A 72,089-nucleotide genomic window follows, 5' to 3' on the forward strand; every position below is an offset into this window, starting at 1 on the left:
TTTTGTGTGCACACGTCCCCAAATATGCACAAAATTTTAGTTAACCTCCAAAATACATACACTTATTTATTTATAAAATACGTGTATTTCCTACTGTATTAATTAATACATAATATATATTATAATATATATTCAGAAAATATAATCTTTTAATAATTTTTTTGCACCCCAGTAAATGGTCCAGCACAAGGAAAGACTAACCTTGGCAGAGCAGCTGTGTTTTCTGGTAGAAGAAAGGAAATCATGTTTTTCTTTTTCTAGGCCATTCCCTGATGTTGGCTATTTCCTGTCTCATTCAGGTTCTCTTACAAGACCACCAACATTCTTCAAACGTCAGTGACATAAAACAGGAGGGGGGTTTAGAGCTCTGGATTCTCTGTCTGGAAATGTCACAATTTAATCGCGAAGGTTTGCTGTGAAGTTGTAAGCATGATGGTGTGAAACTTGACAGATTATTCTTGAATTCTTTGTTTGTTTTTGTTGTGGCCTGACTCTCATAAAATTTATTTTTTCTTTAAAACTCCCAGGATGTGTGGACATATGATTTAAGTGGAGAAAAATATTGTTAAAACATTTATCAAGGAGTTATCACTTTTCCATTGTTTTCATTAAATGAAAAGCCCTAATAGTCAGAGAATCTAATACTATAGATTTTCTCTGCATCTTAAAAAAAGTCAATAAATGTTCATGCAAAGAGTTTGTTTTGAAAATGTGTGCAACGCCCACTGTGTTAAAATCATTTTAATTGTGTGCGTGTGCCCCCCCAACACACATATAGGAAAAAAAAATCACATAGTTATTCTCCAAAAAGTTAATACTATATATCCCAGGATGGTGAGATTAAGTTTAATTTTGTTTTTTTCTTTGTGCATTTCTGTAATTTTCCAAATATCCTATAATGGCCAAGTATTTTTTAAAAACAAGAGCATATATATAACCAATTGTAAAAAATTTATATAGATTTCTACATTTGTATAGATTTCTACATTATAAACTCCCAATAGAAATTTTTAAAATGCCTTTTGGAGTTATTGGTATTGAGAAGAAAATTGTATATTATTTCCATGTTTTGTGTGGCATTTTAACACAATTTTAAAAGAAAATTTTTTTTTATCGTGGTCATGATAGTTTGTAACATTGTGAAATTTCAATTGTATGTTATTACTTGTCAGACACCATATAAGTTAACACAATTTTTAATGTTATTTTGATTTCATATAGGAAAATTGCATTTTAAATCAAATACTTCATAATGGAGCTCACTTATCTAGAGTTCAACACATTTTAGATTGGGGATGAAAAAGGAGGCAGAGAATAAGTCAAGAGGAGCTTGTAAAATAATGAAAACAAGGTAGGAAGGAAAATTCTAAATCTGGAGTTGAGTCTTTCTGGAGAAGATTAAGATTGTGGAGAGCTGCATACAATCCAAACATGTGATGACCAAGAAAAACCATCATTATATAAATAGACAGTCTGGAATCCCAGTTCCCCCCATTTTTTTCTGGGAAAGTCTCAATTTTTCTCCAATGGCCACCCTCCCAGGTGCCCAAGTTGGTCTAAACTATGTATGATGGTTTCATTCCCTTCGTCACTGACTCTTTTAGGCAATCTCTGCCATTGGGAACTAAGGGGAATTCTGCTGGGGGAATTCTGGAGAGATTTTTCCCTCCTTATGAAAACTGAATAAAATATTTAAAGCAACTATTGAAAGGCATAAAAGAACAACCAAGGCAGATAAGACTTGAGTGGCTAAAATCCTGGAGAGAGAGGAGACATACAGAAAGAAGACCCACATTTGCCTCTACCTCTATGAATTAATGGTGTGGAGAGTAAAGGTGGAGCAAAAAGTGATAGCTGGGGACAGGGGAAATCTCACTGGGCTGGAAAAAGTTGGGATTTGGAGTTTCCAAAGAGGATGAGCAGATGGAGGTTGAAGTGTGGGTCCCAACAAGACTCAAGGCCTTGGTACAGTTGAGACCCCAGACGACTCTACCATGGGAGCAAGAACAAACCATTAAAAGATCAAGCCTATCAAATCTTAAGATTCACCCTCAACCAGATCAGGTTGATCTGAAAACATCCTATCTGCCTTCCAGAAAAGAATTAAATCCTCTTTGGATGAAAATATCATCAACCAGAGCCTTACAATTTTCCATACATAATGTCTGACATTCAGTAAAAAATTTACCAATATATGAATAAATAGGGTCAAGTGACAAAAACCAAAAGAAGAAACAGATAATATACGTAGACCTAAGGGTGATTGAGATATTGGAGATATCAGACAAGGAATTAAAAGCAATTCTGATAAACATGTTTAAGAAGAGAAAATAGAATAAAAGTGGAGAATTTCATCAGAAAAATTATAGAAATCTTGAAGGGGGCATGAGGTGCCAGTAAATATCTTGATCTTTATGATGATTAATTGGGGGTTGTAAAAATTCATCAAGCTGACCATTTAAGATTTGTGTATGTGTGTTATACTTTTTAAGAAGTTGAGTAATAAAAAAATTCTAAGAGAAAGAGAGAAAGAAAATGTTTAACTCTTCTTTGCTGGACATTATCATACCTGTGATCCTTCAAATTAATGAGCTTCTTTCAATCATGAGGGAAGACACTGTTGATGTGATGAAGACAGCAAGTAGAAAGCTGAAATTACCTAGGTCCAGGGGGATACAGCAAATATTTAAAACCAGCACACTCTAGGCACCAACCAACTGGAATACAATCAATAATGACTTAACTTTGGGAATAGCCCTACTGCAATAGTTAAAAGAGTAGGATCCAGAGCTGGATGGCTTGGGTTTAAACCCTGGATCTTCCACCTAATATTTGTATAATCTTTAGCAAATTGTTAAACTCTCCATACCTCAGCTGCCTCATCTCAAGTTGGGGATACATCATGAGGTTTGTATAAAGGAGTAAATGAGTTAATACATGTTAAGAATGTAGAATAATACCTGGGACTTAGTCCTTAATGTTATTTCTTGAATTAAGTATTATTAATATTATTATTACTTATGGATTTTTGTTATGTGAAATAATAAACACCTTCCTGTATAAGCTTCTATTTGGATCTTCTGTTACTTGCCAGAATCATCCCAATGCATTCATACGACAGCCAGTAAAGACAGAAGTATAAGAAAATGTGTATATATATATATATAAAGTGTTGGCTTTCAGGCTAATTGGCTTTAGGTCCTTTCTGGATGGACACTCTTCTAAGGATTCTCTCACGCTTGTTTTTTTCCTTTTTCCCTCCCAAGAATGAACCTGAACACGGGTGTATTGCTGCCACAGTACAGATTTCCCTACATCAACGCCATATTTCAATAATGATTCATGTACGCTTTTCACATTATCTTATTTAAAACATTGCAAAGCCCTTGTTACCATTGGACAGCAGGGCATGCACTTGAGCAGTGTGGCAACAGAACTGGGAAACATTTCCCCAGCCCAACAGCTCTTATCTCTGGGGTTCATGCCAACTGGTTTAGGAGTTGCTCTCAGTTGCTGTCAATGGCTTCCAACACCCATCAAAATTCTCATTTTCTAAGAGTTGGTTCTAAATTGCCCTAGTCTTTTTCAATGTAATTCCACTTTTGGGACTCCTAAGGATGTAATCCCAAGACAAATCAATCAAACAACAAAAGCTATGTTCAGGAAGATGTTCATTGCAGTGTTTTATTATGAGTAAAAATTGAAAATAATCTAAACTTCTCTCCAGTGAACTAGAAACAATCTAAACTCATTTCAGAAGGGATGACTTGGTCTCAGTAAAACAATATATGACTATCTGAAAGAAAGGAGAATTTGGGACATTTTATATCTAATTCTAAATTACATATAAAATAAGAAAATAGTTAAGTAAATGATATATATAGCTATTCAGTAGAATATTCTGTAGTCATTAAAAGGATAGCCATAAAGATATACAACAACAAGGAAAACAGTTATGAGATAGCGCATGTTAAAAACAGGATAAACGAGCTGGCCCAGTGATATACTGGTTAAATTTGTGTGCTCTGCTTTGGCGCCTTGGGGTTCATGGGTTTGGATCCTGGGCTCAGACCTACACACTGCTTGTCAAGCCACGCTGTGGTGGCGTCCTACATACAAAATAGAGGAAGATTGACACAGATGTTAGCTCAGGGACAATCTTCCTTGCGAAAGGAAAAAAAAAAGCCAGCACATAAATTTGTATGGAAGAGTCAATATAACTGTGTTTGCAAAAGTATGAGTAGGAGAAATATGAAAGAAGTATACCAAACTGCAAAGCATAGTAACGTTAGGGTTTTAGGACTGTGGATTTTTTCAGTTGTTTCTTTTCTCTGTATAACAAATTCTCTATAATAGAATGATATTCATTCTATTAGTGGAAAACTTACAAGCTAAATTAACTAAAATAAATACAATTTTAACATATTGTATCATCCTGAAAATAGGAAATTAAAAGCCAAAGAATTGAAATAAAGTGATATGTAATCTGAGCATCTCATATAAATCTCTATCAGATGTCTAAATTCTAGCTATAAATTTACCTTTTATTCATTTCAGTGGTACCCCATTTATATGGTCAACTCAAATCTCTGGAATGTGGTCAAGAAATAGGTAAAAGTAAAAAGTAGATTCTAGAAGCAAAATGAACGTCAAAACCTGTGTACTTTACTCACAGGCTCTTACTAAAAGCCAGTTAGGCTCATTCTTGGCCCAATTCTCACGAGATGGAATTTTTAGGCCATGATATGTAAGTAGCAGGAAATTGAAATGTGGATGGGGTTGCAAAAAGTGACGTCTGCCAGCCTGACAGTAAAGCCCAGAGGTAGGGAAAACTGCCCCAAAGTGAACCAAAACATTTTGAAAATGATTAAATATTAGATGCCAAGCATAATTATATTCCAGCATTTTCTATGGCAGTTGGCTCTATTGATGACCTTGGAGCCCTCGATAGCAAGACATTTACCCTGCTTGGGATGCTATCTAGTCAGGGAAGCATGTGGAATACACATTCTAGAAAGAATCTACTTAATACGGTTTCTTTTTAAAATGAATTTATGCTGCTTGTTTTGCCTTGAAAAGCACACAACGGCAAGAAGTTGCTCGCTCCTCCATTATGCGCCAAAAATGAGGAGTTACACTTGAGTTTTTTTCCGGGAAAAAAAAAGTGGCAATTTACGGCAGCAACTCTCCTCGAATTTCCCTCATTTTGCTCTGTTACTAATGAAACACTAAGAGAACATTTTTCAATCTCAAGGCTTGCAATGTGTCCTTTTGTCTCCCTTTCCAGACCCTCCTCCACCCACACCTTTTTTCCTCTGCACTCGTTCCCCCCCACCCCCTTGCTTATCACAGACTTGAGCTGCACCAGTCTCTGGGGAATTAAAATGGAGCTATGTAAATGTCAGTTTCTATTATAGCTCACGAGAAGCTCTTCCGCCAGGATCTCCACAGGCGTGGTAAACCCTGGGAGATGCGTTGCTCAGGATCTGGGCTGGCTGCAGATCGCAACAGTTGGGGCTGTTTGGAAAGTTTTAAGGTTGTTTGCTTTAGTGGATTTGTTCCAAGTGAGGCGCATGTTTTTCAAAAACAAATGCCAAAGATAACAAAAAATGCAAAGGAGAGGGGAAAGGGAGACTTAGCCAGAATATATGAGTGAACCAGGATAAGACTTACTAAACAGCAGAATGTTCAAGGGCACTTGGCTCTCCACCGCATTTAGAATGACCCAGAAAGACTGAGGTTAAAAACAATGTACATAATCACTGGGAAGACAGTGATTTGGGACCCTCAATGTGTTTTCCATCTTCTTCACGTCGCTCGGGGCACAGGCCACTGTATTATTCTGTTATTTAAGCTGTTTACAGTTATATTTGAGTGGTCTTTGTTGACAATTTTGTTTCCAAGTAATTTTCTAAAAACATTCTAATTACTGTTCCCTGTCATTAGCTACTGTAATTCGTTTTCAGGGTTGATGGTCAGCACTGTAATTGTGCTTAGAGCACTGAATGGGTTTGCACGATCATTTGGCGCACCTCCTGTTCAACTTATTGCTGTTTCTTGAACCCACTTCAGATTAAAAAGGGTATGCCATTTACATGTTTAAAGAGATAATGGAAGATGATTATTTTTGTATTATTATAATTTGACATTTACATAGCACTTCCATTTCCAAAGGTATTACAATCATTTATTAATTACCCAGCCCTGTACCCTTGAGCGCCAAGCCATTTGGACTCTCTCTGATTTCTAGATAAGCCACTGAAGCTGGGCATGGGGAATTGGCTGGCGAGAGGTTCCTCCCTTCCTGTTAGGATTCCCACCCTTTTTCCAGGCCACCCCACCCAACTAGGATCTGCACAGGCTGGCTTCACTGCTGTGACTGAAGTTTTGTTTGATGTTCTCTGAATGTGTGTATAAAATACATTCCAAACACACATATAGATTATTTTTGGGTTATGATGTTTTAGGTTTTCCCTACTACTATTCACTTCCATTCATTCATTTACCCCTTCATTAAAACCTGTATTGAATTCCCCCTCTACGTCAGGCAGGGAGCTAGCCTCTGGGGAGAGGAAAGCTACAGTCTCGCCATGCAAATGGTTAAGAATACAACTGAAAATACTGTCAGATGAGGTGTGTGATGGCATCAGAAGAAAATACCATGGGAGAACCAGTGGAATTGTTTCTTCTTGGGAGGGCAGGGGTGGTGTTTTTTGAGCTTGTGTACAAAACTTTCATGTGTGTACATTAGGTGGGAAGTGGGGAGGAGAGGCTGAAGAAGAGATGGAGATAAATAGCCTTATTCCAGGGAGACAAACCAACGTGGAAAATGGGAAGTCAGGGGGACAGGAAGTCACTTACTTGCCCTGAGTAGAGGGTTTGTTTTAAGAAATGATGGTAAATGAGGCTGGAAAAATGGTTTAGAGGAAGATTCTGGATTTTCTTGAATTGTCTGCAGATCAGGGTGAACTTCTCCATTAAGCAGTGTCTCAATTGGATTATGAGCACTTAGAAGTAGCCAGAAATACAGAGAAAGCAATAGGTATAGTTGCATATGCTGTATGGGAGAAAGTTACACAGAGAGATTATTATATGGACAAGAGAACCAAAAGCAAGGCCAAGACTTACGCTTTAGGAAGGAAAACTGGTAATTAAGCAAGGGACAAATTATATTGAAGAATGTTAAAAGCAACAAGATTGACTGAGGAGTTTTCCAATTTTATATCAATGGATCAATCATACCTTACATAGGCTTCACTCAGTCATTCATTCATTTATTTGTAGGTGATGAGAAGGTTTAATACTGTGTGAATTTCAGATCTTATTTACTCATACATTCCTCTGTCTCTGTTCCCTTCTGACTTTTGTCTCCACTTTGTACTCTATACCAGATTCATGCCAAGCTCCATTTCATGCCGACTTATCCAGGCAATCCAATCATATCAATAATACTGTGATTTTTTTTTTCTGGGAAAAATTTGCCCTGAGCTAATATCTGTTGCCAATCTTCCTCTCTCTCTCTCTCTTTGTTTTCCTCCCCAAAGCCGCAGTTCATAGTTGTATATTCTAGTTGTAAGTCCTTCTAGTTCTTCTATGTGAGCCGCCACCACAACACGGCTACTGACAGATGAGTGGTGTAGTTCCACACCTGGGAACTGAATCTAGGCTGCCAAAGCAGAGCATGCTGAACTTTAACCACTAGGCCATCAGGACTGGCCCTCAGTAATACTGGGATTTTTGCAGTTTATGGAGATGTGTGGGATGTTGGGAGTGTGGGTCATATCACATCCTTTTATCATTCTCTCTCCTTAGCATCACCCTGCTTATAAAGCCACCCTCTGACTCAGAAAGCTCCCCTTCATGACAAGTGGCCTCCTCTACCAGCTATTAGCCTGTGGACTCTGCAGACCTGGTCCCTGATCCACAGTCTTGGTGTATAACAATACAAAGTATAGTAATAAAGTAGGAGCACCTACCATTTATTGAGCATTTACTATGCACCAGATCCCAAACTAAGAGCTTGCCCATATTATCTCATCTGACTCTCCACCTCTGTGAGGCAGGTATTATTAAGCCACGTTACAGACAAATAGAGAAGCACAGGGAGGTTAAGTGACGTGCCCAAAGTAATACAAAGTCTAAGAGGCAGATCTATCAGTCACTAAAGCATGGCATCTTAACAAAGTGTCCTGTGAAAATTGTTTTCGATTACTCAATGCTGAGGACACATTGTCCTAGGCATCTTCTGGATGAGAATGGAATAGGCCACAGCACAATTTTAAATACAGGAACCTCAGTTATTCAGAATGAGAAATCAGTGAAAGGGGTGTTGATGTATAAGTTAATGTCTCTGATAATTAAAATGATGTTCCTTTAAATGTGGAGTTTTTCAACTCTTTACATCTTTGGGTGAAAATTTTTCCAAAACGTACTGGACACGTTTGTGTATTAGTTAACAGAACACAGTGAACTTAGTCTGACTGCTTCTAGGAGGTTTGTTTTTGAGACACTGAAAGCATTGGTTATTGTACTGAGTGTATCAGTGAGGAACCAGGGATGGCAGCCTTTACAGCAGTGGGTGGTTCTTACAAGTTTTCACTAAATGCTACACCATGCCCCCTTGTGTCATACGTTGAATTTTGTCCCCCTAGAATTCATATGTTGAAGTCTTAACACACAATACCTTAGATTGTGACCTTATTGGGGGCGAGAGTCTTTACACAAGTTAAAATGAGGTCATTAGAGTGGGCCCTAATCCACTATGACTTGGTGTTCTTATAAAAAGAGGATATTTGGACACAGGCACACTCATAGAGGGCAGATATAGGGAGAAGATGGTTATCTATGAGCCAAGAAGAGAGGCCTGGAATAGACCCTTCCCTCACAGCCCTCAGAAGGAACCAACCCTGCCAACGCCTTGGTTTTGGACTTCCCAGCCTCCAGAAATGTAAGACAATAAATTTCTGCTGTTTAAGCCACCCAGTCTGTTGTACTTTGTTACAGCAGCCCTAGCAAACTAATGTACCCGCCCCCCCCCCCCATGCTGTGATAGTTGGAATTCTCTCTCTCTTCCTGATGTTCACCAATATGAATAGAACAAACAGAGCTGATAGCACTTTGATGAGCTGGACATTTTGAACAAGGCACGAGATAGTGAGCTTGTCATAAAATAGTTTCCTTTGAGTTGATCCGCTCAAATGATTGATATAAGAACAAGTATTTTAATATACTTTTCCTGAATTAAAAAAAAAAAGAGGAATGAGTTACTGTAGGGTCTGTAACAACTTTTTTTTTTTACCTTTTTTTTATTGTGGTCGTAATAGCTCATAATGTAGTGAGATTTCGGTTGTACATTATTATTTGTCATACGCCATCTAAGTGTGCCCCTTCACTCCTTGTGCCCACCCTCTACCTCCCTTCCCCCGGTAACCACTAATTCGTTCTCTCTGTCTGTAAGTTTGTTTATATTGCGCATATGAGTGAAATCATACAGTGTTTGTCTTTGTCTGGCTTATTTCGCTTAACATAATGCCCTCGAGGTCCATCCATGTGGTTGTGAATGGGACGATTTCATCTTCTTTATGGCTGAGTAGTATTGCATTGTATATATACCACATCTTTTTTATCTAATCATCAGTTGATGGCACTTGGGTTGCTTCCACGTCTTGGCTATTGTGAATAATGCTGTAATGAACATAGGGGTGCATAAGTCTCTTTGAATTGTTGATTTCAAGTTGTTTGGGGAAATACCCAGTAGTGGGATAGCTGGGTCATATGATATTTCTATTATTAATTTTTTGAGAAATCTCCATACTGTTTTCATGGTGGCTGCACCAGTTTGCATTCCCACCAGCAGTATATGAGGGTTCCCTTTTCTCCACAACCTCTCCAACATTTGTTATTTTTTGTCTTGGTGATTATAGCCATTCTAACGGGTGTAAGATGATATCTAAGTGCAGTTTTGATTTACATTTGCCTGATGATTAGTGATGTTGAGCATCTTTTCACGTGCCTTTTGGCCATCTGTATATCTTCTTTGGAAAAATATCTGTTCATATCCTCTGCCCACTTTTTGATGGGTTGTTGGTTTTTTGTAGCTCATTTGTATGAGTTCTGTATATATTATGGAGATTAAGCTTTTATCAGATATATGATTTGCAAATATCTTCTCTCAGTTGGTGGGTTGTTTTTTCATTTTGATCTTGGTTTCCTTTGTCTTCCAGAAGCTCTTTAGTCTGATGAAGTCCCACTTGTTTATTTTTTCTTTTGTTTCCTTTGTCTGAGTAGACATGGTATTTGAAAAGATTCTTTTAAGTCTGATGTCAAAGAGTGTACTGCCTATATTTTCTTCCAGAAATTTTATGGTTTCAGGTCTTACCTTCAAGTCTTGTGACAACTTTTGAGCCTGACCCACATTGTGGCAGGTGCTGATTTTAACACAGATGGATTCTCCTGTAAGGTTACTGGAGTGCACCAGTAGTATTCCAAACAGATCTTAAAACAAGTATATGCAGCTTCTTGCTTAAGACTTGTAAATAAACTGGCAGCCAAGTCAGCAGCCCCTTGCCTCTTCCTTTTTTAAAGTAATTTTCAAGACAGGCTCAAACATAACTCTCACAGTTGGTTACTAGAGGAGTTAATGACTCCAGGCTCAAAAGGAATGACTTTTTTGAATTATCCATTTGACAAAAGTCTCCCTAAGGCGACACTTTTTACCCCCTGCCCGCTCCCCTACTTGAAGTTAGAGACTGTGTATTCATTAGTTGAAGCTAAATCTCAAAAAGCACTAACCCTTGTCTTTTCTTTTTAAGAATATTGAGTTTACATTATTTACTTATTTATTTTTCTTTCTTTCTTATTTTTTGAGGAAGATTAGCCCTGAGCTAATATCTGCCGCCAATCCTCCTCTTTTTTGCTGAGGAAGACTGGCCCTGAGCTAACATCTGTGCCCATCTTCCTCTGCTTTATATGTGGGACACCTGTCACAGCATGGCTTGCCAAGCAGTGCATAGGTCCACACCTGCGATCTGAACTGGCGACCTCCAGGCTGCCAAAGTGGAACGTGCGAACTTAACCGCTGTGCCACTGGGCGGGCCTCTTGAGTTCACATTAGATGACAAGTAATTCTAAATAACCTGGAAGCTTCTTGCTGTGTGAACTGAAAGTTTCCTGGTAAACATTTTCTGGAAACTACCCAAATTAAGGACCTTTCCTTTCAGTAGGACCGACTCTCTGTGAAGGCAGTTAGTTGCTGACGTGAAATGGTTAGAGAGTTAACAGAAACGTGTCTCTCTCCAAAGCATTTCCTTCACTGGCTTATTGCAGACGTCTGAATTTCACAACAAATACATCAGTTTTTGAATTAATCATTGCCTTCACTTCTGCATCAAAAGGTACCACCTCTGGAAGAAGTAACTTCTGGTTTCTCCCAGAACCCATCCATATGGATGGGGGCCCAGCAAAGATGGGTCATAAGGGCCACACCAGCTTCCTGAGCAAAAGGCTTGGTCTTGCAGGGAGCACTGGGACAATTGGTAGCAGAGGGACCTGAAGCAGAGCACCTTGCCAGGAGAGTGTTGAAAGTCAAATCAGGGCTGGCACCCTTTTTTCGACACGGGCTCGACTTCCAGAGCTTCCTCCTATCGGGGGCCAAATACACATAGTTCATAGTTTGGTGGTACTACCTGGGAAACAAGTCCGTTATTGGATGGACAGGTGACATTTTAAGTTGCTTGCACATTTGTAGAAACTAATTCCTTTTGTGTCTCATTTTCTATGTGATCAAAATGATGCTAGCTGGATGAGAGGACTGGCCCCCAGCGGTGGTTGTTGGGGGGAGGGTTGCCAAAGAGGATAAAAGAGGAAACTGAAGATACACTTCTAGCCTCTAGAACTGTAAAAAAATAGATTTCTGTTGTTTAAACCATCTAGTTTATGGTATTTGTTATGGCAGCCCCAGCAAACATTTGCCTTGATTTCATCCCTTTATTTGTGTGAAGCTCCAAAAAAGATTGGAAACGCCCATCCCCAAAGCTTTGCTTCTTTTTGTGGTGAGCTACAACTACAAACTCAGCCCACGTCCAACCCTCCTGGAATATTCAAGGTATATTAAAATCTATCTATTAAGTCTTGTTCTTGATAAGGCGCTGGGGTAAGTAAGCCAGCCCGCCACTGAACGCGCGTACTTAGAGGAGATGGCGAGATAGTCCTAAATGCAGGAGAGTTCATGGAGCCAGAGAAGATGATAACTAACAATCGATGCTCACTGTGCGTCAGCACTTTAAATGTACAGAACTCAATTCTTATGACAATTCTATGATTTGAATTTTAATGCACACTAATAAGGTAGTTACTACTCTAGCTCCCTTTACAGATGAGAAAAGTGAGGCATAGAGAAATTAGGGAACTTCCTTAAGATCACACAACTAGCAACTGAAGAAGAGGGATCTAAACCCTGGCAGGTGGACTCTAGAGCCTGAGTTTGCAATCACTCTGCTGTTCTGCCAAGACATTTAATTTTAGCAATAGAAAGCCAAAATGAAGTTTGACTCCTACCTCACACCATGTACAATAATGGATTACAGACCTAAATGTCATAGCAAACCACAGAACTCTGAGAAGAAAACAGAGATATAAATCTTTTTGACCTGCGATTAGGCAATGGTTTCTTAGACATGATACCAAAAGCACAAGTAAATTAGACTTTATCAAAATTAAAAATTTTGTGCTTCAAAGGACATTACCAAGAAAGTGAAAATATAATCCACAGAATAGGAGAAAAAGTTTGCAAATCATATATATGATAAGCATCTAGTACCCAGAATATAAAGAACTCAAAACTCAACAACAAAAAGACAAATAACCCAATTAAAAAATGGGCAAAGGGCCTGAATAGACATCTCTCCAAAGAAGATATACAATGGCCATAAGCACATGTAAAGATGTTTAATATTATTAGTCGTTAGGGAAATGCAAAACAAAATCATGATGAGATATCATCTCATCCAGTAGGATGACTTTAATTTTTTTAAAAAAGGCAATGATGAGTATTCGGGATGATGTGGAAAAATTAGAACCTCATACCTTACTGGTGGGAATGTAGAATAGTGCAGTTGCTGTAGGAAACTGTTTGGAAGTTCTTCAAAAGGTTAAACATAGTTCCCATATAACCCAGCAATTTCATTCCTAGGTGTGTATATAAAAGAACTGAAAACATATTTCTGCACAAAAACTTATACATGAGTGTTCACAGCAGTATTATTCATAATAGCCAGAAAGTGGAAACAACCTAAATGTTCACAACTGATGAATATAGAAACAAAATGGGGTATATCCATACAAAGGGATAGTATGCAGCCATAAAAAAGAACTAATTACTGAAACATTTACACCACGGATGAACCTTGAAAACATCATGCTACTTGAAAAAAGCCAGACACAAAAGACCACATATTGTTTGATTCCTTTTATGTAAAATGTTTAGAATAGGCAAATCTATGGAGCCAGAAAGTAGATTAGGGATTGCCAAAGGTTGAGGGGAGGAGGAAAGGAGTGTGACCATTAATGGGTTAAGCTTTCTTTCCGGGATAGTGAAAATGGATGGTTACACAACTTTATGAATATACTAAAACCCACGGAGTTGTACACTTTAAAAGGGTGAATTTAATGGTATGTGAATTATATCTGTCTAAAAAGATGTAGGCCTATCAAATAAAGCTTAGCCAAGGTAAACACAACATGATTGTAGATGTACTTTACTTGTTTGTTAGGAAGCGCCTTTGGAAGAACAAAAGGTTTGCCGCTTGCCATTTCTATATGTGCACATTAAAAATAATTTTAAAGCTCCAAGGGTGACTTTCCAAATGACTTAAAATAGCTGTCACACATACTGATACGTTTAAGTGGAAATAGTTGGAGAAAGTATCTAATTTGTCATATGGAAAAAGAAAATTTCAGCTTTGCTTTGAATGAAAAGTTCCTCAAATAATTGAGAAGTAAAACTAAGAAGATCTAACACAGATTTTAAAAAACTCAGTAAATTCTGAAAAGGTTAATAGATGTTGAAAATGTATAATTTTTGGTTTTAATTTTAAGAAAGATGGTTGTGTTGACTCTTTGGGCCATGAGGATTGTCGGGGATTCTGACCACCTGATTTGAATTTCTGTTAACTGAACAATGGGATGCAAATGGAAAATGTTGAATATTTATCATCCTGGTCTTTATTCTAGTTAGGGAAGACTTATAAAACAGATGGCCCAGAAATCCCTATAATTGCCCCAGAGTTCAACAATCTAGTTTCATATAAGCATATACACTCATACACTTCTGCACAGACATTCAGCCTGATGCCTTGATGGAGCTTGTGGTCACACCTGGGCTTTCCTCCTGACTCTGCCACTGATTAAAGTCTTCAGGCAAGTTCCTTAAACTCTTTGAACATGAGTTTTCCTATTTGCAAAATGGGAAAAATAATATCTCCTTTGCGGGGGACTTGCCAACATTCAATGAAATAAATTCAAAGCGACTGACACATATTTCATTACATGGGGCTTGTGTTGATGATGGTGGTGATGCTGCTGCTGACGACGAGTGATGCAAGGATTCCCAATGAGATAAGGTTCTGCAGGCCTAGAGCACAGGGCTGGACATGAAGCAGATCCTAAATGAATTCATGTGAGTTGATTAGTTATTTCCTACTGGGAACCACACAAATCAAAAACATTTCTCTTCTGATTTGTTGGCTCTTCTCAAGTGACATCCTACCCCTAAGATTTAACCTGTCCTCTTTAACTAGGAAATGCACCTTCCGTTTGTTAACACTGGCTTACGACAGGCTACTCCATGACATTATTTTCTTTTGATTCTCTCTTCCCCACCTAAGAAAGTTTACTCATTCTATATTACGCCAAACCGCATCATCTGGACGAACAAACTCCAGCTCCAGTTGGAAAGACCTAATTGGGTTTCAGCCATTGCTGGGAAAGTCAGAGTCCTTGTTTGAAATTACTACTTTAACTGACCAAATGCCTTTTGTTCCCAGATTAATAATCTCTGCATTGTGCCTGAAACCTTGATGTTATTTTCACTTTTATGCTGAATTGCATGAGATTTTAAAAAAAAAAGCACACCCTCAGTTTCAGAAGTCAAAAGTCCTGTGAGCTTTTCTAATTGCCTATTTCAGAGGCCTAAGCTTTTGAAAATAAATCTTACCACACTGGTTTTAGTTCTCTTTGGCCCATCCATCTAGCCAGCCAGCTTTCACTGGCAAGAGGAAACAATATTTGATTACTGTTCATTTGTTTGTTTCAGAGAAACTTTGTCATGCCCTAGTTGAAACCATACATATCAACATCAGTCCAGTAAATGATGCAACATTTTAGGACTAAATCAGCTCAGACAGTTGCATTGGCATATTACAGTAAATTGAATTATGTACAGCAGGCTCAAGCTATCGCCCCTCTCCCCCAAATTATAAATGACTACAAAATCTCTAAGTAAAAATCTAAGCCAAAGTCAAAACATAAAATAGACGTGTTATGTCTTCCCTAAGTTATTTAAGCAAACACAAAGTTTTGAAATTATTTGACTAGTTCTCAGATGTTCCTCTTAGTTAACTGGGCTTATTGAAAACCGAAAGTAATCCCAAAACATTACTTTTGCCTCCTCCAAGATAAAATTCGAAGCCGTGGTTGGTAACAAGGGAAATCATTTATTGGTTTCCATGCCTTTCATTTCCTCTGCCACCCGCTCACCTCCAAGTTCTGAAATAGCCAAAAGTCAGAAATATGTTAATGCTGAACCCAAGGGCGAGTTCATTTATAGTTTGTAAAACTCGCCTCTGCAAATCTGAAGCTGACTGCAATTCCAGGCAGATTTCTGAGGAAGAGCCAGTCTAGTAGAGATCAATTGAGGAGGCTGCAGTTAACATGTCGCCGTGGGGCCCACCGGTGGCCAGGCAGCCCAGTGCCCGCCCCAAGGAGGGGGCATTTGTGTGAGAGAATGATAATTGCCCTCGGATGTTAACTCCTCTCCCCGGCTTCCTCTCAGCAGCCTGTTATTGATTTATTGTCTGGATATTTGTCTAAACCCTAAAGCTATTTATCTTTTCACCAGGGTAACAAGTTCTGCATGTATCCAATCGACAACATAAAATAAAACTCCTCTTTATTTTTCCCTTAAACTAGCTCCTTTAAGCTTCAAAAAGATTCCGATTTGGGGAACAAGTTCTTACACAGATTTTGCCTACCTGTCACGATTTTATGGGCTTTCATCACTCCCCTGCAGCTTTAGTCTTTTATTGCCAATACCATCATCTCAGCATGCATCAAGGAAAAGGCAGGAGAGGAGATGGTAAACTGAGGGGGAAATGGAGGGAAAGATACTTGATGGGGAGCCTGGGGGAAAAGATGAAGGCTTGAAGGATTGGTCATTGCACAGGAAAAGGCTTCTGGTAAAATACCAGTGATAACTTGGAAGAAAGTTCTCCACGTTAATTTATTTGGCCTTTTCAAGTAGTATGTACTTAAAAGTAAGAAAGAGATACAGGTTAAACCTATTGCCACACATGCCAGTAGGATTAAAAACAGAGTCCTGCTATAGTAAGGACTTTCTAAGTCACATGTATTAAAACCTCATTAATAAAAAAAGTCCCATATTGCATGATTCCGTTTATGTGAAATATCCAGAAGAGGTAAATCCATAGATACAGGAAGCAGATTAGTGGTTGCCAGGGGCTAGGGTGAATTGGGGAACGGGGACTGACTGCTTAGCGGGTATGGGGTTTCATTTTGGGATGATAGAGACGTTTGGAAACTGGAAAGAGGTGATGGTTGCACAATACTGTGAATGTATGAAATGCCATTGAATTGTATACTTTAAAAGAGTTAATTCTATATTATGTGAATTTTCACTCAATAAATTATAACCCTGTTTCATTATAGATATATATTCAGTTTAACAAATATTTGAGTGTCAACAATGTGCCAACCACTTTGCAACCATTGGGGATTCATTGGTGAAAAAAATAAGCTTACTCAAGCTCTTATGGATTTTCATGACTTAACCATGAAATCATCATGCAGTGTGAGAAGCTCGACAACAGGGAAAGCGCAGACAGCTGTGGGAGGGGCTTTGAACCCAGACTTAGAGGATCATGGACGTTTCCTACAAAAGTAACATTTAAATGGAATTTAAAGGTACCATTCCTTCCACAAGTGTGTACTAAGCACCCAGAAGGTATCAGTCATTGATACGGCCCTACGGATAGAGCAGCAAACAAAACACAGTCCTGCCCTCATAAGCCTTACACTCCTGTAGTGAGAGACAAAGGAAACAAATATAATAGTATAAGTGATAAATGCCATGGAGAAAAATAACACAGAGAAGGTGGGTAGAGAGGTGGTGGGGAGTCGGGGGCAAGGAAAGTTCCAGTGCTGCTTTACACAGTTGGACTCCCTCACTGGTAAGCTGACATTGGAGCAGAAGCCCAAAGGTAGTGGGGGAGGAAGCTGGCTTGCTACCTGCGGAAATAAAGACACAGATGGAGAAGAATTCTTGGTGGGCTCAAGGAAAAACAGGGAGGACAGAGGGCCTAGAACACAGTGAATGAGAGGAAGAGCGGCAGGACGCGTAGTTGGGAGGATCATTGCGGCCTTGTTGTCCACAAGACATTGGCTTGACTCTAAGATGGGAAGACTCTGGATGATTTTGAGCAGGGAAGCAATTTTAAAAGGACTCCTCTAGCTGTTGTGCAGAGGAAATGGATATAAGGGCACAAGCAAGGAAGCATAAAGATGAGTTAGGAAGCTGTTGCATTTAACCAGGCAAGAGACAAGGGGGGCTTGGGTCAGATATAGATACGCAGACAGGAAGAAATGACTAGATTCTGGATAGATGTTCTTTGAAGGTGGAGCCAATGGTTTTACTGATGCATTGGCTGTAGGCAACGAGAGATGGGATGATACCAAGGTTTTTGGCCTGATCGAATGGTAGAGTGGGATTGATATTTGCTGTGTCAGGGAAGATGGCAGGAAGAACAGGTTTGCTGGATGGGTGTCAGGAATTAAAGTTCTGAACATGTTAGATTTGAGAGGCCTGTGGGACATCCAAGTGGTGATATTGAATAAGAAGTAAGAGTTCAGGTAGAAGTCTGGACTGGGAGACATCAGCAATTCGGGAGACGTCAGCAAGCAAGATGGTATTTAAGTCATGAAACTGAATGAGATCACCTAGGAGTGAGTTAAGTTACCCAATGTTTGAAAGTCATCTAAAAGACAGACGGCCCTAAGTCTTAGGCTAAGCAGATCATTTATGTGGGGAGGGAAGCAGTCATTACAGAGCTTGGAAACTCAGCAAGCATTTATATGCCAAGTCGTTTTCACCAGACATCTCAAAATGGTTCAGGAAAGAGAGGCAACGCATATGTACAGACAGGAAAGACGGCATGTCTCCAAAGATAGATAGGAGTTGATTTAAAAGGGAGAGGCCTGACAGTCATTGATCACAGCTTGCTCGTTACACTGCCTCCTCTACTCTACAGATTTCAAGGAAATTGGGTACTTAACAAGACTAGTATCCCTGCTCAAGAAAGCTAGGAACACGGTACAGATTGCCTAGGACTTTATCCCATGTTCTTTCATTTCATTTTATTATTTCAATAAACACTTAGATTTCTAGTAAGACAATTGAAGAAACTTTTCAGAATACATAGCATGAGAATTTTTAACCAACAAGATTATTTCTTTTTCACTCTTTTCAATCAGGAGAATTGTAAGGAACAGACCAACTTTTGCTTTGAGAGGGACTGGTTGGATCTTCAGACAAACCTTGGTATCAATGGCCCCGAATGTCCATTACCTCCTCCACTTACCCTTGGAACTAGAGGACCCTTGTGACAGGGTCCCCTCTAACATATACCTGATGAACAAACATGCATTTGCAACCCTATGCTAATACAGCTAGAAATTTTACTGCTTGTTCTCATAAAGTTTTCAAATGAATAGTTGTTTATAGTTACCCTACAGGTTGTTGTTGGTTTGTTTGTCTTACTAATCTTTCTTTGGTTCTCACTCACCCAGGTCCCCCATTATTGACCCAGAACTCCCACATTTACTGGTAACCTTATTAAAGTTAGACTCTGCATTTCATAATCTATGATGGTTACACTTTGTTCCATTTGCTGACACACTTAACCTGACCAAAATTACTTGGGCCAAGAGCTCTGAAAGAACCCTTGATTGCATTTCTTCCTTTCCTGGGGCAAAGAGTTTTCATTTCCTTCAAGACAAGATCCTTCTCTTCAAAACCAGATCTGTTTCCTAGCAAAACTACCCAAAACTATGATGGCCACTTGTCAGTGGAGACTAATAAGATGATCTGCTCAGACAGAGCCAACCATACAGCTAGAAGGATTTGGTGGCCTCCACCTGGTAGGATTTAAGAACTGGAGTGCTCTCATGGAGAACTCCCTCCCAGACTACTGGAGCCCCGCTGCCTGAAACTCCACCACTGGTGAATCATTTCTTTATGTTAAGCATCGCCTCTGGAAAACATTCTTCAAAGAAGTATCATACTTAAGTCAGTTGGTGATTAAGAGGGTGGGAGCGGGGCACTACAAAAGGTAGAAAAGAGGAAGAGAGTTGAAATAAAGGTGGTAATGTAAAACTTTGCGTGCTGAAAGTTTTATTAAGGACTGTGTTGGGACATTGGTGCAGAGTCAGTAACAATTATGAGAGAATGGTTCCTGTGTGGTTCAAACCCACAGGCACATGGCTAATGTGGTCTCATTATTTATTTATAGGAAAGCTTAATAAATAAGTACAGATTCAACCTGATTTGTAAGTGGCCTACTAATTCAATATGAATTATAGGTTTCTATAGGACAGTGATTCTCAACTGTGGGCAATTTTGCCCCACTCTCCCAGCCGTTATTGGCAGTATCTGAAGACATTTTTGGTTGCTACAAGTGGGGGTGGAGGATGATGCTACTAACATTTAGCGGGTAGAGGCCTCTCCCAGGAAAGCCTTTCCCCAAAATAATTATCTAGCCCCAAATGTCAGTGGTGTTGTAGTTGAGAAACCCTGCTTTAGGGTTATAGGCAAGTAGCCAGGGTTGTAGAAATGATAGAACTCTAATATAGTTATACCTTGCACAGGAACAGAAATACATGGGTATAATGCATGGATGCAAAAAGTAGCCCTCAAATGCTGTTCATCTTCAGAAATTCATTGTTATGTTTTGCTGTTTGGAGAGCTGGTTTTTGGTCCCTACATTTGATCTGTTCATCACCATCTTGGTAGCCAGAAGGGGAAGGCTAGGAATCTTAGCCAATTCGTTTTAAGAAGCTCTGGGCCCCTGTTACAGTGATACCACTATCAGTAAGTTCTATGGGAGAAAATTTCCTATAGATAAATCACTCAATTGATGTATCTTGAAGAGTGGCAAAAATGCCTTAGTTCCCAGCTTCTAATTGTTCCCACCAAATTAATGGCAGACAGACGCCACATGAAGCCATCTTCTCCCATGGCTTCTTCTATCTTTCTTTCCCTCCAGTGGCAGTGATTCCCTGCCACCTCCCCTGCAGCACAGTGTGCACTGTCTAGCCCTCACCTTCTTCTCCATCCCACTCCTTCCTTCCTTAAGAACAAGGGCAGGCGACTAAGAGCAAATGGAGAAGGGCCCGCCATCATTTCCTTCCCTTTATTGATCGACGCAATTTAATGGCAACTCATCTACAGAAATGATGACCTCATAGGGTATTTGTGGAACAAAATAGTTTCTCCATTCCACCTTCCACTTTGGCAAAGTCAGTCCAGACTGTAAAAAGTAGCAGAGAGATCTTGGGTGAGGGCAAACTGAGTCTGGAAATTTCACTAAGCCTATTGCTTTGTCTGAAGGTAAGTCTGATTTAGTCTTGAAAACTCAAGACTAAACTTGGCCGATCTGGGAGTAGAAGAAATTTTTTCCAATCCTTCCTGGACCCAAACCCACCACACCCTTAGAAGAATAGCCTCTGCTGGCAATCCTCTCCTTGCAGGCTTTCCTCTGGTTTCTGACTGTCAATCCATCAATGAGTTCTTCTCTTAGCACCAAGGTTTCTAGACATGTATTTTATATCTTCTTGCACATGTCTACTGGTACCTGCATTACCATTGGAAGACTCTTTTGCTTTTAGTACCAGAAGTGCCCTGATGTAGCACCATCGAACCCTCCTTAATCCTCCTGTACTCTGACTCTGATTATGTAGTATCTGAGAATATGCATCCCCACAATGCACCCTCTCGGCTAGTGGAAGCATCACTGGACTGCAGTCATGATCCCTGTTCAGGAGACTCCGGTTTTAACCTGATTGGACCCTGACTGGTATCTGTAGGATAAAAGAGAAATGTTGCTGAGTAGTGAAGAGAATGTGTCCAGACCTCCAGCCAGAGGGAAAAAAGGAAGGAGGGCGGGAGGGAACTGAGCTAATCTTCATTCTTCTAGCAGATACAGAGGCTGGGAAACATCTCATCCATAACAACCAAATCATAGCTCACTCTCCTTTGTGCTCCTTTCCATAAAGCAGTTAGATAAGAAAAAAAAAATTAAGTCCCTTTTCCCCCCTAGCCTTTATTCTTTTAGCCAAATTGTGACAAGCCACTGATTTCTACCCTATAAATTATTTAAAATTCCACCTTCACATTGGGATTGGAAAATCAATCTCCCTGATTAAAAAGTGACCAGCTTCACATTTCCAAATGTCTCTTTAATCTTTTAATTATGTCTGGTTACAGACAGCAGGGGACTCAAAGAAGCGGAGAAATGCACTCTGTGCTAACTGAACTCAAAAGATCTATAAGTCCATCAGCCTTTTTACTTAACCATCTGGCATTATTACTGTCAGGTAGGACTGCTTTTAGAAATACTGCCAGAAGACTAGAATCTTAATATACTCCTATTTCAACGTCGTATGTAAAGTTTTGTTGTTTCTAATTTCTCCAATTAAATTACGTATTATAGGATCTAACTGGAGACTTTGCAGATGTAAAAGCCAGTTTAATAAAAAGCACTGAGGCATGTAGATGTCCCTGTACAGGCCTGAGAATTCAACCAAACCCCACCATCATAAATAGAGCGAGCCAAAGTCACCCGGCCAAATGTATACATTTGTAAATTGACTCCCAGTGCCAAGATTTTTGGAAGAAGAATTACAATCGCTTCAACAACCTGATTTCTCATGAAAAACTGCGCCTCTCTATTGAGTCAGTTGGAAAACAGCCTCCAGAAGGCTCTTAAATGTAAGCAACAGATTACTGAGTGCAAAACAAGGAGCGAGGGATCCAGGTAAGCCTTCCAGTGATTCTTGGAGAAGTCATTTATTATGTGCATTGTTTGAAAATGCAGTGAAGTCTGCGATAACGTGGCCCAAGAAACCAAAGCATTTCAAAACCCAAAACCCAGACACACAGCCCGCTATTCTTAACTCTGGATCTCGAGAAGCATCAGCAGAAATCCCTGCTGACTAATCGGCTTGCTTAAGCACTGGAAACCGCTGTTTTAAAATGTTCTTGCCGTGATATGAATTGCACCGTACATTTCACAGCCCCTTTTTCAAGTGCCTAGTGGAGACTAAGCACCACATTTAGCGTTTTAAGGTTCAGTCTAAACAGAGACTGGATCGGAGGCTCCAGGGAGACACGTCAGAGTTGAAATGGCAGATTCCAATTCTCTCACCTGGGAGTCTTTGCACAGTTGAGATGTTTGGGCATATACAACACTGGTGACTCTGAAGCACCTCGACAGATGACTGCAGGCAAGAGGAGAGATTCACTGGGAAGGGTTTGAGGCAGTGAACCACTTTTGCAGTCTAAACTGCCTTCAGCCTGGCAAGTTCAGTGGGCTTTCCTCCATCTAATCTAAGTGGGACATTGCTAACACCCACTGGAGAGGATGTCTTCCACGGTCTTGCTTCCATGTGCTTCTGATAACATCCCTGGAACTCTTAAACTTAAAGGACAACCTCCTTATCTATCCTCGTGTTTCAAGGAACACACCTGAAACCTCTTGGAAATAACGAAAATTTGTATTCCCCAAAACTATTCTGAAAAAGATGATTTAACTCACGTCCCCTATAAGATTGCTCAAAATTTTTCTAATCTCAGCACTACATGCTTCAAAAATCCAAACTGGAGCTAATTTAGACACCCCACTTAAGTTGATTTGGTGTCATAATGGCATAATGATTTCCTTTAGATAACCAACTTTTAAATGTACTATATTTATGTCCTTACAATTTTATTTTATTTATTTATTTTATTTTATTGTTTTTGGAAGTTTCACCCTGAGCTAATATCCATTGCCAATCTTCTTCTTCTTCTTCTTTTTTTGTTTGAGGAAGATTAGCCCTGAGCTAACATCTGTGCCAATCTTCCTCTACTTTTTATATGTGGGATGCCTCCACAGCATGGCTGATGAGTGGAGTAGGTCTGTGCCCAGGATCCAAACCCGCAAATTCAGGCTGCCAAAGCAGAGCACACGGGGAACTTTAACCACTTAGCCACAGGGTCAGCCCCCTTACAATTTTAGTTTTTTTTTTTCTGTCTGAAGCCCTATAATCTTCTCTGGAGAACACATTGGACCTGTTCCTTCCTCTTGGATTGGAAGGATCTTCAGCCCAAAGCACTGTCCTTCTGACCCAACCTTATTTAAATAAAAAGGCTGGACAGTGAATCAAGAGAAACCATCAAACATTCATTAGGCATCTGCACAAGCCAAGTGATAGAGGATATAGGGATAAATACACACGGAGATATTGATACATATTTACATCAATAGGTATAGTTAGAGAGAGTTTAAAATCAAGAGAAACATACTAAAATAACTAAATAAATACAAGGTAGAATAAAATAAATTCCAAAAGAGAGGAAAACTGATTTGTGCAAAAAAGATGATAAACTTCCTTTGAGGTATATTGAGTATGAGTTTCCTAAGAGGTGGAAATGAGTGCGCAGATTGGCTGTCATCAGCATTGAAGGCATAATTAGAGCTCGGGGAGTAGGTGAGATTCCCCTGGGAAAAAATGAAAGAAAAAGACATGATCAACAGTAATATTGCAGAATCAAAAAGCATAAGCTCAAAGAAGTCCTTGTAAGAGCGTTTAATCTAAAAAGGTGTTTCAAAGAGTCAGCTAGTACAGAGAACTCAGGAAACTAACAGACATGAGGCCATTGGCTAGTAGATCCCTTTGGAGCAAGGCATGTACCAAGCACAGCGGGGAACAAATGAGGAAGGCATGGGCTCGGAACACAAACGACTTCCAACATAACTAGGAGGACAAAGCTGACCAAAAGAGTGGCACTACAGCGCAGTGCTAAATTGTGCAATGCCAATTATAGTGCCTGGGGAGTTCTGTATAGTCCAAGATGCTGGCTGCCTAGGGGACTTTGACCCCATTGGGAGCAGAGGCAGATGCTACCCAGATTGCTGCCGTAAAATGACATTGAGGATAGGACTGCTTTTTTTTTTTAAACGAACAGCCCTGATATAATTTTATTGCCGAAGTTAGAAAACGAGGAAGGATGGGTTAGCCAAACATTGTTCTTGCATTTATGAACAGAATAGTGAATGAAGATATAATTGGGAAATGCCACACTATAGCTCTGTGGAGGAAAGCTACCAAAACACGAAAAGACACGTGGACTCTCATCTCACTGGTGGTCTCCTCTTGCCTTTACTCTCATTGCAGAGCCTCACAGCCAAAGACTCTGCTCTCTGGGGCTGCCAAAGGAAATGATTGCCAAATGGTCTTTTAAACTAAGAATGGAGACAATCCATTGCTTCAGACACCTCTTTTACCTCAGGGACACTTCTTTATTTTCTGTACTACAGTGTACACAAGCAAGGTTGGATCTGAAGTGTCATTTAGGTGTTTAAAAATAATGTTAGTGTTTCAGGGCCAGCCCGGTGGGATAGTGGTTAAGTTTGCGCACTCCACTTTGGCAGCCCAGGATTCACAGGTTAAGATCCCGGGCGTGGACCTATGCACCACTCATCAAGCCATGCTGTGGCGATGTCCCATGTACAAAATAGAGGAAGACTGGCACAGATGTCAGCTCAGGGACAATCTTCCTTGGGCACAAAGAGGAAGATTGGCAACGCATTAGCTCAGCGCCAGTCTTCCTCACCGCCCCCCCAAATAATAAAAATAATGTTAGTGTTTCTTAGCTCTATTTGCAGCACCACATAACAAGTAATCCAGGAACTCATAAAAGAATGGTGATTTATTAATATCAGCAAATAGTTAAGGAAGTATAGTCTAAAGGAAGAAAGTGGCAAATAGTGATTCATATATCAGGAAAATACCTCAACCCGTGGAATCCAAACATTCTTTTATTCATTCATTCATTCAAGAAATACTTGTTAAGTGCCAACGTCATGCCCAGCATTGCACTAAAGGTGGGGTTACAGTAAGAATAGCATATGATCTCTGCATTTGAGAGCTTCACTGCCTGGTAAAGGAAGGAAGAAAGAAAAAATAATATCTACCATTTATTCTGCATCTACTTCCCATTAAGAACTGCCTTTGGCGCTTTATCTAGTCTTGCTTATTGAATACAATAAATCTGTGAGTTAGGTGTTATCTCAGTCTGATGCAGTAGGAAACTTAGACGCAGCAAGCTCTAGTAACTAGACCAAAGTCACACAGCTAATACACGGAATTCAAACCCAGCTCCGCTGGCTTCAAAGACCACACTCTTTGCACTGCACCATGGGACCTCCCTGAAATGAATAAGACCTTCAACCTGCCATCAAAGATTACACAGACGTGTTTACAAATAATAACAATGACGTGATTACTGTAATAATAACATCACTTCCAAGGCTTACCCAGGACTCTTCTGAGCACTGAGGAGCATTTCTGAACCCATACACTCCACTGAACGACTCCAATGGCCAAAGCCTAGGGAGCCTCCTGTGGAGATGTATTTAGAGTTTTTGTCCATCTCTGGGGAAGCTTCTCTAAGGCACAGGGCTAGCTAAGATAGAGTATCTATCTGTCTATCTATCTATCTATCCATCTATAGCATATAGCTGTATATCTAAGATATAGCATATAGCTATATGGACTCATTTCCAACCTTCACACTAGCCAAAGCCTTGGATGCTACATGAAGAACATCAAGCAAAAATGACCTAGGCACGTTTGTCACCTTCAGGGGGAAGGGTGCTCACATCGCATTGGGTGCATATTTCTAAACTAAGACAAATTACATTGCCTAATATTTATCTGTTTTCTTTCTAGTCTCTTTCACTGGACTGTGAAGCTTTCCAGGCTAAGGACTCTGTTTCATTTACCATGACATTACCAGTTCATACAGCAATTCATTGCACTTAATAGGTGATCATTAAAATGTTTATTGAAGGAAAGAAGAAAATAGCAGTTCTATTAACTCGCTGTTGTTGTTGTTTTATGTTTATTTGCAAAAGTTTTTGCTAAGTCCTAAGAGAATGATCAGCACAAAACTGAATAAGACAAACCCTGGCCCTGGTCTTAACCTGGTTAGCGCATCCAACTTTCACATATTATTGGTTTAATTCATAAGGAAAGACCAGTCTTTGCAGGTATCAACACTGAAATAAATGCTATGCTAATATGGTGTATAGTTTCCTACTCTGATTTTATTTATCAATATGTTAAGGTCCAATATCTCTCAAAAAATAAGCTGTAACTTAGAAGTAATCATCAATCAAATTACAAAATTCATATCTACTTAAATGTGAGACATTTATTTATTTATTGCTACTCTTTCCTAGAATCCCACTTGCATGTCAGTAAAAGAATACAAAAGTATAAACCCTCAGAATGAACAGAACAGCAAAGAGGACAACAGTGGACAAGAATATTAACAAATATCTGTCATATGAAAACTATTACAGGAGTGACAACAGTTTAAGCAGAACAGAAAAGGCTGGATTCTATGTGCCCATAGAGGCAACCCAATAAGAAACAAGCTAGTCACCCTTCAGAACTCTGAGAAGGCTGGGGAACTGGAGGCATGGGGCCCATAGAAGGTACAGGCATGAGGTTAAGGGTGGATTGAAAGGCAACCTAAAGCACAGTTAACTCTTTAAGTTCCATCCGTCATCATCACCTCCCACCCCCAGAGACAGATGATTATTCTAAAAAAATTGAACCAGCCAGTCGCAAGACTAGGGACCCAAGGCACAGAAGATGGAGAAACAGGGGCTGTTAGCAAAAGTCGGGTCACCGAACTCTTCCAGCAGCCTCTTCCACCTACCACCCAGAAGGCCACAGCCAGGATTATAATGCCCAGGAGGATATTTGGGAAATCCTTCCGTGGAGAAATTAAAGGGCTTCAAGGAACAGACCTGTATAATTCAGGGGTACCCTAGGGAAAATGTTGGCTTACTGTCCCATCATTCTATAGTGAATCCCTCAGTCGGTGAACCTTACACAGGCACACAGAACATTCTCTGGGCGTGTGATTCTCTCACAGCCAAGGATCGCAAGATTTGAGGAACAGCCTCTAATGTGAAAGACAGAGTCCAAAGAAGCAAACCAAAAACAAGGAAGTCAGAGGGAAGAAAGACAATGCAGGGATTAGAAGAACACTTCAAACAAAGTATGATGACTCTCCACAGAGATGTTAAAAACATATTGCATCTATGAAACAGCAGCAAGAATAGGTGCTATAAAAATGGAACAACCTTAGAACATGAAAGATTCCCTGGAAATTAAAAATATGAGCCCTGATTTTTTTTAAATCAATAGAAAGTTTGGGAGATAAAGTAGATGAACTCTTCCAGAAAGTAAAACAAAAAGATAACGCAGGCATTAGTAGGGAAAAGATAAGAAAATGTGAGATGAATCCAGAAGGCTCAGTAGCTGATCCATAAGAGTTCTACATAGAAATCAGGGGGAGTAGAGAGGAAGAAACAAACTGTCAAAGAAACAGCACAGGAAAATTTCATAGACCTGAGGATATGGATCTTGAGATTAAAAGGACCACTGAATGCCCAACACGATAAGTAAGAAAAGACCCAACCAAGGCACATCATTTTGAAATTTCAGAACTCCAGAGAAAACGTAGTGCTCACATCAAAATTACGGGGAATCAGAATGACACTGGACTTGTAAACAGAAACATGGAAAGCTAGAAGATAATGGTGCAATGCCTTTAAATTCAGAGTGAGAATTATTTTTAACCTAGAATTCAATTCTCAGCCAAACTACCAAATAAATGCGAGGGTAGAATAAAGATATTTTCAGGCAGGAAAGTTCTCAGTAAATTCACCTCACATGCACCCTTTCTCAGGAAGGGTGTGCCACCAAAATGAGGGAATAAAGCAAGAAAGAGGAAAACATGAGAACTGGAAAGGAGAGGCACCAACACAGGAAGGAGTGAAGAAAATCACCAAGATGATGACGGAAGGAAGTCCTGGGATGACAGTGGTATAGTGGCCCCAAAGCAAAACCAGTCAGGGTGGAAAAAAGAAAGGCCTTGCGAGGGAGATGTTCGGACTGATAGATTATCTGTTCTATGTTATTACCATGTGGAAAGTTTTGGGGAGACTGTTGGAAGCCGTGGCAGAACTTAGGGATAGTTATACACGAAGCTAGGCTGATGGAAAAAACAAGGCGATTATTAACTCCAAGAAAAACAAAAAGTGATACAAGAAAGGAAAGGTAATTACAGTGTAGTGTTAGCTAAGTAGAACACATTATTTACACAGTTATAATAACATAAATCCTGAATATTGATTTAACCAAAAAGGGGAACAAGAGGAAATGATGTTGTGGGCTGGGAGATTTCAGTCCTCCCCAACTGTTACAGTCGCTAAATAATGTTCTAGTAGGACATATACATTACTTAGAAATATGGAGGTCAATCCAGGAGGAACTGCTAAAGTTAATTAAAAGTAGCTGCCTGCAGGGACTGCTGGTGAAGTGGTTGAGGCAGGAGAATTACTGGGGGCTTTTTTTCTTTATCTTTTAAAGCCCTTGAGTAATCTTTGATTCTGAAAATGTATGCATTTATTTGGATAAACTTGCAGTTATTTTTAAAAACATTAAGCTGCCATAACTCTGATTCTAAGGAGGCTTATGATCAACAAATTAGGTACATTTCTGCGTTCAAGCATCATATATCCTAAACACAGAATTGAGAAAAATCGTACAGAATATTTTCTAGCTAACAAAGCATAGCAGATTTCTGAACTAATCTGGATGCATTTGATCGTGCTTCTCCTCTGCAACCTGTATACATCCTTAAAGTGTGAAAAAGTTACATGAGTAGATACTTCCATGCTTTTCAAAGACATTTAAGAGATTAATTATAAAACCTTTATGACAATATGAGTGAATATTTGTACTCAGTAACGCTTGCTAACCAAAGCAGGAAAACCAATTGGTGTTTGGATAATTTGTAGTATCCTGATCTGAGTATAAATTCAGAGAAGGCACCATGGATAGATGGGGTTTGAGCCAAATCTTGAAGGACAAAGATGTGCAATTCGATGGACGTAGTTCCATCCCTTATTCACAGAGAACAGCTTGGAAAGGAGGAAAGCTGTAGGTCAAATCCAGAATCACAACACCCCTGAGGGTTCTCAGAAACCTGCGTATTTGGAGAAATGACACTCAAGAGTCACAGAGAATGTAACCTGCTAATTCATCCCCAAACTGTAATGTCTTCATCCCCGCAGAATCCCCAGTGGAGTAATAAAGACTTTGCCTAAAGCAGCATCGAGTAGACCAAGCAATAGCTTGGCTCCTCACGATAATAATAACGTGTTAATGACTTTGATAAGGGAGGATACATATCATTATCACCTCTTAATTACCTTTTGGGCACTGGGAAAGCAGCTGTAGAATACACAAATCAAGGAGCCCAGGGAGGAAGTTTCCCTTAAAGTGGGTTCTGTGATTGTTAATTTTGTATTATCCTGCCTCCATTAATTACCTTTTTTTTTTTTTAAAGGTTACCTGCCTTTAGTTAAGAGGCAAAGTACAGGCTTGTGGTTGATTCAGTTCCAATTACAAGCATGATGTTTACCGTCGGAAGATCATTTCCTTTGGGCTTAAAGCTTCGAGTTTACCTCCTTTGTTGATTTCTCTCCCCATCTTCACATTCACCGGATGCAGTCTTGCATGTTTACTTGGCAAACCAAGAACGAGGAGACACTTTGCAGGGCTATGATTCCTTAAGAAGAAGGCACAGCCTAGTTTTTGTTCACTATAGCGCCCAGCACAATGTGCTGCATGTAATAGCCACACACAAAATATTAATTGAAGAAAATATAGATGTTTATTCCAAAATTATAAAGATTTCACTATTTTGGTTTGGATATTGCTTTTGAGATCCCTATTAGTACACGGCATTTTTATGGACAATCTAGAACATCTCTATTTCACACCCCAGTCATCAAAACTTCCTGAGCAGGCAAAGGATGAAAACTCGCTCCAACGGGTCACACACCTCTCCAGGTGAGGGGAAGAATGGCTTTAGTTTTTATTGACATGATACCCATCAAACTCTCACCCATCCTTTATCGATGCAGGGTGCAGAATCCCCAAAAGTTGAGCCCTGAGATGTCCTGCCCCCCAAAACTCGACCCAAATACCAGCCAAGGAATGAGCAATTTTTGTGCAGTAAATCAATATCCTTTTCCCTTTCTCTCCACACAAAAGGCGACCATCAGCTACAGTTTTTCTCTGCAAGCTAGTCTCTGGGAGTTCAAGGTTACTTGAACACAATTCCCATTATCACTTCATGATTCCTCTGTTCCGATATCATCTAGCGCTCAGTGGAATTATTTTTCAGCTGTAACACTCTGGCCCAATTCCCTGTTCATCTTTCAGTGTTATCAGCTATAATATTTAATGCTCCTGAGACAACTCATTTCAACAGGTTGGCAAAATCATTGCCCACAAGAAAGAAACAAAGAGAGAGAGAGAGAGGGAGGGAGGGAGGAGGGGAGAGAGAGAGAGGGAGAGAAAAGAAAGAAGGAGGAAAGAAAAGAAGGAAGGAAGGACGGAAGAAACTGGGTTGTAAATACATTCAACTGGAAAAATTAAAATGCTGGTTCTTAAAGTTTGTCTTCCCTTGCTATTTTTCAGAAACTTTCTGCTTCCGGCCTGGACTAGAAGTAAAAGGGTTCCTGAAGTTCTTTCTATTCATGAACCAGGTCAATCTAAATCTAAGATTCTCCCTCCAGCCTGAAGTTAGCATAAAACCACAAATGATGAGTGGGCAGCTGAGATGACCGCAGATTCCATTATTTGGATAGAATAAAAAGAGATTAGAAAAAGTGCTGTCTAGATTAACAGCCATCCTGATTTTTCTACAGTGGTTCTGCATGATGTGTCTAATTTTTAAAAGTTCAACAGGTCGTTTGAATCTGATGGAAAAAAAAAATAGTGCAGGCAAGTTCAATTCGCTGGGCCAGTTTATATCCAATCCTTGCACGTGAACAGACCTGGAAACCCTCCCACTCACGGCTCTCTGGCTGCTGCTGTTGGGTACCCTCATCTCACCCCAGGCGGGGCAAGGGCAGCATCTAAGACATGAGAACATACAAAGGTAGGGGGAAAATTGAGGAGGGCACAAGAGAAACCAGACACTCCCTTCTCTTCCACCCCACCTGCAGCAGCCCTCTCAGCTCCACCCAACGCCCACCTCACAGCCCCACTTTCCAAAAGCCCCTGATGCTTCTTTGACTCTGTTCTGGCAACCAGTCCTCAGTGGCACCCCGAGGCTGGGGTTTTACTAAAACAAAGAGTAATTTTTACTTCAAACAATGGTATTTGGGAATAACCTGCTGTTAGCTTTTATTAACTAATGAATCTCTCTCTGTCCCTGGTTGAAATCGACAACGAAGGAGGGAGGAGGAGGCAAAAGCCCAAACTGCCATGTGTTTGCTGGAAGGATGGCAAAAAAAGAAAACGGAGATGGAGGAAGAAAGAAACCTTGGTTTCTAAAAGCCGTGCAAGTGAAAACTGGAAGTTTGACAGCAGGCCAGCAGGGTAGAAGAGAAAGGAAGTTGCCTCGGGGCTCATCTGCGCCCCAGGAATGGGTGTGTGAGTTGGTGAGTGTGGGTGTGGGCCAGCGAGGGCAGGAGGGCTGGAGTGTATGGACAGATGGTGCTAGCCCACCAGCTCTACTCTTAATCCCCGCTTTGCCCTCTTACGCTTTCGCACATGATCCTCTGTCCCGTCTCCATAGCCCACCCGCTGGACACTATCGAAGCATGTGCCCCGAATTTTCTAAGACAGTCTGCATTTTAAATGTCTGGTCTACTGGCCCTACAAACAAGAATAGCCAAAGCCAGCATACTGGGCTCTGGCATCAGACTGCCTGGTTTTGAATCTCTGCTTTGCCACTTATTTATTGAGAGACCTTCCATAACCTTTTAAGCCTCGGTTTCTCATCTGTAAATTGACCATAATAGTACATTGGGTTGCTGTGAGAATTAAAAGCGATAATATGATGAACAGCTTGGAATAGTACCCATCTCTGCTACTCTCTAATAGGATCTAACTAGTATCTAATCGTAATAGTAAGCTCTCAATAAATACTAAACTTATTTTACTCATAATTGTCATTACTACACAAGTAGATGTTTTACATAGATTATCTCTAAACCTCACAACAACCCAGGAAGGGATAAAATGTCTTAGAAACTCCAGAAGTTGGTGACAAAACTACATCTCCCACATAGTCTTTTCTACCAAGAAAATGGTCCAAAAATCTTTTGTCATGCTACTTACCCCCATTTTAAGATGAGAAAACATGGCCATGGTACACAGCGCTCTCTTAATCTTCTCCCATTTGGTCCCAGGCTGCCACGAGAGAGGCTGGATGGGGAAATAGGGAAGGAAGTTTCCCCTCTCTCTCTGTAATGGCAGAGTAGGAGGGGGCAGGGTGTCACAGTCCCAATGTACAAAGTTGGAACTCTATTACTTTCTGAAAAAATCTATTTACATATGGCTAGATTCTATAGTATTAATGTTATTCTGTGCTAAACTTTAGGTTCCCAGTGGATAGAATAGGCTTTTACGTGCTAGCCCAAGGACATAATCACTATGCAAAACTGAGTTTGAATTAGGAAAAGGCGCTCCAAAGTTCCAAAGGATATTCTTAGCAATGAACTCTTAGGACACCACTGTACATAATTTGGAAGCTTCCTGTATGATTTTAAGTCAATCGTATGCCTTTCCCTACTAAGAATCTATGGTAGATCTTCACAGTCAAATCAACACTAGCTAAGCCTTAGTAACCATCTGCTTTTGACCCTACGGGACTGCAGAGCTATCAAACTCAGGAGGCAGGCGCTCTGTCAGCAATTTGAAACCTTCCTGCAGCATAATTCTTTTCCCATTGTATCATGTACATTGGTTTATCTTTCCCAAGAGACCGAGTCAGGTCAGAGTCCCCAGAGCTTAGCAAGGTCAACCTCCCAGTAGGTGCTGGAGAATCTTTGCAGACTATGGAAGTGGTTACCTCTCTATTATAGCAGAGTTTTCTGCCCATCTACGAGCCGGATTTAAAAGTCCCAATTCTAAGGTTCTATGAATTATTGAATACTTATTATGGATTTAGCACTCTGATGTCGTTACTGGAGGAAAGGGAAAGTGAGGAGAGTTTAGACATTAGTCACAAAGTTATCCTAAGGCACTTACAATTTAAGTGGAGAACTAAAACTAACACATGGAACAATCAAAGGACAATACATCCTAGCACATAATTAGGTTCTAAATTCCTTGTTACAGATGAAATTATGAGGGCAGCAGGGAGGAACAGCAGCGTGAGCCGGAGGAATCAGGGAAGACTTCTACGAGATATGAGACTTGGGCTGGCCCCTGGAAGGACAACAGGGAGGAGCAATAATCTCTATAAAGACAGGGGCAGAGATGAGTCTGTTCATGGGTCAGTGAGACCAGTTCGGCTAGGGAGAGAAATTGGCAGCGTGGAGCCAAATTACTGGTAGTCTTGGAAGTCAGCCTAAGGCGTTTTTACACAGGATGTGGTAGCAAATAGAAGCAGCCTGGGAAGTTTTCAGACGGGACTCACTCTCCATTATTTCTCTTCCTCTTCCCGATGAATGAAGTCACTTGCATTGGCTAGGATCACCCTGTGGGTGGTGAATTTCTGAGAATGTGGCAGATGAAAGTGGTGGTGGCAGCATCTCATTCTGTTTCCCAGATGGTGGTAAATCTAGGCCGGGAAGCGCCACTATTTCCCCAAATTCTGTGACTTCACAGAAGTTGCAGGAAACAGGGTGGAGATGGGAATAAAGAACTTTCCTCCACAGCCTTGGAAGGTGGTATTTTACAACAGGCATATGGTGCTGGCTTCGATCAGAGATCATTTCCACTTGTGTGCCGCTTCTCATGATAAATAAGAAACCCATCAGAGAAGTATCCTCGTGGGAAAACAGCCCAATGGTGGGTGATACTAACTTCTATCTTTCTAGATCATCGAGATTTTATACAGATAGGTAAGTATGTGTTTTTTCTTTGTCTCTGACAGCAAACCCTTGATGGATTACATAAGAATGGCTCTCCATGAAAATAAGTTCACCACAAAATTTGAGCTATCGTTATAACATCCTGATTATCTCAGAATAATAACTGTTTGGAGCCATTGTGATATTCATAAAGTATCAGAGCTTTAACAAAATGAAAACATGCCAGAGAATAAATACCCTTCACATTGTATGGAACTACTCGATTTGAATAAAATAAACCTTAATTAAGTTTACGTATGCAGATTAATTCTACCTAGCCGTTTTCATACTTCGTTATTAATCACAGTTTTCTTTTATGTCTCGTTGAAATTAGCCCTAATCAATTTAGAAAATATTAACAAAAAAAGCCTTTAAATTTCTATATATTAAACATGAAATATTATCTAAATAAAAGAAAAAAGAGATATATTTGAAAATATACTATGAAACAACAAGAAATAATTTTTTGCGTGTGAGGAAAATTGGCCCTGAGCTAACATATGTGGCAATCTTCCTCGATTTTGTATGTGGGACGCTACCACAGCATGGCTTGATGAGTGGTGTGTAGGTCCGTGCCCGGGATCTGAACCTGAGAACCCCAGGCTGCTGAAGTGGAACATGTGAACTTAACCACTATGCCACTAGGCCAGCCTCAGGAAATAATTTTATGGAACTAATTTTACGTAAATTTGAAATTATACTTGAGATCAAAGAAATCATATGTAATTGTGCCTATCTCTATTGTATATCTGTGGTCCTACTCTGTTTGCCTATATCTCCATAGACTAGTCTTAGAATGACTTCTTGTATGAGCAATAAAAGGGATCTTCTACCAATGAATAAGGTAGCAAGAAAATGTTTGGGGAAAACATATTGAGAAGCGAGTCTGGTCTTTTGTTTTATATATTACTGAATAATCATAACAGTTTTAATTAATGTACTTTCTACAACCTAAGTACATTTAAAATCACATTTTCAACAAGCATAAAGTAAGGGTCATTGCTTATGAAATCCATTTTGCTGGTAGAAAAACTGATTGCAAGAATAAATGATTTATTTAAGGACAGAAGGTCAATAACAGATAAAATCAAATCTAGCTGTCTTGACTTTCAGCTCAAAATACTTCTCATTAACCCTCATTTATGTCTAGGATGTTACCCACCACTGACAAGATCTCACTTAGCCCAGAGAAAGGCTCCGAAGAGAAAAACAGAAGGTGTTAGGATTTGTCTCCCTATCACCTACTCCCTCTTTTAATTCACACTGGAAATTAAACCACTGGTTCCTAAATATTGCTGATCATCAAAATCATCCATGAAGCTTAAAAACAAGCAATGAGGGTCTGGTCCGGTGATATAGTGGTTAAGTTTGCGTGCTCCGCTATGGCAGCCCGGGGTTCACGGGTTCAGATCCAGGATGCAGACCTACACACCGCTCATCAAGCCATGCTGTGGCAGCATCCCACATACAAATAGAGGAAAATTGGCACAGATGTTAGCTCAGGGACAACCCTCCTCAAACAAAAGAGGAAGATTGTCATCAGATGTTAGTTCAGGGCCTATCTTCCTCACCAAAAAAACCCACAAAAAAAACATTCCATGATCAGGACCCACACCAGAGCTGTTGAAATACAATCTCTGGAAATGGAGTCCTTTTAGACTTCTTTTTCCAGAAAAATAACATCATAGGTTTAGGAACCAACTACCTGACACACTTACACATTGCTTTTTATTTCCTGTTTAGAAGTGTCCTGACTTTTATAATTCTCTTAATCTACTTTTCGTCATTTTCATTTTTTATATTTTCTGTTGCTTTTGGCCTTTTTAAAAGCTCTCCCCAAAGGATTTTGATGATCTTGCAGTTTTGGAAAGCAGGTGGTCTTAGAAGATTTCAAAAACACTCTGTTTTAGAATGAAAGAATTAAGGGGAAATAATTTGGCCTGGGAGTGTCTTACTCCTTATCTGTCAGCATGCTGGAGATGGTTGTTAGGGCAAGAAGATTCATGAAGGACGCAATACCAAGGAAAATACATAAAGAAAGAGGAGCTCATTCTCTCCGAGGAAGAAACAGACTCAGCTACACTAGCTACACAAGGGTTATCCCGTGACCCATTTTAATTCTCTAAATGACAGTCTCGAAAGAAGAACAGGCTCTTTACAGGCGAGCAAGGCCATCGCTGAGAGTTCTTTTATCCTCTTTGTTGCACACAGTTCTATTAACCAGTGTTATAATAGGATCTATCCAGAAACCTAATACAATGAAACAAAACAACCAAATTACAGAACAAAATTACGAACTTCCCATTCTTCCAGAATGCTTGGCAAAGAATTTTAATTAATCCAACATTGTGATAAATTGGTAATTAGGGTGCTTGCCATTTCATATAATGTATTTAACAATCATCGTATCCTGAATACAATTTTTTTTTGACAAATCAAAGAACATGGTAGATGGTCAGTCATATCTTTAGTTCTCAGTGTGCAATGCTTTTTTTTTTTTCACTGAGGAAGATTCACCCTGAGCTAACATCTGTTTCCAATCCTCCCTTTTTTTTCCTTGAGGAAGATTAGCCCTGAGCTAACATCTGTGCCCATTTTCCTCTGCTTTGTATATGGGACACTGGCTCAGCAAGGCTTGATGAGCAGCGTGTAGGTCTGCATCTGGGATCCGAACCCATGAGCTCCATGCACAGGACAGACCTCCCCCCCCCCCCATGATAAAGAATTACCTGGCCAAAATGTCAATAGTGCCAAAGTTGAGGAACTCTGATCTAGAGAAATCAATTAATAAAGTGTGAAAAGAGCTTAAACTGAACAAGTGAATAATCTATATCTATATAATGGAATATATAGGATATAGTAATCCATAATCCACAAATTACCATTTTCAATGTAAAGAGCCCAAGGCCAGAAGCATCCCATGCATGTGGCATAGGACAAAACAGCAGACCAGCTCAGATCACTGCTTCAGATCCCTGGTTGTCACATGGCACCAGCTTGTTGGTGAGAAAGAACTGGAGGGCATTCTCAGAACCCTTGACAGATGGTTTGAGGTTTATGGCACATATTCATGGGTTAAAGACCTTGCTACTTATAATTCAGAATAGTTGGAACTTTCCATAATAAAGATTTTAGAGTTCAAAATGAGCAAGAGTTAGGTAAGCGGTTCATCTCAGCGAAGTTTATTTCTGCCTGAATGTGCCATGTGTTTCAGAGAAGTTAAGAAATTGGCTGAAATCAGTCCCAACGCTACAACATTCTGGAAATTGCTTTTCTTTTGAAGGTATGCCTGATTTCAGCTAGTTTGCTTGCCATGTGTTTCTTCTTCCTCCGATGTAATAGAGTTCTGATGATTTCAGCTTTTTGGTTGTTTGGATTTTAGCAAAGAGGTGTAACCATACTTGGATGTGAGGCATGACATATTTGAAGTTGTAGGATCAAAGCGTTTTGGGAATTTGGCTAAATATTTGGAACCCCTACCTACCTATTTCCATCTTTATACCAGAGAGAAGCCCAGCGCTTATCGCTGAACTTCTTCACGAGTAACTGCAGGCAGTGTCCTTCTTTGGTTCCCAGAGATGGAAACCTCCTCCGCTCCTTCCCCACTCCCATGTCTCATCTGAAAACGATAATTCTTTGATCCTCCAGATCTGCAAGCCCTGCTCACCTTAACCTCTCCTTCTCAAAGCGCAACTGTGGCTTTGAGATTTAGATAACGAAGTTTTCTTATTCGTGCATTAGCATTTTTATTTCCAGGCCACCTTGGGTTATTTCTTAAGCAGGCAGAAAGTGGCATTCCCTTAAATTCACAATCTTCAAAATTTAGGCAAAAACAAGGCTCCACTTAAGAAGCAAAAATGCATTGGTTAGTGATCGGGTGAAATAAAATTATCTTGTTATAGAAACCACTTAAGGAAGACCAGGATTGGTTTGCAAATACCGTGCTGCATCATTAAACCGCAGGAAGAAAAAAGGAAACCACATTACTTTACATAACTTTCGTACCTCATATAACCTCCCAGGTCCTCCTCCTTTAGCCAGATTCATCATCTGCCTGTAAACCATAATAATTTTCCAGAGCAAAACACGTCTAGAAAAAGTTCCTATATTTTGGATAAAAATAAACATAACAAATTTATATTCTAGGTGATGGATGACTATGCTGAAAAGCAGGGAGAAGACCAGATCGAGTTGGAATATGTCACAAATACTCCAGTTCTCCTTCTGGGGACATGGGAGGATTTCGTTTTCCTACCCTTTTGAATTTAGACACAGCCGTGTGAAAATGGCTAATGAAATAGGAACAGAAGTGATGTGTGTCACTTCTAGTTTGCTTTGAGAGGAGGTGATAGTGGCATCATATTATGAGCTTGGATCTTTGAGTGACTCAGATAACCGGAGTCCTGAAGACCCAGCTTTGGATATGCAGCCTGAGATGTTAAGTCATAGAGATTGGGGTTTTTCATTACTGCGGCATGCCCTATTCTAGCCTGACTAATTAACACATCACTTAATATCCGGTATCTTATTTTTACTTTCTATGCCTTTTCTAAATACTGCTTATTTCCAACCTGACAAGGGAAAGGGAATTTAATAAACACACTTGAAAACATCCCAAAGAGAAAAATACATCTAAAGCACAGAGGGTAGTGTCAGGGAAGAAAAGAGTGATCATCTGACAACAGCCATTTTTACTGCCATTGTGTGTGTGTGTGTGTGTGTGTTTTGTTTTGTTTGAAGTATCACTTCACCGTGTTGAATATGGGAATTTGCTCCACTTTTGATCCATGCCAATTCAACAATGTTACCACAGAATAATTTTTAATGACCAATTTTTCCATGCCCTGATTTTGGTTGCAGCCAGTTTTCCACTATTTTTGATGTTTGCGATCCTTATTTGACTCTAGAATGGAGCCTACGAACTTGGAGGACACCTGCAGCGTCTGAGACTCTGCATCCAACTTTTCCATGTGCTTTTTTTCAATTCCCCCACTGTGCACCAACCACAGGTATGCAAGCGTGAAGACTGAACAGTCATCCAAAGGGAAAATTGGGTTGGTTGTGGCGATGTCTTAGTAGGAAATTGCTCCAGCCACCAGGAAATGTGTTGAACACATGACTATTGCTGGTGGTGGCAGATGTTCTACACCAGCTGACTATCAATAATTTGGAAGTTTAGCTATTTTTCTTTTTTGTTTCCACTGAGTTTGCAATTTTGTCAAAATGAAACATATACCTAATTTTTAAACATCAAACAATTCTACAGAGCCTGTAATGAAGAAGCATAATCCTCTGCTCTAACCCTCCTGACCCCTGATTTACATGCTTGGATATCCACTTTAAAATCCATTCATTGTTTTTGTCCCTAGGTTTCTAAATAACCTGCTTCTTCTCTGTTGCTTGATTTTTCAGATTTAGATAGATGTATTGACTTCCCATTAAAGAACATAAAAACTTAGCTTTATTGCATTAACACCTTCCTGTAGACACACTTGCTCACATATACACAACATCAAAAAAAATTTGCTGTGTAACAAATCAGCCCAAAACATATTGGCTTAAAGTACCCATTGGTTTACTTACAGGTCTGTGAATCAGCAATTTGAACTGGACTGGGCTGGACTGGGCAATCCATCTGGTCTTGGCTGAGCTCATTCGTGCAGCTGTGGTTAGTTACTGGGTTGGCTAGGGGCTGGCTGGCCTAAGTGGCCCCAGCTGGCCTGGCTCTTCCACACGTCATGTGGTCTTTCACCCTCCAGCAGGCTAGACCAGGCTTGTTCACACAAAGGGTGGGCAGGGTTCCAGTGGTGCAAGTGGAAGCACGTGAAGCTTCTTGAGGTCCAGGCTGGGAACTGGCTCTCTGGTACTCCCACTGCATTCTCTCACTGGGCCAGTTGGATTCGAGGGGAGGAGAAATAGACTTCACCTCTTGACAGGAAAGGCTATAAAGTCACATGGAGAAGGACACAGGGAGAAGAGAATTGTGGCTATTTTTTCCATTTACCACACACAAACAGTATATCCACAAACCTGCACTTCCTGGGGCCGCCCTTCTCTTTATATAGCCATATCTTATTGTATATCATGTACCACCAATTGGAGTTAAACCAGCATTCAGTAGTTACCCTATTGTAATGACTGACATTTATTTACAATTAGTGTTCATAGTGAACTAGGGTTATATATTTTTTCTTATATTAGGACTTCTGCTCTAATCCTCAGAGTAAATAATTGTCTCATTTTGAGTTGTTTGCTTAGTTTTTCTATGGATTTACCACTAATTCGGCTTCAAACTTCTGCAGTAAGGATACATTTCCTAAGAACGAGAACAACAGATGACTTCTCAGTTTCTTCCCCTACCCTGGTTTCATCCCCTAGAGCCCTGTGTCTTTCCATTCCCAGCAGCACTGGGTGTTCTTTGAGCCTGCTACATAGTAACCACTCTGACATTCCCCTGGCTACTTTCTTCTGTAGAGTATCTTGTTTCTTGGCTAATAGCGTCTTCTTTCTGAGTTTTCTCCTTATGTTGGAGGAGCATTTCCTCTAGTAGATTCCTGAAAAACTGCATGGGAGGCAACTTTTCGAGACTTTTTTAAATGCCTGAAAATGCTGCCCCACTTGCAGACTTGTGGGAATTCTAAGGTGGAAATTATTTTCTTCAGAATTGTTAAGGCATTGCTTCTCTACCTCCCAATGTTGTTTTTAAGACCTCCAAGGCCATTCTGATGCCTGACCCTTTGCCCATAATCAGGTTTTCTTCTCTAGAAGTTTTTAGAATACTTCTTTCATTCATGTTGTAGGTGCATTGACTTATTCAATCTCACAGCTTTTCTACCGTATTCTGGGACTTCTGTTGGATATCCTTTACAAATACTCTAATTTTCTCATCTTATTTTTCTCTTATTTTAAAACTGTTTGTTGTACTTTTTTTTCACTTAAAAAAATTTTTTTTAAGGAAGATCGGCCCTGAGCTAACATCTACTGCCAATCCTCCTCCTTTTGCTGAGGAAGACTGGCCTTGAGCTAACATCCATGCCCATCTTCCTCTGCTTTATACATGGGACGCCTACCACAGCATGGCTTGCCAAGCGGTGCCAAGTCCACACCTGGGATCTGAACCGGGGAACCCCGGGCCACTGAAGCAGAATGTGTGCACTTAACTGCTGAGCCACTGGGCCGGCCCCTGTTTGTTTTACTTTTATAAAGGCTTTTTCTCTTTTTTTGTTTTTTTCCCAGCTGCTTGGTCAATGACTTTATTGTCTTTACATGAAAAATCTTCATAGAAAATTGTGGTTTGGGTTAGCTCCCAGGGGCCTGCTCCTGAGCTCTGAGGAAGCTTGCCTTCTTTTGAGCTGTTCTGTCTTTCTCCTGAGCAAGAGATATTTTAGAATAGTTCCACCTCTTCTTTTTAACTTCTTAAGCTTCTTTTCATAGGGTGGATTCTCTTATATAGTAGTATGAGTTTTCTTGTATATCTCCATCATGTCTGGAGTTACGTTGTTCTTTATGTGTTAAGAGGATTGTTCCTTGTAAGCATCTTCATCCTCTTCCATCAGATAACGCACATCAACTGCAACGTCTGACCCAGGATGTGCTTCTGATGTACTTCTGCATTGACTTCCCTGCTTTCTTAATGCCAGCTAGGGAATCATTTGGTACTGTGAGGGATTGACAAGCCTCCATCCACAACTCCCCTCAAGGCCCCCAAAACTGTGTTTCCAGTAGTTGTTCTGGCGAGGCCTGCATTCAAATAGCAGGTGAAGGCACCAGGTTGACATCAATGCTTTCATCACTGTGTTTACCCCCGGTCATCTCCGCTTGGCCTTCGTAGATCTTGTCCATGCCAAACCTCTTGAGAAACCTGCAGGCCAGCAGCAGGCCAGTGCAATACGCTGCGGCATACTTTGTTAGGCCAAGCTTCACACCATATTTTGGGAGTTCATGAGCATAAACTGTGTGGATTATCATATCCTCTTCTATACGGGTGTAAGCAATCTGACAAATGATATCTCTGTTGGTTACGTGAACTATCATCCTATCTTTGGATGTGTTGTACTTATTTTTGTCCTGAATTACCAAGTGTTTCCGAGCATAGTAATCAGTTTTACCCTCTCATTTTCTTCTAAATTTCATTTGGTGTCTCTTGAGGCAGGCTTTATTCTGAATAGCTTTAACAAACATGGGCTCATGTCCATGGCTTGCCACAGACCTCTTTTTTGGAGGTTTTTAAACCTTATTTCTCTATCTATTTAATATTTATTCTTTATATTTTTATTTTTTATTTATTTTTTTAAAGATGGGCACCCGAACTAACATTTGTTGCCAATCTTCTTTGTTTTTCTTCTTCTTCTCCCCAAAGCCCCTGAGTACACAGTTGTATATTCTAGTTGCAGGTTCTTCTGGTTATGCTGTGTGGGATGCCACCTCAGCATGGCCTGACAAGCAGTGCCATGTCCATGCCCAGGATTCGAACCAGCGAAACCCTGGGCGGCCGAAGTGGAGCATGCAAATTTAACCACTTGGCCACGAGGCCAGCCCCCTCTTTATATTTTTAAATTCTCAGAGTTCTTTAAATCATCTGAATGTTCCTTTTTAAGACCATTCTGTTCTTGTTTCACGGATGCACTATCTTCTCTTATTTTTATGAGAGTTCGCTTTCTTTTGTTTTACATTTTCTTCTGCCTCCTGCATGGTCTCTTTCCTCTGTGATGTTTATTAATTTTGGATTTGGCCTTTTATGTTAGATTTTTAAATTCCAATATCTGTCAGTCCTTGGCTGTCCATTTTCAAGAGAAGTCCTGAAACGCTAAAGGCAGCCGAGAGAGTATGGGTTGGATTTGCAACTGCGGAGATTCACTGTGGGGTGATCTGGTGTTTTGTGGGGTCCCCCCAATAGTCGGTATCTGCATTAGTTTTCTGTTGCAGCAATCACAAATTACCACAAACTTGGTGGCTTAAAACAACAAAAATGTATTATCTTACAGTCTGGAGGGCAAAGGTCTGATACAGTCTTGCTGGGCTAAAATTAGGGTGTTGGCAGGGCTGCATTCCTTTCTGAAGACTCCAGGGAAGAATGTGTTCTCTTCCCTTTTCTAGCTTCTAGAAGCCACTTGTGTTCCTTGGGTTTTGGCCCTCTGCCTCCATCTTCAAAGCCAGTAAGAGTCAATCAAGTCCTTTCCACATCACATCACTCTGACCTCTTCTGCCTCTCTCTTCCACTTTTAAGGACCGTGGTGATTACATTGGGCCTGCCTGAACAACCCAGGACACTCTCCCTATGTCAAGGTCAGCTGATTAGCAACATTAATTCCATCTGCAACCTTAATTCACTTTTGCCGTGTAACCCAACACATTCACAGGTTTCAGGGATCAGGACATGGATGTTATTCTGCTGACCACAGTGTCTGTAGCTACTTTCTCGTGGGTGATCAGTTTACCCAAAGAGGAAGCCTCTTTTCTCCCACCAGTGCATGTGCAATCCTGGCTGCCAGCATCCTAGAAGTAAGAGGAAGATGGTGCTGGTGGTGCCTCTACTTGTTTTACAGATGCCCCTTTTGTCTCCTTTGTCTCCACATGTCACGAGTGCTTTCAGCTATGCCCAGTGCTCCCTCATCCAGAACCTTCTCATTCAACCTCTTTTGAGAATAAACCTCCAGTCTTGTACTGGGTAGGGAAGCAATAGTCGCTGGCTGTGCAAGATACCGTGGGGAACCTAGATTAAATGACTCCTTAAACAGACTTTCAACCACTCCTCCTGGTTTCAGTCCTGCCCACGCCCCTTCGGAGGCAGCTGGTGCCTCTATTGCTGACACTCTCCAGGCCTCTGTGGCTCCGTTAGACCTGATTTTTGGCTTTATTTCTTACAGGCTCTTGCCATTCAGCTTTCTCCTGTCTAGTAAGTCAGTATTGCCTATCCATCTGCTCTCTGGCTTTCAAAATATTGCTATTTCCGCTTTTGTTCTCCTAATCCTTGTTGATTTGTGCTTTAGTCTCTTACTGTCATTTTAGTGGGACTTCGAGAAGGATTGGAGGTATAATCATGTTTTGTTTTGTTTTTAAATCTACCACGTTTAGTTAGAAGTTCCCATGGTTTATAAATTTTTAGGAGCACTAAGTAATTGTGAAACCAATTATATTCTTTGTATTCCGCATGACAATCAGTTCCTATTAGTTTTCATTAAACACCAGTGACAAGAGTTCAGAAATTTTTGTACTCCCTGTGAAGGAAAAAAAAAAAAAAAAGAAATGGAGTGAGGGTGGCAATTACTAAGTGGCAATCTCAAAATAGTAATGTCAAAACAGCCTTATTTGCCTCGACCAGAATAGGTGCTCAATGGGGCATTTGTACAAATTATTACATGATGCCTAAAATGTACTTCAAGAATCGTGCAGGTCCAAGCTTTAATCCCAGTATCTCCAAGCACGGGCCCACGCATATTGAGTTGGTGCTGAATAAGTACTTGACGAATTCGTTAGTTGTTTTTTCTGAGTTGTAGCTAGAAAAGCAAGCTCACTTCTTATTCTAAACGTCTGAAAGGAAATGTGACAAGTACTACTTTCTAATCAATTTCAGTGAAGGTAAAATATTGAATTCCTTGGAATGCATCAAATACAACTTTGATGTTTAATATACTGGTGATACTGTCATAGTAGATCAGATAAATTATGGAGAGAAGATGTGGATTTTATCATCTTTTAGTTATATTATATCATTATCTCTCTTCCTCCCCCCAAAGTATGCTATTTCATTAATTGTTTTACTCTTTCTTGACAACTTCTGTGCGAGGAATGAAAGCTTGGCCAAATATGATTTTGACAATGCGATTGGGTGGGATGGCAACATCACCCAGCTGGAGGAAAGTGGTGGCTACCATCTCGGTTTCTATCTCTTGACAAGTATTTACTGCCTCTTTTGGATGCCAGCAGTTTGCTCCACGTAAGAGGTGTTGGGAGCTAGCGCTGGGTTACCAGGGGCCTCCAGGCATCTAGCAGTTTGCTCAGACCAATGGCCAACACAGCAACTTGGCAGGCTCCAAATGAGGACTAGTTGGCTGCTCTCAGAAGCCTTCTCCCAGCCCTGGGTTAATGTCTCCATTGTCTGGGGCTTTGTCGACACCTGAGAGCAGCAGCTGCATCCAGCACCACCAGGACACAGAAACTTGTTTGCGTTAGCAAGGTCTACTTCTGCTCTGAAATGCTACTAATTAGCTGTTAGCACATGACATCTTCACATGCACACCTCAGTTCAGAGAACAGCCAGTTCAACCCGTGCATAAAAAGCTGACGACAAAAGTGAGAAAGGATGAATGGTTATGATACATTTTGTTCCTTCAGAGTAAAATAAATAAATAAATTACTTGATAAATTGTATATAGTAGTACTTTGTTGTACCATGTTTATGATTCCAAACATGGAACCTCATCTGGAATGCTGGGTGGGTGAAAAAACAGAAGAAGAGGAAAAAATATTTCTTTTTAATCTGTTCTGCAAAGATGGAAAAGGAATTGAAGAGATACTTATTAAAACCTCAACTAGCTTTGTGACCTTGGGCACAATCTTTCTTCTCTTAGGACCTCAATTTTTCTCATTTATAAATGTGGGGATTGGATTATTTATATATTGAACTAAGAGATTTCTTTCCATGTCAAAAACCTGAGATTCTAAAACAGGCCACTTTCCTGAGGCACTGGGGACAAAATCCTATGAAAAAGCACATCTCCCATTATATAAGGATTTGTTATATCCGTCTCGGATTTAGCATCTTTATACACACACAGGTGTTAGAAACTTGTAATGAGTAAGGAATAGGAAAGATTCAGTAAAAAGAAACAGTATATCAGGGTTTTAAAAATAGCAATATTATTTTTAAAGAGCTCTGTGCTTTGGGAGATTGTCATCTAGTACCAAAGAAAACGTTTGTCGTATTTATTTTTGCCTTTCGTTATCCCAAGCACAACTTTGTACCTGTAAGTGCGACTGGTCCAGCTCTCGGCTCGCGGGAGTGGAGATCTGGAACCGCACGGGGAAGGCATTAGAGAGTTGTCTTGAGCTGCACTTCTCAGGACACGAGGTGCTTTATCAGTATTATCATGCAAAATCTCATTTCTTGCAGTCAGAAAGACACACAACTTGAAACAAAGTTTTTTTCACAGACATTTTGAAAGCTAAATTTCTCTATCGTGGGTAGTAGGTGAAAGCTCAATGTTTGATTACTCATGACCTTATGGTAAAGATGACTATTCCGTGCACTTCAGCCCAGCTTTCCAGGGCACAACCAATTTTCCAGATGGAGAGTCAGTTAAAAGGACAGATAAAGCAGGGTGCTGAGGAGAGAGAATTGGCCTTGGAGCCTTAAGGGAGCAGAACTCAAAGCTGAACTCTGTTATCAACTCACTACATGGGCGACTGAGGGTGAATCGCTTCCCTTTCTGGACCTCGGCTTCTCTACCCCCATGCAATGCCCATGTCACTGCATTCTTGGCAAGAATCTCCTTTGGGCAGTTTGCTTTGTGGAATAATGCCAGACTGGAATTTTTTGCTCTCTTCTTTCAAATTTCTGGGAATAGCTTAAATAAAGAGAGATAGGATGACTACAAAATTATTTTAATATGTTGATTACCATAAAGAAAAATTAATTCCATGGTTGAGAAATGAAGATACCATGCCACTAAATTCCACATCTCGCTTGTTTTGAGCCCAGCTAGTGATAGCCTAAAATGCCAGTATTTATTACATTCCAGCTTCCTTAACTTGGTGGTCCTCCTCTTGCTCACACTCCCATGCTCTGGTATTTCCTGCCCTTCTAGAATCTTCAAACTGCATTATGCGTTATGGACACTGATCCATTGTGGACGCCAAAGGGACCCTTCCATGTTGAGTGAAAACCAACAGCACATAAGCTATTGACATTCTCTGCTCTCACCAAGGAGAATGGAACGGGTCCTGTAGCATACGATTTTGATCTTCTTCCTCTCCTTTTAATGATTTTTTCTTTTCATCCTGACAGAGCATCTGTTTGGGTCTTGTTTGAGGGCTCTTTGTAATTCTCTAGGCCTTACTCTTTTCTATGGCTATATTGAATTAGGATTAGGTTTGGCTGTGAATGATGAAACCCTCAATAATAAAGACCTAAACGAGATAGAAGTCTTACTTCTCTTTCATGTAAAAGAAGTCTGGAGGCAGGTGGTCTAGAAGTGCATTGTCAGAAAGTCATCGTAGATTCAGGCTCTTTCTATCTTGCTATACTGCCATTTTTAGCATAGGAATTCCACCTCATAGTCTCAGATGGTTGCTCAAGCTTCATCTATTACCTTGGCATCTCTCTCAGCTGAAAGGAGAAAGGGTCCAAAGAGGGCACCTTCTTACTTTAAAAACCATTTCTGGGAGTTATATATGGCATTTCTACTTACATCTCATTGACTAGAACTTAGGCACATGGCCACACCTAGCTGCAAGAGAGGCTGGAACGATGTAGTCTTCATTTCAGGCAGTCATGGGCAGAGCTAGATGAGAGCATTGTGGGGGAAGATCACTAGGATCTGACCCAGATAAAATATTCTGGAGAGTTCTTTCACTATCAAATACCCATGAACTATTTCTCTGGAAAGGCTACAAGATTAAACTAGGAAATACTATCAGGAAGGATGATCCAAAGAGGACATAATATAGACAAAAGACAACCTCAAGATATATTAGATTGCTTCAATAATGTCTTAACACATCCATGCAGAATGTGTTAACCTATTAGAGTAATACAGGTGGCTGGTGGTAATGGGTTAACTAGAAAAATTTTCATGGATAAATTTTGTCCAAAATAAAAAAGATGGGAAAGATATAATTTTGTAGGGTAATGAGGCAGGCTGTTTCAGGAATGAGCAGAGTTGCTCTTCAGCAAATCCATGAATGGAAAGATGTTCTCTTCAGTGCCCTTCACTTCTAACCCCTATATGCTTTCCCTCCCTTTTAACACCTTCCCACAAGTAAATAATGGGATGTGCACATGTGTGCATGCACACACACACCTGTACACCAGGGTGCCCACTAACGCTTTCATGAACCATATTTAAGAAAAAAACTAAATCTGTTAAACTAATTAACTCATCTATTTAAGACTTGCTACACATTCCAGTAGTACTGTGCAAATTAAATTAAAATTAAAGTTCCCAGGGGTGAGTGTTGCTTCAAGTCTAGTCAATAAATGCCTTAGAGACTATTTCTGATAGAACTCTATTAGGATGAAAAAGAACACAATATATTTCTGCCCTCTAAGAGATTACACTCTGGTAGACAGAGAGCTGTGCACATACCTTCCAGGAAAAATAAAAAATATGATATTTTATTCAAACTATTAGGACGGCACCGGGAAAGCAGAGTTTAATCTCAGCTTGAAAGGAGGATGGTGATAAATGGGTAATATTTTATAGGTAGAATTGGACATGGATAAAAGAAGGGCATGTTGGGTGGAAGGACCAGCCTGAGAAGAACACAGAGGAGGAGGATGGTGAGCAGCCTGTGGCATCGAGGAGGGCATAGTGAGGCTTGCAGCTGAAAATGTAGCTTGAGACCTTATTATGAAGGGACTTGGAAACTTAATAATAAAAGAAATGGGCAATACAAGAAAGTTAGATGAGAAAGCACCCTGATCTAGGCTATTCTATAAGAAATGTCATTGGGAGAGAGTGCAAAGATTGGAGGTTGAAGACACAGGATCCAGGCAAACGTGGAGACTGGCTTAAGTCCAGACTAGAGTTAACAAAGACCTGAACAAAGTTAGTGGGACTTGAGAAGACAGAATGTATCTCTAATGGTGAAATTTCAAATGAAAATTAGGCAGGGGACTGGCCCAGCAGTGTAGTAGTTGGGTTCACACGCTCCACTTCAGTGGCCTGGGGTCTACCGGTTCTGATCCTGGGCACAGACCTACACGCTGCTTATCAAGCCATGCTGTGGTAGGCGTCCCACATATGAAGTGGAGGAAGATGGGCATGGATGTTAGCTCAGGGCCAATCTTCCTCAGCAAACAGAGGAGGATTGGTGGTGGATGTTAGCTCAGGGTTAATCTTCCTCAAAAAAAAAAAAAAATTAGGTGGGATACTTGGGTGTGGGGAGCCTTTCTAGAAACTTCTCAGGTAACACTACGTTAGGTCCCACATTTCCCAACGATTTGTATGACCCCTGAGCCCAAGCTCAGAGAGGCAGAGGGAGGGGAACCGGGGGAAACTTTGTAAACCAAAATGTAAGAAGAGAAACTGAATCATAGACTTTCAGAGGTGAAGGGGCCCTGGAGATCATCTATAATAATAAGGCTCATGTTATTTTACAGATGAAGAAACAGGTTTTGGGACAGAGTGGTGGCAAAAGAGATGTGGGACCTGCTCTCTCTAGCATTAGTGTCTTAGCAGGGGAAATGACATTAACTCTCCAAAAACACCATGTGGAAAGTAACAAGACACGTGACAAACAGGGGGAAATATTTGCAACACATATCACAGTAAATGGCTAACCTCTAGAATAAAAAGCATGTAGACAATAGGAAGGAAAAGATTAAGCATCCAATAGGAAATGAGCAAGAAACATGGACAGACAATTCATACACATAACAACTACAAATGGTCCTTAAGCACATGAAAAGATACTCAACTGTACTCAAAGTAAGAAAGATGCACATTTAAACTGCACTGAGTACCATTTCTCACCTCCTAATCAAAAAGTTGGACAACGCTACTGAGGAAGCTCTGGAGAAATGCACACTCACGTTTTGTTGATGAAGGAGCAAAATGGTGCCGCCCATGGGGAGGGTAATGTGGTGATATCTACCAAAATTACCGCTGCCTTTATCCTTGGAGCCAGCAATCCTACTTGAGGGTGTTTACATAGAAACTGCACATGCATAAAATAATGTACAAGGCGCACATGTAGTTACTAATTGCAGCATTCATTGTAATAGCAAAAGATTGAAAACAACTTAACTGGCAGCACAAGGAACTGGTTTCATAAATAATACAAGAGCAACACAGTGGATTCTATGCAGCCATGAAAAGAGGGAGAGAAGTTCCTTATGTCTTGATACAGAATAAGCTACAAAGTATACTGTTAGGGAGGAAAAAGCATGGCGTAGAACATGTATAAAGTATGGTATCTCCTGTGTTAAAAAGGGGGAAAACAAGAAATATATCTGCATTTGTCCTTGCAAAAAAGAAATACTGGGAAGACAAATAACAAACCAATAAAAAAATGTTTCCCTCTACAGGGAGAGGCATGGGGTAGATGAGCACAGGCGTCAAAGCTAGAGAGCTCAGCATATATCTCTTTATTTCATTTTGATTTTTTAACCAGGTAAACAAGTTAACAATTACAAAAATTAACTGCACTATAAAATTAAAAATGGCAACTGACAAATATTTACATGAGACATTCGTGGTATTATCATGGCCAGGAAACATTTGACCTAATCAGAGAGGTCAGGGAAGGCTTCCCGGAGGAAGAGGCTCTTGAAAGCTGAAGCACGAATAGGAGTTAATAGGTTCAAAGAGCAAAGAAGACTATTATCATCAGAGAAGGAAACCTAGGCAAAGGCCCTGTGATGGACAGGAAAACGGTGCTTATGAAGAACTGAAAGCAAGCTTTAGAGCAAAGCAAGCTGTGAGATGAGGCTGGACCAATGACAGCAGGCTAGACCACCTGGGGCTTGCAGGCCACGCTGAGAAATGCTTTTTTATCCTAAGAGCAATAAGAAGCTGTTGAAAGGTTTTAAGCAGGCAGACAGGAGGGGGTTTGTACTTTAATCAGAAGAATATTCATAGCCACCGAAGATTGTAGAGGACAGGTGTGGTGTGGTCACTGCACTTGTTCTTAGAAAGACCTGTCAGTCCCACTCGTCTCCCAAATTCACCTGTAAAACCACACGCCATGCTTGCTAACAACATCCCACATATCTCGGTTATGATCCATCAGTTGCTATTTGCTAAAAACATTACACAAATTGCACAAAGGATGAAGTTGTTATAGTCTGATTTACATTGGAACTTATCTCCGTTTCTAGGCAACACCATTGCACTGGATAATGACGGCTCCGACCCTCAGAATCTTTCACAATCTGGTAAGTGAAATGAACGAGGGAACCAATTTCTGTGTGTTCAGACTAGTATCTCATCCTATTAGATCCAGCCTGGGAATAAGACCCATTTTTAATGCACCATTTGATAAGAACACTTAACCTCAGTATGTGTTGTAATTAGAGAGATAATTAGAACTTCACTAGAACCTCTTAAGACTAGGAATACATTTGAAATTCACCTAGAATGAAAATTGCATTATCTAAGGCCAGCCCAAGGTATTTTTCCTTCCAACTTCACCTTGCCTCCCCCATCCCAAAGATTTTGTGATCTAAGAGGTGCGAAAAGGTAAGAATTTTACAGGTAGTGCATATCACAGAAGGCTAATGGGTTCAGTCGAAAATTGCTTTACAGTTATTTGAAAAGGAAAAAACCCAACTGATTTTGAAAACGAGCTTAAAGACGGAGTGTGAGTCATGTATGCAGAGAGAAGAAACTGCCCTTGCATGAATCCACTCGGAAAATGTTAATATATGCATAAGAAAATTGTGTTCCTTAATCTCTGAAGAAACACTTATCACTAAGAACCCTTTAATTCTTTTCCTGTGCTTGATTTATTAGCTTATGAAATTATGTTAATAACCTTCATGTTAATGGTTTGGGGGCTCCAATGACCTGATTTTAATAATGAAGTAATTTATGCAATAAATGCAATCAGCATCTATGAATCTCACTTAACAGAACATATTGGTGATTAGCCGATGCTCAGACAAGTGACTGTCAGCATGGGGCTGCGCGTGTGCTTCTGCAGAGAAAACAGATCTCGCTGATGGGCTCGGGGGTGGGGGCTCCTGAAGGCAAGCGAGCTGAGCTGCAGCCCTTGGCTGCAAAAGCTGCTGCCAGAGAGGCTGAGACTGAATTTGAAATTAATTTACAAACTGTAAAATGAGCCTGATCTTTCAGTAATGTAGAGAAAATGTGCACACGCAGTGTATCCATGACAAGCAACATCCGTATCTTTGCTGGAGTGGAGTGACTTACTGGAAGGAAATTGGGGAGTACGGAAAACAGAAGATGAAGGAACAGCCAACAGCTTCCTGGGAGAGAGCAGAGGCCAGCAAGGGAGGCCTCAGAGGATGCGGAGTGGACACCTGGGAGAATGGAGGGTTTCCAATCCCGCCATCATAAAATCCACATCCTAGAATAACCTAGGGCTAGCATTACTTGACTTTGGCTTTTGAGAGTATGATGTTGAATTACCCTTTTTGCTTTGCTTTGTCTTGTTTTCTATTTTTTTCTATTCCCTACGGATCCAAAGCTTAGAAACAACTAATTTACACCCTTATATACTCAACTTAGCGCAAAGACACACTTTAACCATGTTAGATAGATACGATTTTTCTCCTTTCTTTCTTCACAGATCCCTAGAAACAAGTCTCCATTTCTTTCTCTTATGTTATTATTTAAATATTTCTCGTAGAAATTTTATCCCCCTCCCAACCAAAATCTACTAAACCGTTCTCTGAATTCCGTGGAATAAAGACAGTTGAGGTCATTACCCCCACTACTAACTACGAAAAAACCCAACTAGGGTTGAGGAGAGTAGGCCACTGTGCAAAACCTGCATTTCCAGCAGCGTCCAGATACCACAGTAGGAACATCCCAGCATCCTTGATCTTCACCCTCAACACTGATATTCCACAAGATATTTTTTAAGTGTTCAAAAACACTACTGGAGTACTTGACAGAATACTCTACCTCCCCTTAAGAAAGTTTTAGGGGCTGACCTGGTGGTATAGCAGTTAAGTTCACACTCTCTGCTTCGGTGGCCTGGGGTTCCCCAGTTCTGATCCCGGGTGTGGACCTAAGCAGCACTTATCAAGCCATGCTGTGGGGGTGTCCCACATGTGAAATAGAGGAAGATGAGCACAGATGTTAGCTCAGGGCCAATCTTCCTCAGCAAAAAGAGAAGGATTGGCAGTGGATGTTAGCTCAGGGCTAATCTTCCTCAAAAAAAAGAAAGAAAAGAAAGTTTTACATCAAATACGCTTTTGGTGTAATGTTAAGTGAAAAAAGCCAAAATATTAAATTAGCTAACCTCTAAACTGTGATGCGCTAAAGACAACATTGGCTTCAAAATCAGAGTCCTTGGGTTCCTAACTTGGCCTCCACCTCTCACTACTTGTGGAATTGGTCAAGGTACTTGACTCTTTAAGAGACATTTACATTTATTCCTATTTTACTATATTTTAACGAGTGGGCATTAATTTTATAATAAAATCAGAAAGTGCATAATTTGGGAAAAGATATACAGACTATACCTTGCAAGAATGTAGAATTTTAATTTTCGATCTCAGCTGTAAATTGGCATTGTATTGGCTATGTTAGAAATGAGGGTCATCTTAACTCTCATGTCTCACACGAAATTTAACCAAAACTCTGCTCTTTCTTTGGACTTACATAGAGTTGATCATAATTTTACCATACCATGAAGCATGAAGTAAAATGCCTGTGAGAAGTTTCATGCGCAATCTGGAATGAGAACTGCTATACAGAATTTCATAATTCAAAAAATTACAAGTGGTGATAATGGCTTGCATGTTGCGGCACCTGAAGATTTCAAATCTCTACTCACAGGTTGTCAAGCCTAGTACTGGGTAAGTGCTGAAGGTTATTCAACACCACCATCTCATTAATCCCCACTACGGAGAGGCAACTAGAAATGTTGTTCCATTTCACAACTAGAAACATCTGCTGAGAAACCTCATACCTTCTTTGCCTGCGTCTCCAAGCACTAAATCTGCATTCTTAGTCCACTGTAATAATCACTGTGTGGTCATGTTTTCATCCATCAGGATTCTCACCAAATAAAGATTTAACCTGTGATATAACAAGTAAATTAATTAATAAAATTGCAAGTACACTGTCTCTTTGCAAAAGAGAAAACTCATCAAGTTATCTAAGCGATTTTCCTCATGCAGAATTTTGAGGAATTTTTTTCACTTAGCCAGAAAACATTGGAAAAAGAAAGACTTTTCCCAAGATCAAAGTGGGAAGTAGAGATCTGAGCTAACTTCCTTTGACTTGAAGCAGTGGCGTCCAAGATGCACAGCTATTGCCGTTGAGTTTTGGTGGAATTCCATGGCTTATAATATTTTTTCTAAATTCTCACCGCTATCGCTTTAGGTGGCTTTCCCCTCACCTGTTTGAGCTCTCAGACTCACAGAGACACTTTATCCCACTTTTGTGGCAAATACTGTACCTTGCAAAGAAGGAAGAAAAAAGTGATGCGTGTAACAGCAGTCGGGTTGGAACGGGCCGTCCCTGGCTATTCCTTTCATCCACTTTCAGAGTTCCTGATTCTGCACAATCCTCCCCCTCATTGTGGGGGCTAATCTCTTCCACTTTGTTTCCACCCTCCTCTCTATTTTGCTCCAGGCATTCTCTACCCTTCAGGTACAGTGGCCGGGTTCAGGTACAGTGGCCGGGTTATAGCCGCTTCACCCATGTTGAGGGGCTGTTTAAATTAGTCATGCGTCGCTTAACAACAGGGATATGTTCTGAGAAATGCATTTCTAGGCAATTTCATCATTGTGCAAACATTGCAGAGTGTACTCACACAAAGCTGGATGGTATAGTCTATTACACGCCTAGGCTACATGGTACTAACCCTATGGGACCACTGTCACGTGTGCAGTCTATCACTGACTAAAACATCATTACGTGGAGCATGACTGGTGTTCTTTGGGTGGAAGAAACGGATGCTATTTCTAACCCTATGGTGTAGAGATACCCATCACGTTAAGAGATATTGCGCTTCCTATTGCTTTGATGGGTATAGTAACCAACTGGTTCTTTTCTTCTAAGAGTAATTGGTTCTGCTCCTGATAACTCAGGGACTTCTCATACCTTCTGATTTCGTGATTCAAAACATGCTCTTTCTTTCACTCTTAATTAGAGCATTTCTTGTATTACTCACTGCTGCTGGGTAATTTAAACCAGCCATTATGTCAAAGGATATAAAATTAATTAAAAAAATTAAAATCAATCCTTTAAATTTTATCTCCATATTTTTTTAAAGGAATATACCACACGTGATCCCACTGAGACCAGGGAGACAATACAAAGTCCCTCGGAACTTGTGCTTCCCTTGTTCTCTCCGGCTTTACTGTCCTCTTTTTGGCAGTGCAAAAACTCTGATTTGTTTTGTATTTAAACTCACTTTACGAAATGAATGGGTAACAGAAAAGAGACTTCCTTTTGCTAACATAACTATTCCTGGGATAAATGAACATGTTTTTCCATCAATGGCCAGAAACAAATTAGCTTTAAAATCTCAATGTCTCTATATAATGGAGAACCACAGTACTGTGGTTGAAAGTGTCGATTCTGGAGCCAGAATAACTCAGATATGAATCTTGCCGCTCTTGTCACAGCTGTGCCACCTCGGGCAACAACCTGACCTCTCTGAAGCTCAATTTTCTCATCTTTAAAATGGGGATAATAATAATGCCTAACATTTTTGACTGTAGCAAAGACTAACTGAATTTACACATATAAAGCTCTTAGAACAGTGTCTGGCATGGAGCAAATGCTCAATTATTGTGATCTATTATTTGTGTGATAATGATGCACCCACTCAGTCCCATTAGTGAAAGGCTGTTCACCCACTGTGACTTGAGGACAGATTCTGAGACTCTTCAGGTAGGATCAGGAACAAAGAAAATGTTTGCCTCTCACTTCCTCTCTAAAACACTTTCTTCTTTACTATTCAAAAATTCTTTTGATTCAGCACAATCTTGAAAAGATACTTATCAAGATAATAGTTCAAGGGAGTAGATGTTTCAAATATGATAATTGGAGTCAACCAAATAAGCATTTGACTCATAATGTTTAAAACTCTTAACAACTTTGGTTTAAGCCCTATCTAATGGAAAACAATCAAAATGGTGGCTCTGTCAGCCTCTCCACAGAAACAAAAAGTCATCAGAAGCCGGAGGAAGCTAAGATATTTGCCTTTCCCCTGCAAGAATTTCTCATCTCACATATAAAGTACAGATTGCATCAAGCTTTAGGGAAATTAAGATATGGCTTGTGGAAGGAATTAAAAATTATTCATCCAAAGCAGTTTTGCAATGCTCTATGTGGGGGGACAAAAAGATCACTGTTTCTCTTACTTTCACCCCATCAAGATTATCTTCCAATCTGACATTTCTTAATCCGAGTTTATTTTCCAGGTCATTAACTTGATTTCTCAATGTTTTGCAGTCTTTAAAATTCTCAGTTAAAACAGCATCATCAACATCAATCATCTTTTTCACTTCTTCCTTATTTTTTTCTTTTCTTCCGCTATCTTTGTTTGCTTCTTTAATCCTTTTTTTGAATAGTCTCTGATGTTTCTCTGCATCAGCCTGTTAAAAGGAAAACCATAGGCCCGAAATGGCCTCCTTCGCATTAAAAGCCTATAATATAAAACCCAGATTTGATACCTGATCTAATTGCAATTTCAAACTCTCCTAGAAACATAATTGTAAGGGGCCAGTCTGAAATTGTCTGGTCATCGCTAGTGAGGTCCTCTGTCTTGTGGGCCTTCTCTTTCCCTCAGGGGAAGAAGAGGAATTTGCGTGATAAAACACTTACTGTTCCCTTCCCACAAAAGGAGATGTCCTGGCCCCTAGATAATCCTTTATTTTCTTTTGCTGATAACTCCCCTGCCCCACTCTTCCTCCTATAAAAACCTTCCATTTTGTACAACCCCTTGGGGCGCCCTTCTAGTTGCTAGACGGGATGCTGCCCGATTCATGAATCATCTAATAAAGCCAATTAGAGCTTCAAATCTACTTGGTTGGATTTTGTTTTTTAACAAACCCAAGGTAATCCAACTTAATAAATCAATGTTGAGTTTCCCAAGGGAGACAAATGAAAAAGCAGGCAGGCCTATATCCTGGAGTGTGGAAACCAAAACAATAGCCAAATGGAAGCATATGTTTTTCTTTGCAGTATTTTTCCTGAAAAACAACAAACCAGGCTACCAACCAAATAGATAACATTACAAATGAAAAGCAGATCTAAGTGCATCGTGCCTCTGAAATAGCACATAAAACACTGACCAGCTTAAACTAGTTTTGCTTCCTTAAAACAGGTTATTGATTAATCTAACCTTGTTCAATAACAGAGATAGCACTGCGCATGTGCCAGGTAGAAACCCACAGCTCCAGGATGACCCCAGAACCAAGAATCTTCAGAAATGTTGCTACCAGAGCCCTTTATGAAGTGAGAAGTCCTTCAATAGGAAAATCCAGCTTCCAGCAGTCCGAATAACTCGATTACTGTATATAGACTGATTCGAGACTAGCCAATCAGCTTCTGCCCCTAACTCCTTAAATTTCATCCTGAACCCTGTATCAAGGAGACGGAGTGGAGAACTGTGCCTTCTGTCTCCTTGCTGGTTGACTTCACAATAAAGCTTATCTTTTCTCAAAAGCCAGGGCCATAATATTGGCTTCTATGTGCATCAAGCAGTGGGCCCTTGCTTGGTAACACCACCAACAGACAGCTGCTCGCCAACCCAACTTCTCTTTTAGCTGTGCCTCAACGTTTTAGAGCTCAGCCATGCAGATGTTTCTTTCACCATTGAACATGCTCTGTTCTGGTTATAAATATAGAGCGCTTCTCTTTATCTCTGTTTTAAGGAAATCAGATTTCCCAGAATACTGGAACCCCTAGGTGAGCTAGGATTTAAATTCAGAGGAAAGAAAAATTAGAAGAAGAGGCGAATTCCAGAAACTTTACTGACTCATTATCTGAAATATAAATTAAATTAGTTCAAGCGAATGTATTTAAGTCTTAATGTTGCAACTTAATAGTTTTATCGCCCAGAGCCACAAGTTGAGGGCATATGTGCACATTTGTTTAATTAATATGTCTGGGTAGATATAAAACTTTGGCCACCTAGCCAAGAATAGGCTTACTGGGATTTTCTTTAAGACACTCTCAACTCTGAGTTATTGTCTGGTGTCAGGGCAGCCCTGAGTATCTAACACTCAATTGGAAGTTTGGTGACTGTTTCTCGAAGACCATTCCAAAGCATTTCCATTGCTTTCCAAAACAGAATAGCTGCTTTCCTCTGCTATGTATCCTGAGGTTTGATCCCCATTCTTCAACCTTTCAAAAGCTGCCTTTCCACATAGAATCCTTCATAAATATTGCTGTGGTGTGTTTAAGCATTTCAGGCTTGAGCTGATGAGATGTATATAAAAGATCTGGGTAGAAATAGAAGGGTGGGTTAAGTTAAAAAATATCTCTGTAAGGTTTTTGTTTGTTTGTCTTTAAATACAGAACACATTTGTTTTTTCTTTTTTCTTTTTGGCGAGGAAGATTTGCCCTGAGCTAACATCTGTTGCTAATCCTCTTCTTTTTTTTTGCTTGAGGAAAATCAGCCCTGACTCAACATCTGGGGCAATCTTCCTCTATTTTGTGTGTGGAATGGCTCAACACCATTGCTGATGAGTGGAGTAGGTCTGTACCTGGGATCGAGGCCTGCAAACCCCGGCTGCCAATGCGGAGCACGTGGAACTTTAACCACTAGGCCTTGGGGCTGTCCCCTGTTTTTTCTTAAAAATAGAATTCTTTAGGTGGTTAGGTTTCCAGGCCTGCATCTGAAAATTTATTTAAACATTAAAGCAGTTGAACTAGAGTGTTAACGTCATTTCCCATTGTTTCTTTGGGAAAAACAATGAAATAGTCCTAACGGATTTGGGAAGCAGCGTGAGAATTCTGCCTTAGACACAGTCCCAGTCTTCAGAACTGAATTTCTTTTACATGTCTCTGCTCTTTTTCCACCCAAACATAGCTGAGTTTCCTCTTCCCCTTTTCTTTTTTCCTCTTTCCCAGGAAGTGAGAGTGGATTTCTTCTTCCCTTTCATGCTTCCCCGAACAACAGGACCCTCAGAGAGTACTGCCCAGGAGCCACGACAGTGAATCCAATGGTGGACAGTGACAAGAAGGATCAAGAGAGAATCTTCTCACGGCCCATTCCTTAACAGGGAATGTCCCATGTCAGCTGGATAGTCCTGGGGACCACTGGTGATAAAGGGTGTCCATGGCAAAACTACGCAGACAGTGAAAAGCCCAGTGGTTGTCAGGGACGTGGGGAGGGAGAGATGGATAGAGAGAGCACAGAGGATTGTTAGAGCAGTGAAAATACTCTGTATGATATTATAATGGTGGATACGTCATTGTACATTTATTCAAACTCACAGAATGTACAATGCCAAGAGTGAACACTAATGTAAACTATGGACTTTTGGTGATAATGATGTATCAGCGTAGGTTCATCAGTTGAAACAAATGTACCACTCTGGTGGGGGATGCTGATCATGAAGGAGGCTGTGGGTGTGTGGGGGCAGGGAGCGTATGGGAAATTTCTGTACATTCCTCTCCATTTTGCTGTGAGCCTTAAACTGCTTTAAAAATAACAATAAGAAAGTCTTAATTTTAAAAGAAAAGGGAAAAAAAGAAATACAGTGGAGAAATCCTGAAAAAAAAAATAGCCACTAATATTGTAAAATAACTTACCATTTACAAAACATACGCATACTGATCACTACATTTGATGCTCACGTTAACCTTGCAGATTAGATATGATTCCACCCCCATTTCACAAGAAGGTAACTAAAGCTCCAAGAGGGCAAGTGACTTCAACAAGGTCACTTGGTTCATAAGTGGCAGAACTAGGATTCTAAATTTTTTTCACTTTACAATATAAACTCAGTCTTTAAGGTGCAATTGTCATCAATTATACCTCAATAGAGCTGAAAAAATGCAATTGTCTTAGAAGCATAAGTAGAGAAATGCAGTATAAACTTCTTTTCACTATTAATAATCAACTTACCATTATACATTTAAGTAAAACAAAGTAACTCAAACTAAATATGTTTTTCCTGTTATTTTTTTTTAAAGCATCCTATATTTTAACGCTTCCTTCAATAAAAGAGGTTTAAATAAATTTCAGGATAAAAGAAAGCTGAGAGAATTTATAACCAGCAGACCCTCACTTAAGAAATGCTAAAGGAAGTTCTTCAGACTGAAGGCAAATAATAATAAAGGGAAACTCACTTAGTTACACAGAGAGAAATCAATACCACCAGTCACAGTAAATATGTGGGTAAATAAAAAAACACCTGCCTTTTAAAATTTTTTAAATTTCTTTTAAAGAAAATTGACTGTTTAACTATAATAACATTGTGCTATGGATTATATAACATATAGAAGTAAAATATATGACAACTTATAAAGAATGGAGTGGGGGCATATGGAATTATACTATTACAAATTCTCATATTTTACACGAAACAGCACAATATTAATTTAAGTGGACTGTGATAAATTAAGAATGCATAATATAAACCTAGAGCAACATTAAAAAAAAACAGAGTAATACCTAAAAAGTCAATGGAAGTTCAACAAATGTTGCTGTCACAATTGGATATTCATATGCCAAAAAAGGAACTTCAATCAATACTTTGCACCATGTACAAAAATTAACTCAAACTGTATCATAGACCTAAATATAAAACCCCAAACTCTAAAACTTACAGAAGAAAACATACGAGAAAATTTCTGTGACCTTGGGTAAGGCAAAAGCTTTTTAGATACAACAACAAAAGCAAGATCCATAAAAAACAAATCACTAAATTAGACTTAATCAGAATTAGAATCTTCTGCTATTTACAAGAAGAAAATGAAGAGGATAAAAAGGCCAGCTAAAATTGGGAGAAAATATTTGTAAATCGTATATCTGATAAAAGAATTGCATCCAGAAAATATAAAGAACTCTCAAAATTTGATAATAAGAAAAGAAGAATCCAATTTTTTAGAATGGTCAAAAGATTTAAACAGTCACTAAACCAAAGAAGATATACAGATAGAAAATAAGAAGATAAAAAACTCAATCTTAGTCATTAGGGAAATGCAAATTAAAGCCACCAAACATCTATTAGAATTGCTAAAATTACAATGACAATATCAGTGTTAGTGAAGATATGGAGCAACTGAGACATTCATACACTGCTGATAGCAATATAAAATGATACAATCACTTGGGAAAATAGTTCGACAGTTTATTAAAATGTTAAACCTATCATAGGATCCAGCCATTCCACTACCAGATATTAACCCAAGAGAAAAGAAGGCAGGCAGCAGTACAAACACTTGTACACAAATTTTCATAGAAATTTTCTTTGTAATAGTGAAAAACTGAACACAATCCAAATGTACATCAGTAGAAGAATGGATAAACAAATGGAATACTTCTCAGTAATAGAAAGGAATGAACTACTGCTGTGCTCAACAACAAAGAGAAATTAGAATTAATTATGTTATTGAAAGAAACCAGATAAAAGAGAATATAGAGTACATTTCATTTGTATGAAATTCTTAAAAACTCCAAACTAATGTATCATGACAGAAAGCAGATCTGTAGTTATTGCATTGGGCTTAAAAAAAAGAGGGAGAAGAAATGGGGAAAAAAGATTACAAAGGAGTATTGAGGAAACTTTTGGGAGTGATGGAAATGTTTATTATCTTGGTTATGGTAATGGTTTCACAAGTGTATACGTATGACAAAACTTAAATTGTACACTTTAAATATGTGTAGTTTATTTTATGTCAACTATGCCTTAATAAAGCTTTTTTTTTTTTAAAAAGTCAATAGATGAAATAAAACAGAATACTAAAAAATATTTTATTAACTTAAAAGAAAACAGGAAAGGAGAAGTGAAAATCAAACATTTCTACTAATCAAAATATACCATTAAGAAAATACAAAGGCAAGAATAGGAGAAAATCACAGAATAGGAGAAAGTTTTTCAATACTTATATATATGACAAGGGGTTTGAATCCAGAATACATAACATGTCCTAAAAGAAAACTCATTTTTGAATGGGCAAAATACTTAAATAGACACTTCACCAAAGTAGACTAAAATGGTCAAAAAAACATATGAAAGGGTGCTCAATGTTCCTAGTCAACAAAATTGCAAATTAAAACCACAATAAGAAACCACTTCATTTCCACTGAAAAGATTACAGTTAAAAAGACAACATCAAATGTTGGCAAGAATGTGCAGCAATTGGCACTCTCATATATTGCTGGGAATATAAAATGGCATAACTACTATGAAAAAAGTTTGTTAGTTTCTTATAAAGTTAAAAATGGACATCCCTATGACTCTGCACTTCCATTCTAGGTAGTTAACTCAAGAAAATAAAAACATATATCCACAAAAAGACTGGCACAAGAGTGTTCATCACCACTTTATTCATAATAATCCCTCTAAAGTCCACCAACAGGAGAATGGATCAAGTAATTGGGGTATATTCATACAATTGAATATTACTAAGCAACATAAAGAAAAAACCTACCAAAACATGCAACAACATAGTTAAATCTTAAACTCATTATGTTGTGCTAAAGAAGTCAGACATAGAAGACTGCATGCCATATGATTTCATTTAAATGACATTTAAGAACAGGCAAAAATAATCTACTGTGATAGAACAGGATTCGCTTCTTGAATGGCAATTGACTGCAATGTGGCACGAGCAAAGTTTTTAGGGTGATAAAAATGTACATTTTTATTGGGATATTGTTTACACAGGTGTGTATGTTAAAAGTCATTGGACTTACACTTATTAACTGTACATTTTACTCTATATAAATTTTGCCTAAATTAAAAGTAAAACAAGAAAATCATAACAAATTAGTGAATTCAAAGTTTGAGTAGAAATTTAAAGGAGTTGGTGTTAAGATGGCAGCACAGGTGGACTCTGAACTCACCTCCTCCCACAGACACAAGCAATTTACAACTACTCTTGGAACAATTACCCCTGAGAGAGAACTGAAAACTGGATAAAAAGAACCCCCGCAACAAGGGACTGTCCTGACTGAGGTGGAAGAGGCAGAAATTCCTTTCTGGAGAGAAAAAAAGCCACCTTTGCAAACTGTGGCACTTTACGGTCAGCTGGGAGCAATCCTAAGGTACACAGCCTTCCTGGAGGAGTGGGGGACCTGAGTGGGGGAGCATTACCACTATAAGCAGCTTTTGGACTCAACACAACTGAGACGAGTGTCATAATATCTGGCTTTGCAGGCTACTAACAACAATGGGGAATACTCCCAGAAAAGCTGTTGGACACAAGGGGAAAAAAACCAGCCCTTAAAGGGCCCACACACAAATTCACCCAGTTTTGGAAAGCAACCTAAAATCACCAGAGAGAAAGGTGCACAGTCCTTCAGTGAAAAGAGACTCACATGATAGGCTCTGGGTGAGTGTTAGTGAGAGGTGAGACCTCTTGAGGGACTGAGACATTGGCAGCAGCCATTATTGTGACCTAGAACAGGTGTGCTGACACAGACACTGGCAGATGCCATTGGAGTTCTTCCCCTGGCCTGTTAGCCCAGGGTCTGCCCCACTCACTAGAGCACAGGATTAAGCCAACTCAGCCAGGGCAGGCAGCCTGCTCTAGGGACTGGCATCACTCAAGAGCAAGCCGTTGGGCCTGCATAGGCTGGGTGCCTGGATCCTCTGCAGCTGAGAAGGTGGGTCCACCTCAGTGGGGTAGGGTATGTGTGAGGAGCAGGTGGAGTGTGTGGGGCATTGGTGGAGTGTGTGGGGCCTCTGTGGTGGCGTGACTGGGTCCACTTCAGGGGGTTGGGGTACATGCATGGGGCAGGACTGTGTTGATGGTATGTGTGGCCCTGTAGGTTGGTGAGGCTTGTCAGCTGCAGAAGACTTGTGCTTCTCAAACAGCCACCAAGGGGACCAGTCACATGATGCAAAGCCTGAAACAATTGGGTGCTCCCATGCCTGGGACCAGCCTCGCTCAGCTGCAATCCTGATGGAGGAGACAATGGCCTTGCAGGCTGGAGGCCTACAGCAATTGTAAGCCCCTGAACCTAGTAACCAGCCTTGCTGGGGGCCTACTCACTTAACAGAAAAATTGCAACAAGAATGTGCCATTAGACCTTGCAGCCAACTGTGCTGGGGCTCCCCACACCTGATTAAGTGACTGAAGTGTCCATAGCAGCCATACGCAGCTGATCATTACAACCAGCTAACCAGGGGGACGGCCTAGCCTCTATGGGCACCTGCAGCAAGAGAAACCCTGCCACAATAGAAGGACACATGTAGCCCACACAGAGGACACCCCAGGAAGATTTGGAACTGGTGATGAGAGGGAAGCACACTGCTGTGCCTCATAAAGCATCTCTTACGTAAAGTCACCTCTACAAGATCAGGAGATATAGCCGACCCACCTAATACATAGATATAAACACAGAGAAAGAGGAAAAGTGAGGAGGCAAAGGAATATGTTCCAAGTGAGGGAAGAGGACAAAACCCCAGAAAAAGAACTAAATGAAACAGAAATAAACAATCTACCTGACAAAGAGTTCAAATAACAAGCCATAAAGATGCTCACTGATCTTGGGAGAAGAATGGATGAACTCAATGAGAACTTCAACAAAGAACTAGAAAATAAAAAGAACCAATCAGAAAGGAAGAATACAATATTGGAAATGAAAAATTCACCAGAGGGACTCGATAGCAGAGTAGATGATACAGAAGAACGGATCAGCAAGACTGGATGAAAGACTAGAGGAAATCAGCCAAGCTGAACAGATGAAAGAAAAAGGAGTTAAAAAGAATGAGAACAGGCGCCGGCCCCATGGCCGAGTGGTTAAGTTCATGAGCTCTGCTACGGTGGCCCAGGGTTTCTCTGGTTCGGATCCTGAGCGTGGACATGGCACCACTCATCAGGCCACGTTGAGGCTGCATCCCACGTACTACAACTAGAAGGACCCACAGCTGAAATATACAACTATATACTGGGGCGATTTGGGGAGAAAAAAGCAGAAAGAAAAAAAAAGAAAAAAAGAAGATTGGCAACAGTTGTTAGCTCAGGTGCCAATCCTTAAAAAAAAAAAAGAATGAGAGCAGTCTAAGGGACTTCTGGGACAACATCAAGCACACTAACATCTGTATTATAGGTGTCTCAGAAGGAAAAGAGAGAGAGAAAGGAGCAGAAAATCTATCTGAAGAAATAATAACTGAAACTGTCCTAACAAAGGAAGGAAACAGACATCCAGGTACAGGAAGCACAGAGAGCGCCAAACAAGATAAACCCAAAGAGACCCACACCAAGACACATTATAATTAAACATCAAATGTCAAAGATACAGAGAGAATCCTAAAACCTGCAAGAGAAAGGCAACAAGTTACATACAAAGGAAACCCCATAAGGCTATCAGCTGACTTCTCACCAGAAACTTTACAGGCTAGAAGGGAATGGGATGATATATTTAAAGTGCTGAAAGGAAAAAACCCAGAGCCAAGAGTACTCTATCTAGCAAGGTTATCATTCAGAACGGATGGGGAGATCTCAGAAGGAGAGATAAAAAGTTTCCCAGACAAGCAAAAACTAAAGTTTATCACCAAGAAACCAGTCTTACAAGAAATGCTAAAGGGACTTATTTAAGCGGGAAAGAGAAGACTACAAACAGAAATAAGAAATTTATTTTTTAAAAAAAGCAATAAAATCACTAGTAAAGGCAAAAATACGGTAAAGGCAAAAATACAGTAAAGGTAGCAGATCAACCACCTACGAAGATAATATGAAGGTCAAAAGACAAAAGTACTAAAATTACCTATTTCCATGATAAGAGGGTAATGGATATACACACATGGACAAAAGAGGTTAGATTTCATATCAAAAACATAAAATGGTGGAGGAAGTGAGTAAAAGAGTAGAGTTTTTAGCATGAGGTCAGACTAAAGAGAACATCAACTTAATAGAGATTACTATATATGTAGGTCCTTATATATGAACTTCATGATAATCACAAACCAGAAACCTATAATAAATACACAAAAAATTAAGAGAAAGGAACCCAAACATAATACTAAAGAAAGGCATCAAGCCACAAGGGAAGAAAGCAAGTGAAGAAGAAAGGAACAGAGAACTACTAAAACACCCAGAAAAAATAGTTAACAAAATGGCAACAAGTACATACTCGTCAATAGCTACTTGAAATGTCAATGGACTAACTGCTCCAATCAAAAGGCATAGGATGGTTGATTGGACAAAGAACAAGACCCATATATATGCTGCATACAAGAGAATCAGACCTAAAGATGCTCACAAACTGAAAGTGAAGGGATGGAAAAAGATACTTCACACCAATGGCAATGAAAAGAAAGCTGGGGTAGCAAACTTATATCAGAGAAAACACTTTAAAACAAAAACTGTAACAAGAGACAAAGAAGGGCACTACGTAATGATAAAGGGAACAATCCAACAAGAGGATATAACACTTGTAAATATCTATGCACCCAACATAGGAGCACCTAAATATATAAAGCAATTATTAGCAGACATAAAAGGAGAAATAGACAGCAGCACAATAATATTAGGGGACTTTAACACTCCACTTACACCAACGGATAGACCATCCAAACAGAAGATCAATAAGGAAACATTGGCCTTAAAGGACCCATTAGACCAGATGGACTTAGTAGATACACACACAACGTTTCATCCAAAAACTGCAGAATACACATTCTTTTCAAACACACATGGAACATTCTCCAGGATTAATCACATATTAGGCCACAAAACAAGTCTCAATAAATCTAAGACGACTGAAATAATACCAAGCATCTTTGTTGAACACAAAAGTAGGAAACTAGAAGTCAACTACAAGAAGAAACTCAGAAAAGCCACAAATATGTGGAGATTAAACAAAATGCTACTGAACAATGATTGGGTCAATGAAGAAACCAAAGGAGAAATAAAAAAATACCTGAAGGGGCTGGCCTGGTGGTGCAGCAGTTAAGCGTGCACATTCTGCTTTGGCAGCCCGGGGTTCGCTGGTTCGGATCCCAGGTGCAGACAGGGCACCACTTGGCACACCATGCTGTGGTAGGTGTCCCACATATAAAGTAGAGGAAGATGGGCATGGATGTTAGCTCAGGGCCAGTCTTCCTCAGCGAAAAGAAGAGGATTGGCCGCAGTTAGCTCAGGGCTAGTCTTCCTCAAAAAAAGCTGAACAAACCTGGAGACAAATTAAAATGAAAATATGACATGGCAAAATTTATGGGATACAGCAAAAGTGGTTCTAAGAGGGAAGTTTAGAGCAATACTGCCCTACCTCAACAAACAAGAAAAATGTCAAATAAAAAATCTAGCAATGTTCCCACAAGAACTGGAAAAAGAAGAACAAACAAAGCCCAAAATCAGTAGAAGGAAGGAAATAATGAAAATCAGAGCAGAAATAAATGAAATAGAGAATTAAAAAGAATAGAAAAAAATCAATGAAACCAAGAGCTAGTTCTTTGAAAAGATATACAGAATTGACAAACCTTTACTAGACTCACCAAGAAGAAAACAGAGAATTCTCAAATAAAATCAGAAATGAAAGAGGAAAAATTACAACAGACACCTCAGAAATACAAAAGATTGCAAGAGAATACTATGAAAAGCTATACGCCAACAAATTGGATAATCTAAATGAAATGGATAAATTTTTAGAATCATACAATCTTCCACAACTGAATCAAGAAGAAACAGAGAATTTGAATAGACCAATCACCACTAAGGGGATTGAAATAAACTTAACCAAAGAGGTGAAAGATCTGTACACTGAAAACTATAAAACATTGTTGAAAGAAATTGAAGAAGACACAAAGAAATGGAAAGATATTTTGTGCTCTTGGATTGGAAGAATTAATGTAGTTAAAATGTCCATACTTCCTAAAGCAATCTACGGACTCAATGCAATCTCTATCAAAGTTCCAACAACATTTTTCACAGAAATAGAACAAAGAATCCTAAAATTTATGTGGAACAACAAAGGACCCCTAATAGCCAAAGGAATCTTGAGAAAAAAGAACAAAGCTGGAGGTATCACATTCCCTGATTTCAAAATATACTACAAAGTTATAGTAAACAAAACAGCATGGTAGTGGCACAAAAACAGACACACAGATCAATGGAACAGAATGAAGAGCCCAGAAATAAACCCATACATCTACAGACAGCTAATTTCCAACAAGGGAGACAAGAACATACAATGGAGAAAGGAAAGTTTTTTCAATAAATGGTGTTGGGACAACTGGGCAGCCACGTGCAAAAGAAGGAAAGTAGATCATTATGTTACACCATACACAAAAATTAACTCAAAATGGATTAAAGTCTCAAATGTAAGACCTGAAAGCATGAAACTTCTAGAAGAAAACATAGGCAGTATGCTCTTCAACAGCAGTCTTAGCAGCATATTTTCAAGTATCATGTCTGACCGGGAAAGGGAAACAATAGAAAAAATTAACAAATGGGACTACATCAAACTAAAAAGCTTCTGCACAGCAAAGGAAACCATCAACAAAATGAAAAGACAACCTAACAATTGAGAGAAGATATTTGCAAACCATATATCTGATAAGGGGTTAATATCCAAAATATACAAAGAACTCCCACATCTCAACAACAGCAAAACTAACACCCAATTAAAAAAATGGGCAAAAGATCTAAACAGAGGTTTCTCCAAAGAAGATAAACAGATGTCCAACAGACACATGAAAAGATGTTCAACATCATTAAGTATCAGAGAAATGCAAATCAAAACTACAATGAGATATCACCTCACTCCCATAGGAATGGCTATAATTAACAAGACAGGAAACAACAAGTGTTGGAGAGGATGTGGAGAAAAGGGAATCTCATACACTGCTGGTGGGAGTGCAAGCTGGTGCAGCCACAATGGAAAACAGCATGGAGATTCCTCAAAAAAATTAAAAATAGAACTACCATACGATCCAGCTATTCCACTGTTGGGTATTTATCTAAAGAACATGAAAACACGAATGCATAAAGATACATGCACCCCTATGTTCATTGCAGCATTAGTCACAATAGCCAAGACTTGGAAGCAACCTAGGTGCCCATCAAGGGACGAATGGATAAAGAAGGTGTGGTATTTATACACAATGGAATACTACTTAACCATAAGAATTGATGAAATCCAGCCATTCGTTACAACATGGATGGACCTTGAGAGTATTATGCTAAGTGAAATAAATCAGAAGGAGAAAGTCAAATACCGTACGATCTCACTCATAAGCAGAAGATAAAAACAACAACAAACACACAGAGACAGAGATTGGATGGGTGGTTACCAGAGGGGAACGGGGCAGGGAGGAGGGCCAAAGGGGTTATTGGGCACATGTGTGTGGCAATGGATTGTAATTAGTCTTTGGGTGGTGAACATCATGTAATCTACACAGAAATCAAAATATAATGATGTACACTTCAAATGTATGTATTGTTATAAACCAATGTTACTGTAATAAAAATTGAATAAAAAAGAAATTTATTCTGATTATCACACAAAAGGATGAGATAAAATATGAAATAAATATTGCAAATGTGGTGAAATATTATCGTGTCAAATCAGGATACTGGCAGTATATGGACTGTCTGTAAGATTATCTTCTGTGATTTTTCTGCATGTAGAAAATATTTCAAATTAAATTAAAATAATAAAATATGATGAAATTTAAAATGTCTGTCCAATCTTAGTTGTATCCTTACAGTGAGACTTGAGTCAGAGATCAGCAAATAATGTCACTGTTTTAGAAGACGCTGTAAAAGAGAAATGCAAGCTTCAGGACCGATGATTTCTGAGAGTAGAGTCATTATTCTATTGCCACTTCCGAGTGTAGAATATCACCTTCGTCTCAAACCGAGATGGCAATTTCCTAATTCATTAGGTTTATCACAGTATGGTAAATCTTATGAGCCAGCAGTTCATCAGATGAGTTAGGAGCACAATTTCTGCCCTGTCTTTTCTTCCCATTCTGCTGTCAATTTGCTTTTGAAATTTGGGCATCTGGCTGTTTCACTCAACTGAAAAACCACAGCCACGCTCTCTAGGTGATTTACTTCAGCATTTCAATCCATACCACACACATCCAGTGAATCCATACTATTGTTTGCAGTGCCATTCAATTGTTATCATTACATTTCACTACATTCGGACGTACCAGAGAGACTATGTTCTTAAATTTTCATTTTTCACATGGAGGTGACATTTAAAAAAATCAACTGTGTAATTAGTGTTTTTACTTTATTGTTACACCAATTAGTGTTTGCTGAGTTCTCAGAGGGTGGGTGGTAAATTGGTCTAGTAATATCTAATTCTTTCAACAAACTTTGAGCACTTTATGTCAAACACAGACTCTACTCCAGGTGGGAGGTGAATACAAAGATACATATATATATTGGAATATATACATACAAATATATTTAATATATGAAATATACATGCATATATATATTTGAATTCAAAACTTGGAATTCAAAAACTTTCTGGCAGCTGGGAGGAAAGAGTGGGTTATCAGGAAAGACTTCTTAGTGGTAATGACATTTCGGTAAGGTTTTTAATAGCTAGGATTTCAGTAGCTGGGCAGTGGGAGGGAGTTACTGGTGGCGTTGATAGAGAAGCATAGGTGTGTTTGGCTGGGGACCCTGAGGTGTAAAGATTCAGATTGGAATTCGGCTGAAACAGAAAATGAAAGTCGAATAAGACTGTGTACAATGCTTTGGGCTGCCAGTAGCTGAAATGCTGACTCTGATTTAAAGTGAAAAATTATATCCTATCATATCATATTGTATCATATCACAGGATCTGCAGAGGCAAGGTAGACTTGACAGTTGCTTCAGCAGCTTGCAAATGCCATTGAGGACCCAGGATCTTTCCATCTCTCTGTTCTTCCACCCTTGGGGTTGGCTTACTTCCAGCCATCACAGCCAAACACACAATGTCCAAACAGAGACTTTTCTTCTCCCTGAGACTCTCTCAAGAGCAAGGAAATTTCCCCAGAGGCCTCTAAGACGCTTCTCCTCACAGCTCAGTGGCCAGAACTGAGCTACTAGCACATTCCTAAACTAATCACGGGCAAGGGGATTTGGATTATTCTTAGATCAATCAGGGCCTCCCTTTTCCCCTGAGACACATTTCTCTACGGGGGAATAAATGGATCTCTGAGCAAAATAAGGGTTGGTTAGGATAAAGGAAGGAGGAAAAGAGATGGATGCTGGATGGAGACCAGTAATATCCACTCTGAGGACCAACAGTTGTCACAGGCTTTCTATGTGCAGGGACAGGTTTGCTGTATTTTGTAGTTTGTCTAACATATGGTGGATCTAGATAATGAAGAGCTTTTACAGGGCTGGGCTGAGATAGCTAGACTTTTTTCCATAGTCATGAAGAGCCTTACAGGATTTTGAGTAAGGAAATGATACAATCAGATTATGAGATTTAGAGACTTAGAGGAATGCATTTGTGAAAATGGAGAAAACACATGTGTACCTGAAAGTAGTATAACTACTTGTCAAAAATATGGTGTCATATTATCACTAGCTTTCCTTATTCTTCATTTCCAGTAGCCCCGCCCCCATCCTTCTGTCT

General features: G+C 39.8%; 1 long non-coding RNA gene and 1 pseudogene across 1 annotated transcript; one reads left to right on the plus strand and one right to left on the minus strand.

The window, feature by feature from the left end:
- The first annotated feature begins 34,355 nt into the window (after positions 1–34,355).
- Positions 34,356–59,719, plus strand: LOC124226878 (uncharacterized). The gene is made up of 4 exons (XR_006885391.1): positions 34,356–34,499; positions 51,550–51,606; positions 54,027–54,219; positions 59,456–59,719. It is a non-coding gene; the product is annotated as an uncharacterized LOC124226878 (long non-coding RNA).
- On the minus strand, positions 41,808–42,680 carry LOC124226877 (60S ribosomal protein L5-like; annotated as a pseudogene).
- Positions 59,720–72,089: the final 12,370 nt, after the last annotated feature.

Source organism: Equus quagga, chromosome 15, assembly GCF_021613505.1.
Source record: "Equus quagga isolate Etosha38 chromosome 15, UCLA_HA_Equagga_1.0, whole genome shotgun sequence".
NCBI classification, from domain to species: Eukaryota; Metazoa; Chordata; class Mammalia; order Perissodactyla; family Equidae; genus Equus; species Equus quagga.